Below are 72,089 nucleotides of genomic sequence, written 5' to 3' on the forward strand. Positions count from 1 at the left end.
TAACAGCAGTTTGCAGAATATATAAGTAATAGCAGCCTGGAGCTTAGGGTGCTGCTGGGTGTTGTAGTGTGCTGGTCATGATTGTGGTAAATACAGCAGCAGATAGCAGCACGAGTGACCTTTATGCTAGCGGTGGTTATACAGTGTACTTTTTGTTTGGTATTGCAGCTCTGCATGCTGTGAGTATCCTGGATCCAACCATCCACATGAACACCAGGAAGTAGCCATGCATGGAAACACTGTTCATGTGTAGTAGCGCATGTCAGAGGTCACGCCAGTCTAACTAACTCCGGCAGGTCCTAATGATCAAGTCAGTCTACCTTGTCAGAATACTGGGAGCAGAAAGTGTAGGAGTGCACACTTTTCGATAACTTCCCATGCTCAAAACTGACATCCATCACGACATACTATAATATATGATCATCACACAATTTGTTATCTCTCTTCTGTAATGGGAAACAGTGAGGGTTAGGCAAATAAATGAAACAAGTAAAGTATCAACAATTTAAATAAAATATGTTCCAGTCACATTCCTGCAAGAAAAGACACTGAGGGGTAAATTTACTAAAGTGAGAGTTTTTAGCAACCAATCAGATTCTAGCTATTATCTTCTAGAAGGTGCTAGATTAGTTGTTATGGGCAACATCTCTTATTCTAAAAACTCTCACTTTAGTAAATATACCCCATAGCATGGAAAATCAGAAATTGGTCAACATTTCAACTGCACTTACTAAAGCATTCTCCATCAGATCCCTGATAAAATGGTGTTTAGTAGCAATGTTGATGGCCCTCTCTGAAGAAGACAAATTCAAATGACACTTCGTACCAGGGAGTAAATTTACTAAGAATCGAGTTTGGTCGAGTTTTGTTTTTTTCAAACTCGAATTGCATCACCAAAACTCAGGTGAGTTTTTTTTGTTTTTATTTTTGCAAATTTACTAAGAAGTGAGTTTAGGTGAAAGTGAATTTTTCGATGGTGAAGCAAGCCGAGATTTCTCGGGTGAGATTGTTTCAAACTCGGGTGAGAAATCTCTTTTCTGTTTCACGTCATTTTTTTTGGCGGGGACTGAGCTCTGATTCTTTGCGGCTACGTGTGAATAAGTCCAATTACTCGCCCGAGAACACCGGAAACGTTTTAAACAAACCTTTTATAGTTGTTTTGATTGGTGGAAGTGGTCAAATTTTTTGGAATGTTCAGACAGAATATAAATCCGCACTGTCACGTACGTACCTCATGGGTTTGTGCAGTAGTTAGTGAAGAGAGGGACAGTGAGGAGTTTGGCGGTGAGTTTTTGGGGTATCTATATATGCGATTGTGAGCATATTTTGTCTGGTGCCTATTTGTAGTCTTGTCATTTTCTTGTGGGTGTCTATTTTTTGGTCTCTTGTTGTTTTAATTTGGTCCTGTCAGTGTTCATATCTGTGTGTGTGTGTGTGTTGTGTTGTGTGTGTTGTACATTGGTAGTGGTGGCGGCTTTGTTTTGTATTTGTTTGTCTTTTATTTTTATTTGTAATTTGTTTAATTGTGGAGAGGTGGATGTCTGGGGAGCAGTAGAGACAGGGGGAGATTGAGGGTGTGGAAGTGTCGGGGACCCAGACTCATGTAACTTCTAGTGAGGAGAGTGAGCTTGAGCAACGCCAGAGGGGCAAGACTAAAACAGGCAGAAATGTAAAGTTTACCTTTGATCCGAATGTTGCTCTTTTGACTGAGGTCATGAAGCACCAGCACTTGTTATTTGGCAGACAGGCTGTCCGCACCTCTGCCCGGCGTAAAAGTTCTATTTGGGCAGGTGTTGTCAATGCAGTGAATGCGGTGGGGCCGACTAAGCGTGATGAGAGCCACTGTAAGAAGCGTTTCTCTGACATCAAGCAACATGTTAAAGAGAAGATGGCAGATGAGATGAAGTCTGCCTGTGGTACTAGCGGTGGTGTATTTAGATTATGAGAAACCCCTGAAAGTACTCATACCTTCTAAAGTGGTGCGCAAGAGTTATGTGTGGGACACATATGCCCCTAAGCAGACATGTGAGTTTTTTTTGGGGGGGTTGGTGTATGTTCTGATAGTAACAATGGGTTGTTTTCAGCAAACACTTTCCTGTGTTCTTGTTCAAGCTACTGAAATGGATCATGTGTGTTAATGTATGTACACATTGTTATGGGCAGACTTCTATTTTTTTTTCTATAGAACTTAGAATTTTTTGTGAGTTTGTGTGGTAACCCACAGCAACAAATGTTTAGTTTTGGATTCTCTTGGCAATAGTGCATGATTTGTTTTAGCTGGTTTCACAATGCTTGCTGTGTTGTTTTTAGAATATTTGAAATACAATTGTTTTTTATTTTACAATCAACTTTTATTTATATTCAGTGCTTTGGATATTTTATCTATAGTCTACCAACACAGTTTGTACTGTATTTTATTGGATACAAATAATTTATTTATTTTTTTTTAAATAAGGACTAGTCGATTTTTTAAGTTTGCATACAAGTTATTCTATCTTTATGTAGAGGTGATGTGCATTCCTCAGCAACACACATTAGTAACTATGATCTTTTGTAGTAAATGACAATGTCATTAATTATGCATAAACAGATTATTATTCATGGTTAATTGATCTCAACAACAAATATCAGACATGTGTTTTAAAAAAACTATATATATATCTTTCATATACTAGCAAAGAAACAATAAAAAAGGACACTTCCACAATGGGAGCAGCTGCAGCAGCAGGAGTCAGAGGATGCTGGTAAGTTAAGGGCCACTAGTCTTTTTAAGACACACAGTAAGGTAAATTACATAATGACTCTGTGAATGTTGCTCTGTAGGTCCTTCCAATCTGCCCCCTAAAAAAAGGCTCATAACACCACAGTCATTAGAACAGCCAACAACACCACCAAGATGTCAGGATGTGGTTGTTTTTTTCTTGGTGACCCTCTTCACCTCATCTGGATGGTGAGGTTTTGTTGAACTGAAATTGGATAGATATATGTTGATTAGGTAAATATGCATTTTGCATTCATGCTTTGTGGTGTTAAAAGCTATATAGGCATATTGTTGGGAAAAGGAAATGTGTGTTTGCTCACCTTGTTTTGACTTTGTCCAGTTGCTGTTATGTTCATTTTCCTTTGGTGTAGTCTGAAAGAATTGTTTTTTTCTGGATTTTTTATTGTTTTCTTTTTTTTTTAAGTACCACTATCCTCCTTTTTTAACCTTTTGAGGTATATATGGCCCTTGAAGCAAAAATATTACTGTTAGTTTTCATTTAATGAGTTATTCTCTAAAACTCTATTTTGAAGCATTTAAAAAAAAAATCTCTCTTCTCTTGTTGTATAAATGTAATTTGCATTGGTTTTGAACCCATCTCATTATTGCATAAATGTAAATTTTCCAAACTTAAATAAGTCAGACTAAATGAGAAGATCAAATTACTGTCCAGATTGCCTGTCTGAGGTGGTTATGTTTTACCTGTTGGAATAGTAGTTGGTTTACAATTGACTTGTATGTCCTGCACACTGTACATCATGCTTTGTTTTGTGGTTGATGAAGTACTGGGTGTCATGTTCCAACAGTACAGTTGTTGTTGGATTATTTGCCCTTTTTAGGCAAATAAAAGACTTGATCCTGAAATATAATGTTCCTGAAATAAAAAAGGGGGTTAAGCTGTGCAATATTACAAGTAGAACCCTGGTTTTGTTTTGTTTTTTTTATTTTTGAAAAAATCGAATTAAGTTCCCCATTAATCAAAGGAAAAGAAACTGCAATCCTGGACCATGATAATTTAATTATAGTTGAGAATATAGTCAACAAAGTACTTTTAAATCGGGATCAACATATATGTTTGAATGTTTTGAAATGTTTACAAACAAGAAAATGGTATACATTGTTTAAACATGCAAAAACACAATGCTTACCCAAGTGTCTCTTATAGATTCGTCTGAACAACCTGGCCTTTCCCAAGACACATTTTCAGATGCTGAAGGCCTAGACGAAAATGAAGAACAGAATACATGAACACTTATCCCTCCAACGCCAACTATGCCGACAACAAACACTGTGCCATCCACTCCACCCATTTTACTATCTACTCCACCACCTCCACCTCCCCAGCCAGAATCAACATACATATGTTTGCATTCCAACAGCAACAAATAGATTTGCTACACAGACACATCACTCAAAGTGAAACAATAAATAAAATAGGACACCGACACACAAAGAACCAGATGGCTCATAGAGTAGAGTTAACACGGATGACCCACACTATGGAGGAAATTAGACAAAGCAATGTGCGTTTGGAGGGCTCACACTTACGCCAAAATGATAGTGCATTTAGTAGAAATACAAAACTCTGCTTCTAGAGATTTCTCAGGAATATTACAGAGTATAGGCACACAGATTTTAGGCTGCTTACCAGAAAATACTGCAAGCATCACGTCAAGCAGCTCTTCCCAGGCACCAACCCCAATTGCTACGAATACGAGGTGGCAACCAAACAAGCCAGGGTGGCAGGGGTTGCTCTAAGTGAGGTCTGCAATTAAATAATGGTTTAATGTGAACAAACACATGGTGGCTAAAATTGACATATATTGCCTTTTCACAAATTGACTAAAATGTTAGTAACACCAAAGTGTTCAACATAGAAATGTTGTTTGGGTTGTAAAAGTTACAAACATTGATAAAACTAAGGAACAACTCTAAAAATAAAAAAAGTTTTGAAGTGCATGATTAGTGTATTTTGTCATTTTGGGACATATTCCTTGGATATATATTTTGTAACACCAAAACAAAGAGTATATTGTTAAACTTGTTCAGGCTTAAATCTAAATATAGCATACAAACTAACTATGTTGTAATGTAAGTTACAAATGTGTTTCACAATCGAATGTTATATGTCTGTTGTGGAACAAATACAGAACACATATGTGTATGTTTGCAAAGTTAACATGTATATTTGGTGTGTCTCGAGCCACACGTTGTGGAGAATGTAATGGTACATTTAGTACATGCATTTTTTTTTTCGCGAAGCATTAAAAAAAATGGCATTGTGCATTGTTGACATTTCTATAGTTAACATATGCATTAACAATGTGGTTTGGAATAAGTATACATATCCAAAGTTTGGATACTAAACAACATAAATAAACATTTTGGAAAGAGAACACATGGCTCAATATTGTTTATTTAACACATTTGGATGGGCTTAAGTTTAGCCCAAGTATTATCCATGTAATTTTAAGGATACGTTTAGGGTATAATAAATGCAGCACAAACCCAAAACAAACCAAATAGACAGTACAACAATCATTGTTGGCCTATGTGCAACAAACATACACATATTCAACATAGATTAGGGAACTACAATCCTATTTACAAAAACATACAGCACACCAGCAAATTGGGCAAAACAACTAACCTTGCAAAAATGGTTGAAGTTTTATAGAATAATTGAGTTTGTGTAAGTTTATGTTTAAGAATGCAACATTCAGGCAGTTCAAAGGGCCAACACAATGTAAATGCATCAAAGTGCAGTGAAAGCCTACTTCACAATATACACTTTGTAAACTACACATTCAAAATGGTTTGTAACAAACTAAACATTAAACATGTGAGAAATTACACTTGCCAGTAAAGTGCTCCACAATGAGATTCTGCCTCACCTGTCTTCCAGGTTCTGTGCTCCAGCTGTCGCCTGATGCCTCCAAAATTCCAGCCTGCTGGCTGTCCTCCACATAATCAGTGGTTAAAGGCTGCTGCAAACACATATTATGCAAAAGACAGCAGCAGAGCACAATATCTGACACTTTACTGGACGCATACAAACTCCACCACATTTATCTAGACAACGGAACCTAGACTTTAAAAGACCAAATGTACGTTCTATCACACATCTGGTGGACTTATGTGTATCAGGGCCGGTTCCAGGGGTCGGAGCACCCTGTGCCGGCCCCCTCCAGAGCATCCTATCTTTGTGCGCGGTGATACCACGTGCAACTGGAAATGGTGGTGTGGCCTAATTAGCATAGGACACGCCCCCTATGTGACGTTATTAGGAGGCGTGTCACTAGCTGGGCTTTCTCCAGCCCTCTCCCGTCACTGAATGAATGCCGCGTGCATGAGCGCAGCATCCATTCCGAGTCTCCGGGGTCCGGCACTGCCGCACAACTGCGGAGGTGGGCTTCCCCAACCTCCCAATTTAACCACCCGTGGGCCACTCCACCAATTTACCCCAAGGAGTGAGAAAAGCAACTGCAGGTACGAATTCTTCCACTTCCTACACAGCACTTGATGCTCTCACACACCATACATGCCTACTTTCCCAGGAATCGCTGGAGGCTCCCGATTTTTCGAGTAACCCCCCACACCCCCGGAAGAGTAGGCATGTCTCCCGCATCCCGCCCACGTCCTAGTGAAGTGGGCGGGATGAGAAGATTTTACCTGGAATTTTCGGGTCCGTAGGGAAGGGGTGGGGCTAAAAGGCGCAAATCGAGTAATTTAGTCCCGCCCCCTCCTCAGGGACCCACGAATGGCGGGAGTTTTCTGTAAAGGGGGCAGGGCTTAATGACGTTTATCATCTCCCCCGCCCCCGAAGAGGAGAGCAGCAGGTCCCTTCCTGCTGCTCCCGGAAAGCTGCCCAGGAATGTCGGTAAGTATGTCTCACACCTCACACTTCATGGGCACTCACGTTGGAATTTAGGACCTGTAGTAGATCTCCTCACTTGCAATAATAGCTTGGTTTAGGATCATCAAGTATCTGAGGTACAGTACACAAATAAAAATATATACAGTCAAAATGTCGACATTGACAATATTTGTCTGTATATTTGATGGTCACGACCATCGCGGCCATCAAAATGCACGCTCGTATAGCCTGTGGGTGGTGACCCACAGCTATACGAGCGTCCAGGAGGACGCTCCATTTTCATGGAGGCCGGCCCTCATTCAGAGCGTGCGCTCTGCTCAGAGCGTACGGCTCTGAATGAGGGCCTATGTCAGCATTTTAACTGTCGAAATTTTAACTGTATACATTTTGGTTGTCGACCTTATGGTTTGTCTTTATTTTAACTGTCTATATTTTGACTGTTGACATTTTGAACCTGTCAACATTTATTTTTTTTAATGCTGACCTTATGACCCTGTCGACCTGTTGGTTGTTGACATTTTGACCATGTCAACATTGGTGTCAACATTTTGACTGTCTAAATTTTGACTACATCCCCTAACGAGGCCCTATCCACTTTCCATTGGGACACACTCAATGCAAAATTTGGTCTTTCCTGGGTTGTTTGCTGGGTTATACAGCACAGTAGTTACAGATTATGCTGCTTGTTAGCGGATGTATCCTCAATAAAAAATAGATACCCAACATGCTCCCTGCAACTGTTATAAGTTCTGGGTTATACAATTGTTTATAAGGGTAAAATAAAATAAGAAAGTAAAACAATATCTATTCTGCTACTGAATAGTTCTGTCCTACGCATTGCCTAATTAGTAAATACAGTATAGCCTGGACTAATGTCTGGAAAAATGTAATAACTGTTTTTACCCTGTGATAATATGGTAAAAGAAAATAAATATAATTGTTTTTGCTTTGTGAAACGTAACCTCTAATATTCAGAATGCAGTGTAGTCACGTTTTTCTTCCTTTTACAGTATGACACGTATTGTATAATCTAAGAAAAAACAAATACCTTTTAGTCTAGCCAATAAATGCATGGTCATAAAAACGATATTCCATGATGCAATGCTCTTAGTGATTCCATCTGAAGACAAAACAATTCTCTCTGACTATTACAATCTAGCCATGAACTGTAGCAAAATGCATGTTTTCCATAAAGAACAATCAAACTGAACTAAGGGCCTGATTCAGAGCCGCTCGTAAGCGGCCGCTCGTTCGTTCCGAGCGATGTTTGCCCAACTGCGCATGCGTACGGATCGTAATACGCATGCGCGAACCAGTCAGTGCGGCCGAAAATCGTTTGTTCGCTAAATAGCGAATGCCTGCTATTTTGAGTGACAGGAGGAGGCGTATGTGGGTGGTAACAGGGGAAGGTGCTTGAAAACGGGGAGTGGAGATCAGAACGCAGGCGTGCTTAAAGGTCAAAACGGGCGTTTTATGGGTGTGCATAATTAATACAGCAGCGTCATTGACCACGTCACTGGGTTATTTTATAGCCAGAACTGCTTGCAAAATTGTGGTAGCAAAAACCAACCACAAGAATAGCGAGCAGTTCATACACTGGTCGATGTACTAGATTAATCTAATAAATAGCGGACATGACGTAGGATGCGAGCGGCCAGGGGGCGTTTTTTCAAAATTACGTTCGCTAACGTTGTTTTGTTCGCTCGTTCAGACCTAGAGGCGTGAACAGACCGCAAAGAGCGAACGGTTCATTTGAATAGCCACCCCTATTTTCTGGACGAGCGAGCGCTAATTGAGTCCGGCTCTGAATCAGGCCCTAAGCGCCATATTCAGCAGTGCACGCTAGTGCACTACTGAACGCAGATTCCCGATGTTTGGGAATCTGCGCAGGTGCAGGGCCCATTCTGTGAGTTTGCAGAATGGGTCCTGCTAACTCGCTTGCAGACTGGCAACAGACTGTCAGTGATTGACAGTCTGCTGCCATTTGTGGGCGGGGAGGGGGTGGCGATGCCCTCCGTTTTCCGAAACGGACGTCTATCGCCACCATTGCGGGTGTGGGAAGAAGCCAGAAGGTTGCTATTACCGGAAAAACGCGTAAAGGACGGAGATCCTGATCAGCTCTAACGCTCCAGCTCACCCCGCTTACAGATCCACCTGTGCCTGTATCCCGGCAGTGCTCAAACGGAGACGGAGACCAGTTCACACTGAATGCTCAGTGTTACCTCATTGGAGACAGCAGTCCTGTCACTGCCTGTGTTTGTATCTCAGCATTGTTCAGATAAAGACAACTCCACACTGAAAACCCAGTGTTATCTTACTGGAGAAACTAGCAACCACGTTACTGCCGCATCACTCAGTGCTGTATGAGTGACTGCACCGGACCACACCGGATTGCCTAACGAATTCAAAAGCCTCCTTGCACTCCCGCTGACGAGCGGCTGAGAGCACGTCTCCATTAGACTCCTACCAGTGAGTACACAATCTTTAGCACTTAATTCACAGTTTTTCATATGCCTGAACTTTTGACACTACAAGTGGATTATACCCAATACATTATATTGCACACTGAAGGTTGAAATTGTCAACTGGATATATATGCTGGCAAGCATCTATTGAAGAACAGATAGATAATTATTTTAACCATCCAAACATCCATATATCAGCAATTGATAGAGCTTGATCAGATCTCAGCACTGGATTATATATTTGTATTTATATTTATTTGTTTTATTGTTTGTTATAATGCTAGCTTGTGAATAAATACATTGGTTTTATCATTGTTTGGTTTTCTAAACCAGCGCTCCACATCCATCTATGTCCTATACAGAACTACACATATACAGAGCACACACACAAAAAAAATGAAGCCAGTGATGTACTGTAGTTCCAAAAGCAAGTATCATGGCAGTACTTCTATTTCCACAATACCTGTCCTGTTATCAGCATCTCAGAATGGTAGCAATAGATTAAAATTAGAGTTTGTTCTTTGAATATATATTTATTTAAAATATATAAACAGTTTTTTTACACCCAAATTGTCTGTATATGGTAGTATCCTTTTTATATTTTTTCATTCCAATATGCTCCCTGTATTTCAGATGGCTGCTGTGTGTTCTCCTTGAAGACCGTCATTGAAAAAGTCTCAGTTTGGATGTGTACTAAAAGGGGATGAGAAAGAAGCATCTTCTAGTGTAGTAACGGAAACCATAATCCAAAGGAACTTCTTTTCCCTCTGCTAGGTTAATGTCATGATTGGGCTCTAGGAGAGTTGTTTTTCTGACACGATAGGGAGACAAGGAGCCCAAAGAATACAAACCAACGTGGAGAGATTCAGCTAGGAATCCCATGTAGTGGCATAACTAGGGTATTTGGAGCTCAGGACAAGATGAAAAATGGAGCCCCCTATGTGTGTGTATGTGTTCCAAAAATGACACACCATTGTTTTTTCATCACTCTGGGAGCATTCCTTTCCATTCCATATGCACCTTAATGCCCCCAGTAGTAGTGCCCCTTACCCCCTGTTGTAGTGCCCATTATGCAGTGTCCCTAGTAGAAGTGCCCCTCATGCAATGTCCCCAGTAGTAGTGCCCCTTATGCAATGGCTCCTGTTGTAGTGCAGATTATGCAGTGTCCCCAGTAGTGCAATTTATGTACTGCCCCCAGTAGTACCCCTTATACAGTGCCTGTTATGCATTGCCTCCTGTAGTGCCCAATATATACTGCCCCTTCTACATTGCCTCTTATACAGTGCCCCAGTAGTGGCCAATATACAGTGCCCCTTATACAGTGCCCCCAGTAGTGCCCATTATGCAGTGCCCAATATATTGTGCCCCCAGTAGTGTCCCTTATATATTGCCAACTATGCAGTGCCCAATATACAGTGCCCCCCGTAGTAGTGACTTTTACACATAAAACAGGTAAACACACACAAAGAGACAAAATTATACTTACCTGAATTGCTGCTCCTGCGCCCGCTCAACACTATGAGAGAGACGTCATGACATGTTTCCCTTCACCCAGTGCAGGGGCCAGAAGGCAGAGCTCATGAGTGAGCTCCAGTCTAGCTCTGGCCCTGGGTGCAGCAGCCTGTCTGACTCTCATTGGCTGCTAAAACAAACACACCGCCACTGGGTAGTACGAGTGTACTACCCGGCGCCGGCGGCAATGTGTTTGTTAAGCACTGACCTGGACGCCAGCCGGCAGTGCCCCCTCCATCATACCTAGCCCAAAGCAGGCAAGGTGTGAATCCACACCTTGCAGAGTCCAGAGTTTGCTATTTAAAAAGAGTAACAACTGCAAAGTGCTGAAGATGGGCCAAAGGACTGAAATTGAATCAAATAACTCATCTCTTTCTTCTGCAATGTTTTTTTTGGACTCTGGATTTGCAAAAGAGACAAAGAGACAGTTCCTGGCAGTAGCTCCCCCTTCTATAGACAGATTCCAGATGCCCCCAAAAAGTTTTCTTTTTCCAGAAAGGCATCTTGGGCATAAAGCATCATAGATCATCAGTGAATGCTTCCTCGAAATAAGAGTCTACTGTAAGTCCAGAGGGCCTAATTCAGACCCGCTCGCGCTCCTGAGCGCTCGAAAGCAGGTCGGTGTTGGTCCACTGCGCATGCGCATGATGGACCCGGCTCCTTCGTGCACATGCACGAGACCCGGATAGCGATGGGCAAGCTGTCGCTATGGGTCTCGCTACAAAGGGGGCGTGCTGTCGATGGTGAGTGACAGCACGCCCCCTTTGGTGGGCGTGTTGGGGACGTGGCTGCCCAGACGGAGGCGTTCCCATGGGAACGCCTACCATCTGGGGCCGGCCCCACTGACATCACAAGTGATGTCAGTGGGAGTGCTTTCGGCTCTGATAGAGCCAAAAGCACTCCAAGGCTTGCGGCAAGGAGACCCTACCACAAGGGTCTCGTCGCAAGCCCGATGGTCGCAATGGTCTTGACTAGGGGTGAGCGGGTTCGGATTTCTGAAATCCGAACCCCCCCGAGCCCCCCCGATCCGAGTCTGATCCGAGTCAGGCTCGACTTTTCCCGCCTGACTCGGATCTGAAATCGAGGCAAAACGTCATCATCCCGCCTTCCGAGTCTCGCGGGTTTTGGATCCTATATAAGGTACCCGCGTCGGCGCCATTTTCTCACTCGGCTGTGGACAGTGAAGAGGGAGGGTGGGAGTTAGGGCTGTGTAGTGTAGTGTAGTGTAGTGCTGCTGTTGTCCACTACTTCAAAGTCCATAGGGGCTGGCTGTGTTGTGCTGTGCTGCTGTTGTTAATAGGGGCTGTGTCCACTACTTCAAAGTCCATAGGGGCTGGCTGGACTGTGTTGTGCAGTCAGTTCTCCATAGGGGCTGTGTCCACTCCAAAGTCCTGTGCAGTGTCCCAGTCCTAAAGGAGTGCTGCAGTGTTGTCCAGGGGGTGCTCTGTCCATCAGGGGTGCTACCCCCAAGTGCTAAAAAAATAATATATTTTCTGTGTTTGTGAATTGTGTGCGCAGTAGCCGCACGTGCATCAACAAAGTAGTGCCAAGCGTGTGCCTGTGTCATAAGTAAAGGGCCGGCTGGCTTGACCGTTAAGGGTGCTGTAACCCCCGAAAGTACACTCCAGTCCAAACCAAAAAAAAAATTATTTTCTGTGTTTGTGAATTGTGTGCGCAGTAGCCGCACGTGCATCAACAAAGTAGTGCCAAGCGTGCGCCTGTGTCATAAGTAAAGGGCCGGCTGGCTTGACCGTTAAGGGTGCTGTAACCCCCGAAAGTACACTCCAGTCCAAACAAAAAAAAAAATTATTTTCTGTGTTTGTGAATTGTGTGCGCAGTAGCCGCACGTGCATCAACAAAGTAGTGCCAAGCGTGCGCCTGTGTCATAAGTAAAGGGCCGGCTGGCTTGACCGTTAAGGGTGCTGTAACCCCCGAAAGTACACTCCAGTCCAAACCAAAAAAATATATATTTTCTGTGTTTGTGAATTGTGTGCGCAGTAGCCGCACGTGCATCAACAAAGTAGTGCCAAGCGTGCGCCTGTGTCATAAGTAAAGGGCCGGCTGGCTTGACCGTTAAGGGTGCTGTAACCCCCGAAAGTACACTCCAGTCCAAACCAAAAAAAAAATTATTTTCTGTGTTTGTGAATTGTGTGCGCAGTAGCCGCACGTGCATCAACAAAGTAGTGCCAAGCGTGCGCCTGTGTCATAAGTAAAGGGCCGGCTGGCTTGACCGTTAAGGGTGCTGTAACCCCCGAAAGTACACTCCAGTCCAAACCAAAAAAAAATATATTTTCTGTGTTTGTGAATTGTGTGCGCAGTAGCCGCACGTGCATCAACAAAGTAGTGCCAAGCGTGCGCCTGTGTCATAAGTAAAGGGCCGGCTGGCTTGACCGTTAAGGGTGCTGTAACCCCCGAAAGTACACTCCAGTCCAAACCAAAAAAAAAATTATTTTCTGTGTTTGTGAATTGTGTGCGCAGTAGCCGCACGTGCATCAACAAAGTAGTGCCAAGCGTGCGCCTGTGTCATAAGTAAAGGGCCGGCTGGCTTGACCGTTAAGGGTGCTGTAACCCCCGAAAGTACACTCCAGTCCAAACCAAAAAAAATATTATTTTCTGTGTTTGTGAATTGTGTGCGCAGTAGCCGCACGTGCATCAACAAAGTAGTGCCAAGCGTGCGCCTGTGTCATAAGTAAAGGGCCGGCTGGCTTGACCGTTAAGGGTGCAGTAACCCCCGAAAGTACACTCCAGTCCAAACCAAAAAAAAAATTTTTTTCTGTGTTTGTGAATTGTGTGCGCAGTAGCCGCACGTGCATCAACAAAGTAGTGCCAAGCGTGCGCCTGTGTCATAAGTAAAGGGCCGGCTGGCTTGACCGTTAAAGGGTGCTGTAACCCCCAAAGTACACTCCAGTCCAAACCAAAAAAAAAATTATTTGCTGTGTTTGTGAATTGTGTGCGCAGTAGCCGCAGGTGCATCAACAAAGTAGTGCCAAGCGTGCGCCTGTGTCATAAGTAAAGGGCCGGCTGGCTTGACCATTAAGGGTGCTGTAACCCCCGAAAGTACACTCCAGTCCAAACCAAAAAAAAAATTATTTTCTGTGTTTGTGAATTGTGTGCGCAGTAGCCGCACGTGCATCAACAAAGTAGTGCCAAGCGTGCGCCTGTGTCATAAGTAAAGGGCCGGCTGGCTTGACCGTTAAAGGGTGCTGTAACCCCCAAAGTACACTCCAGTCCAAACCAAAAAAAAAATTATTTTCTGTGTTTGTGAATTGTGTGCGCAGTAGCCGCACGTGCATCAACAAAGTAGTGCCAAGCGTGCGCCTGTGTCATAAGTAAAGGGCCGGCTGGCTTGACCTTTAAGGGTGCTGTAACCCCCGAAAGTACACTCCAGTCCAAACCAAAAAAAAATTATTTTCTGTGTTTGTGAATTGTGTGCGCAGTAGCTGCACGTGCATCAACAAAGTAGTGCCAAGCGTGCGCCTGTGTCATAAGTAAAGGGCCGGCTGGCTTGACCGTTAAGGGTGCTGTAACCCCCGAAAGTACACTCCAGTCCAAACCAAAAAAAAATAATTCTCTGTGTTTGTGAATTGTGTGCGCAGTAGCCGCACGTGCATCAACAAAGTAGTGCCAAGCGTGCGCCTGTGTCATAAGTAAAGGGCCGGCTGGCTTGACCGTTAAGGGTGCTGTAACCCCCGAAAGTACACTCCAGTCCAAACCAAAAAAAAAATTATTTTCTGTGTTTGTGAATTGTGTGCGCAGTAGCCGCACGTGCATCAACAAAGTAGTGCCAAGCGTGCGCCTGTGTCATAAGTAAAGGGCCGGCTGGCTTGACCGTTAAGGGTGCTGTAACCCCCGAAAGTACACTCCAGTCCAAACCAAAAAAAAAATTATTTTCTGTGTTTGTGAATTGTGTGCGCAGTAGCCGCACGTGCATCAACAATGTAGTGCCAAGAGTGCGCCTGTGTCATAAGTAAAGGGCCGGCTGGCTTGACCGTTAAAGGGTGCTGTAACCCCCAAAGTACACTCCAGTGCAAACCAAAAAAAAAATTATTTTCTGTGTTTAGCCGCACGTATATATCAAATCGATATAACATAAATGGAGGACCAAACTTTCTCCGATAAAAATAAAATAGGGAAAGATCAAGAACCACTTCCTCCTAGTGCTGAAGCTGCTGCCACTAGTCATGACATAGACGATAACATGCCATCAACGTCGTCTGCCAAGGCCGATGCCCAATGTCATAGTAGAGGGCACATACAATCCCAAATGGCAAAGTTCAGGAAAATGACCTTGAAAAAGACATTTAAATCAGCTGAAGAGAAACGTAAACTTGCCAATATGCCATTTATGACACGGAGTGGCAAGGAACGGCTAAGGTCGATCCCTAGTATGTTCATGACTAGTGGTTCAGCTTCACATGACGATGGAAGCCCTCCTCCCACTAAAAAAATCAAAAGAGTTAAGCTGGCAAAAGCACAGCGAAGAACTGTGCTTTCTAAGAAGATATCACAAATCCCCAAGGAGAGTCCAAGTGTGGTGGTGGTTGCGATGCCTGACCTTCCCAGCACTGGACGGGAAGAGGTGGCTCTTTCCACCATTTGCACGCCCCCTGCAAGTGCTGAAAGGAGCACCCACAGTCCACTTGCTGATATGCAAATTGAAGATGTCACTGTTGAAGTACAACAGGATGAGGATACTGGTGTAGCTGGCGCTGAGGAGGAAGTTGGCGAGGAGGATTCTGATGGTGATGTGGTTTGTTTAAATCAGGCTCCGGGGGAGACAGTTGTTGTCCGTGGGATGAAAAAGCCCATCACGGTCATGCCTGGGCAGAAGACCAAACATTCCACCTCTTTGGTCTGGCAATATTTCTATCCAAATCCGGACAACAACTGTCTTGCCATATGTACCATATGTAAAGGTGAAATAAGTAGGGGTAGGGACGTCAACCACCAAGGAACATCCTCCCTTATACGGCACCTGCAGCGCGTTCATAAAAAGTTACTGTCAAGTTCAGAAACTTTGGCTAAGACCGTAAGCAGTCCAGGGACACCTAAATCCCGTTGTCCTGTTGTATCCAAGCGCCTGCAAACCACACCGTCAACTCCCTCCTCGTCAATTTCCTCCTTAGTCAGGATTGGAAGTAGTCCTGCAGGCCATGTCACTGGCATGACTGACTCTCCTATCCGGGATTCCTCTGGAGGATCCTGCATTGCTACGCCTACTGCTGCCGCTGCTGCTGCTGTTGCTGCTGCTGGGAGTCGTTCATCATCCCAGAGAGGAAGTAGGAATACCACTACTTTTACTAAACAATTGACCCTCCAACAGTCCTTAGCGAGGAGGATGAAGTACGACAGCAGTCATCCTGAAGCAAAACGTATAACTGAGGCCTTGACTGCTATGTTGGTGTTAGACGTGCGTCCGGTATCCGCCATTAGTGCAGTGGGATTTAGACAATTGATGGAGGTAGTGTGTCCCCGGTTCCAAATCCCGTCTAGATTCCACTTCACTAGGCAGGCGATACCGAGACTGTACAGAAACGTCAGAAAAAGTGTCCTCAGTGTCCTGAAAAATGCCATTGTACACAATGTCCACTTAACCACGGACATGTGGATAAGTGGAACAGGGCAGACTAAGGACTATATGACTGTGACAGCCCACTGGGTAGATGTATCACCTTACGCAGCAACGGCAGCAGCGTCACCAGTAGCAGCATCTCAGAAACGCCAGCTCGTTACAAGGCAGGCTACGCTGTGTATCACCGGTTTCAGTAAGAGCCACACCGCCGACAACCTCTTAGAGAAACTGAGGGAAATCATCGCCCAGTGGCTTACCCCACTTAGACTCTCCTGGGGATTTGTGATATCTGACAACGCCACCAATATTGTGCGGGCATTACATCTGGGCAAATTCCAGCACGTCCCATGTTTTGCTCACACAATAAACTTGGTGGTGCAGAATTTTCTGAAAAGCGACAGGGGCGTGCAGGAGATGCTTTGGGTGGCCCGAAAAATTTCTGGCCACTTTCGCCATTCAGCGACTGCGTGCCGAAGACTGGAGCGCCAGCAAACACTCTTGAACCTGCCCCGCCATCACCTGAAGCAAGAGGTTGTGACGCGGTGGAACTCAACCCTCTATATGCTTCAGAGGATGGAGGAGCAGCAAAAGGCCATACAAGCCTATACATCCACCTATGACATAGGCAAAGGAGGGGGTATGCACCTGACTCAAGCGCAGTGGAGAATGATTTCCGTGTTGTGCAAGGTTCTCCAGCCCTTCGAACTTGCCACACGTGAAGTCAGTTCAGACACTGCCAGCTTGAGTCAGGTCATTCCCCTCATCAGGCTTTTGCAGAAGCAGCTGGAGAAAGTGAAGGAGGAGCTAAGACGGAGCGATTCCGCTCGGCATGTGGGACTTGTGGATGAAGCCCTTCATTCGCTTTGCCAGGATTCCAGGGTGGTCAATCTGTTGAAATCAGACCACTACATTTTGGCCACCGTGCTTGATCCTAGGTTTAAAGCCTATGTGGTGTCTCTCTTTCCGGCCGTCACAAGCCTGCAGAGGTGCAAAGACCTGCTGGTGAACACACTGTCAGCTGAAGCGGAACGTGACACGTCAACGGCTCCTTCTTCATTTTCTCCCGCAACTGGGGCTGCCAGGAAAAAACTTAGGTATCCTAAGCAACCCGCTGGCGGTGATGCAGGGCAGGCAGGACCAAGTTTGGACATCTGGTCCGGACTGAAGGACCTGGCAACAATTTCTGACATGTCTACTGTCACTGCATATGATACTGTCACCATTGACAGAATGGTGGAGGATTACATCGGTGACAGCATCCAAGTAGGCATGTCAGACAGTCCATACCTGTACTGGCAGGAAAAAGAGGCAATTTGGAGGCCCCTGTACAAGCTGGCTCTATTTTACCTGAGTTGCCCCCCCTCCAGTGTGTACTCCGAAAGAGTGTTTAGTGCAGCCGGGAACCTTGTCAGCGAAAGGCGTAGGAGGTTGCTTCCACAGAATGTGGAGAAGATGATGTTCATCAAAATGAATTATCAGCTCTTCCAGGGAGACCAGCCTCCAGAAGGTACAGAGGGACCTGTGGTGGTGGATTCAAGTGGGGACGAGTTAATACTTTGTGAGGATGAGGATGTACACACTGAAGAGGGTGAGGAATCGGTGGATGAGGAGGATGAGGATGACATCTTGCCTCCGTAGAGCCAGTTTGTGCAGGGACACATTAATTGCCAGCTTGTTTTGTGGGGGCCCAAACGAACCAATCATTTCAGCCACAGTTGTGTGGCAGACCCTGGCGCTGAAATGATTGATTTGTTAAAGTGTGCATGTCCTGTTTATACAACATAAGGGTGGGTGGGAGGGCCCAAGGACAATTCCATCTTGCACTTCTTTTTTTTCTTTGCATTATGTACAGTTTGGGGCCTAGTTTTTCTAACTGCCATCCTGTCTGCCACTGCAGTGTCACTCCTAGATGGGTCACGTGTTTGTGCCGCCCACTCGTGTCGCTTAGCATAGTCATCCAGCTACCTCGGTGCAACCTTTTGGACATGAAAACACTATTGTGAGGTGTTCAGAATAGACTGGAAATGAGTGGAAATTAAGGTTATTGAGGTTAATAATAGCATAGGAGCAGAGAAACCAACAAATTCTGTGATTTTAGCTGTTTTTATGCTTTTTTTAAAAAAAATACAGATCCAAAACACAAAACCCAGAACCCAAAACACGGAAGGGTGGTTTTGGCAAAACCAATCCAGATCCAAAACACGAAGAAAGATCCAGATCCAAAACCAAAACACAAAACACGAAAAGTGGCCGGTGCACACCCCTAGTCTTGACCATCGCGACCATCATCCTGGCCGCTCACTATAGCTGTGGGTGGTCGCCCACATCTATATGAGTGGCCAGGAGGCCGCTCTAAAATTCAGAAGGATGGCCCTGGTTCATAGCGAGCGCTCTGTCAGAGCGTCCGGCTCTGAATCAGCGCCAGAGTTCATATAAAATTTACTTTTTTGGTTTTTGGATTCTATATATGTCCCTCCCACAGTGATTTGGCTGCCATTTCACACTGACTACAGTCTATGTTAACATATCTAGTGGCTGCTTTTCTGTGTCCATTCTATCCACCTCCAGTGACTGCTGCTCTGCTGTGTCGACTCCAGTCCCTGTGTCCAGTGGCTGCTGTGCTGCGTCCATCCTCTTCACCTCCAGTGACTGCTGCTGTGCTGTGTCCACTCCAGCCTCCTTAGTGTTAAGCCGAGCTAGATTTACAGTACAGGCAGATAGCAAATCATTGTTTATTATTTTTTTGCAGCGCAGGAATTATTATAGTATCACTAGTCTATCTGTAACACAGTGGTGGTGCACTGTAACTCTGCCAGCCATATCCCACTGCGATATACAGTAAGTAGAGTGAATACGCAGTTGTCATTTGCAGAAAATAAAATGAATACGTTTAACAAAAAAAAATGTTTATACAACCTGTGTGCACTGTGCCCCAGTGCATTTGGTCACCTACACCTACATATAAAATCACTGTGTCTCTCCATACAGTGTGAGCTGAGCTGTGAATTAAAGTTGAAAAAAAATGTTTCTTCTATTGTTTATACTACACGTTTGTTCCTGTACATATAAGCTCTGTGACTGCACGCAGTGTCAGTTAAGCTGCACATTTTAAAAAGTAGAAAAAAATTATTTCTTCTATTGTTGTTTCACTTGTTTTTACTATGTCTGTGTGCTGTACCCCAGTGAGTTTCACTTGTTTGTACTATGGCTATGCTCTGTCCACAGTGCGTTGTTGTTCGCATATGTGTATATGTATATATGTATATATATATATATATATATATAAACTAACAATACCGGTGGCACTCAGGGATTTGAAAGAAGATATATATTGATAGATGGCACTCCATGGGATTTTTCCAAACAAAGAGACATAGGCAAAGCTGCAGTAGTCAACGTTTCAGAGGGGATACCTCTTTTATCAAGACATCACACATATATGAAAAAGCAACATACAAAAGTACTTACTCACTGCAGTGCAGCCCTCCTCCCCTTGCTCCCCGACGGACGCCGATATCACCATCAAAGGCAGACAGATGCCGACGTCTCAGCAGCCTCCAGGGGGCGTGGCCATGCAAAGTGACCCATTACCATAGTTACAGAAAAAAAGCCGGCTGTATGAAGGAATAGGAAGATAATAAATATAACCATCTGTTAACATTTATATAGCCAGATACAGAAGACAAAAGAGCATTAATCACAGCTACAATCGGACATTAAAATTTACAACAAAGCAAGAAAAACGTCAGGCTATTCTCTATAAGTAATACTAAATAAAACCTAAGATACTGTGATGTAACGTCCCTATAATCTATAGATATGAAGTAATTTTTCTTAAAAACAATGCTATGCATGAATTGAATACTGAACAAAATATCTGAAAAAAAATTAACCAGTACAATACTGTATCTAGGATTATATACGTATATCTTATATAAGCAAGACATAACCAGACAAAGAAGTAACAGAAGGGAGGGAACAAACTGAAAACCTTATAGTATAGTTACCCGCATGAATAACCTGAATATTGTGTTAAAGGAAGCAAGTAAGGGATAACAATTCATTGAAACCAAATGGGTGCACCCTATTCAAAGTGTGAATCAAACTGGCCTCTTTCTGTAATAAGACCTTATCCCTATCTCCCCCCTCTAATATTGGGGGGGGGGACCCAATCTATCATTTTATATCTTAGAGTAGCAAGACCATGTTTATGGTCTCTAAAATGTCTAGCAACTGGCTATTCTGACGGCTTGATTCAGAGCCGGACGCTATTTGCGGACGCTCGTTCAGAAAAAGGGGCTGTTGTCGCCTCTATGTCTGAACGAGCGAACAAAACATGCGCTCACTATTTTGGAAAAAACGCCCCCTGGCCGCTCGCATCATACGTCATCTCCGCTATTTATTTGATTAATCGAGTACATCGTAAGGCGTATGAACTGCTCACAGTGCTTGTGGTAGCATTTTCCTACCGCAATCATGCGAGCAGTTCAAGCTAAAAGACAACCAAGTGACGTGGTCGATGACGCTGCTTTGTTAATTATGCACACCCTTAAAACGCACGTTTTGACCATTTGGCACGCCTATGTTCGGATCTCCACTCCCTGTTTTCAAGCACCTTCCCCTGTTACCACCCACTAACACCTCAATCTGTCACTCAAATTAGCAGGCATTCGCTAATTTGCGAGCACATGATTTTCGACCGCACTGACTGGTTTGCGCATGCGTACTAAAACCCATACGCATGCACAGATGTGTGAACATCGCTCGGAGCGAACGAGCGGCTGCTTACAAGCGGCTCTGAATCAGGCCCTGACTCCTTACCCACAAGGCCCACCCTGATACTAGACCTATGTAAGGCCATGCATTCCTTAAGCTGTTGCAAGGTTTTTCCTATATAGACCAGCCCGCATGGGCATCTTATAAAGTATACCGCGAACCTGCTAGGACAAGTTAGAGCAAATCTGATACGTAATTTTCTTCCTCCCTCAAACGTATCCCCAGTTTCCAGGAAACTGCAGAACGTGCACCCAGTACATTTATAGTTACCCAGTTTCCTTGTAAGGAAATTGTCAGGTCTTTGGGCCCTGACGGCGGAAGAGTCATTATGAACAACAAAATCCTTGATGTTTTTCCCATGTCTGAAAGACAGCATCTTTCAGAAAAATAATCTTTTTTTTTTGTTTTGCTTCTTTGTGTCTGTTAATTAATCTCTATCTAGTCTATTTATATTACATAGTGGGTCAGCATGAAAGGCTGATGTTGCACAATCTGTTGGGTCTGACTTATCATTCTGGCATGGGATGGATTTCTCTCTGTATGAAGGGGCTGATTCAGACATAGACACTGTATCTTTGTGAAATTATGCTAAAGCTGCAAGAGGCATCTTAAAGAGACACCAACTGGAGGCCTCCCTGATATGCTGCTGCATCCAAGGAGGCAGCACCAGAACAACTGTGTGACCATTGGACATCTGAGTAACCCTCATGTTACTCAGGATGTCCAGAAAAATTGCCCTTTGGCATGCCCAGACAACAGGGCCGGCACCCCCCATTCTTCCTGTTGCTGCCCCCAAATGCCAGCAGCATGTCAATCATGATGCAGCTTTGGGGGCACAGTGAACAATCTTGCAGAAGGAGACCTGCACATGCACAGATCTCTAATCCTGCCTACTTTGCTGTTGGCTCCACCTACAGTTGATTTGGTTCCGCCCATGTGAGGCCACTTTCAGAGAGTTTTCCAGGGCCACTTTTAGTCCCCAATCCGCCCCTGAGCAAGTCTATTATATTGGGGATTTGAAGTTCGATTTGGACATGGGCATGCAAAATCAATCACAAAATCACTGTTCAAATTGAACCAAATCTAAGTTGATTTAAAAAAGGCTTCCAAAATTGAATTTTAATAAATGTGTGATTTTGACAGGGATTTCTACATTAAACTACTGTAGATTCGATTGCAGATAAGCTAAATTGAACATACAGATGTGTCCTCTTGCATCCTTGCTTCTTGTGCTGCAAACATGCACACACAACGCGCCATGAAATTTGCCATGGCTGTGCACGCCACAGTACACCATGCCATGCAAGGCATTTGCATCATGCAATCCTATGGGTCGCGGGTGCGAACACAGCAAGTGTACCCATTCACGGGTGCGTGACTCGCACCATATGTTGTGTGATTTTCCACACAAGCGGCAAAGATGCAAGTGGAAATATCTGTAAAATGTAATGAAAAATTGAACTTAGGGGTATATTTATCAAAGTGTGTCCACAAGTGCTATGTGTAAGCCTGACCTTTCTGAACTTATAGAGAAGCCTCCTTCCTCCATTTCTGCACCTTTTGCCAATGTGGGGATGAACAGCACAAGTCAAGAAGTTGCTGAGCTAGCCATTGAGAATTCTATGGCAGAAGTGCAACAGGATGAGGGGGATATTTGTGTTGCTGACGCAGCCGCTAATGAGGATGTTGATGATGAGAGTGTTCTTTGTGTAAGTGAGGCACCAGTGGAAGCAGTTCTTGTCCATGATAAGAAGAAGGCCATTGACATAAGATTGAAAAAATCCACCTGTTATGTGTGCATTTATTTTACCCAAATCCGGACAACAATTGACTTTCCATCTGTATCATTTGTAAAGCCACAGTAAGCAGTTGTAAGGACATAAACCATCTAGGAACCTCCTCCCTGTTAAATTATTTGCAGCGCATGCATGAAAAGTTTTTTTCAAAATCGGAAACTTATGCTAAAAAGTAACAACAAAGCAGTCCAGCGTCAGCTTGCTCCTTTCTCTCTGTTAGATCCAAGCACCTGCAATCTCCACCATAAACACCTAAACATAAAAAATAAACAATCATGATTGGAACTAGTTTTGTATCTAATTTGTTAAGCATAACTGAGCTCCAGAACCATTACCAAGATAATTACCACCATGTAGATTTATCAGCTGTAGTGTCATTAAGACCTTGTGGAATAATTGTTTTTAAATAAAATATCCAGTATGCTTCAGGTCTACATAAGGTGTTATATCTGTCTCCACCCCTTTTAGTGGGTTTTATATGGTTTATTGCTTTCACTGAGATGTTACTTATACTGTAGTTTCTCCTTGACAATTTAATACATGTCTATATAGGTTATGTATTTTGTCCTGTTTCTTCGATTCTCCTTAAATCTAACATATAGATGTCTAGTGGTGTGGCCTACGTACTGAATGCTGCATCCACATTCTACCGCATATATAACAAATGATGCCCTGCAATTAAGAAATTCCTTTATTACAAAACATTCATCTGATACATATGAACTGAAGTTAGTTATTCTCTTCTCAGTATGTTAACACATTGTACAATGATTATTCCTACATCTAAAAAACCCTGGTGGTTTTGGGGGGAGCCAGTTAGGGCAATTTTCTTGCTTAGAATCTGAACTTTTAAAATGACTTGGAACTAATTTTAATGATAGATTTTATCTCCTAAAGATCACTAATCTTTCAGCAGTGAGGGCTGATGTGAGCATCTAGCTTGAGCAGTGGAATATTTCTCTTGATAATCTTTTTATATCATAGGCATGAGAGTTACCTGTAGTAACAAATGCCAATGTTCTATCTTTGGGCCTGATTCAGAGCCGCACATAAGCGGCCGCTCGTTCGCTCCGAGCGATGTTCGCACATCTGCGCATGCGTACAGGTTGTAATGCGCATGCGCCAACCAGTCAGTGCGGTCGGAAATCGTGTGCTCGCAAAATAGCGAATGCCTGCTAATTTGAGTGACAGGATGAGGCTTTGTGGGTGGTAACATGGGAAGGTGCTTGAAAACGAGGAGTGGAGATCTGAATGCAGGCGGCCAAACGGTCAAAACGTGCGTTTTAAGGGTGTGCATAATTAACAAAGCAGCGTCATCGACCACGTCACTTGGTTGTCTTTTAGCCTGAACTGCTCGCATGATTGCGGTAGGAAAATGCTACCACAAGAATAGCTAGCAGTTCATACGCCTTTCGATGTACTCAATTAATCTAATAAATAGAGGAGATGACGTATGATGCGAGCGGCCAAGGGGCGTCTTTACAAAATAATGAGCACATGTTTTGTTCGCTCGTTCAGACATAGAGGCGTCAACAGACCGCAAAGAGCGAGCACTTAATTTAAACATCCGGCCCCTTTTTCAGAATGACCATCCGCAAATAGCGTCCGGCTCTGAATCAGGCCCTTTGTCTTCTCTTCTTTTTTTGTTATTCTCTGTAAGGCTGTTTCTTTCTAGCACAGCTACTTCTCAATATGCTTTATCAAGAATAAATTCTGGGTAGCTCTGTTACAAAAAATATGTATATAGGGTTGCCACCTGCCTTTCATAGTCCTCTGGTAGAGAACAGTTCCTTTTGACTCTAAGGAACTGTCCCTTGGGGATATTATCTTTCCATACTTTAAGATGGTTACTTCTACAGTTGAAGTTCCTATTTTTATCCACCTTTTTGATATATGTCTAGGTGATGATATTACCTTCAGCCCTATTGACAGCACTATATCCAAATAATTTATTAAAACTGAATTAATAGTGTAAGTAAAACAGAAGTGATTGAAGTGAATACTTATCCCCATCCCAAATAAAAAAAAGTAATCTATGTACCTGCCAAAGAGAACCAGGCCTGCCCCAAGCTCATGACCCCATACACGTAGATCCTCAAATCTCCCCATATATCAGTTTACAAAAATTGGGGTGAACCTGCTCCCCATGGCTGTACTAAGAGTCTGCAAATAAAACCATAATTCAAAAGTGAAATAATTGTGTATTAAAATAAAATCAATCAATGACAAAACAAAGTCCTGTAATGCTGCGGACATATTCTGATCTTTCTTTAGATAGCATTCTACTGCACTCAATCCTCCTTCATGTGGTATGTTAGAATATAAAGATGCCACATCACATGTGGCAAACATATAACTTGTTTTCCATTTAATTCCCTTAATGAGGCTTAAAAAATTAGACATATCTTTTTTATATGACCACAGCATTTTTAGCCTTGTAAAAATTTATCAACAAAATATGACTGTTTATTTGTTAACAAACCAAGACCTCAAATTATAGGTCTACCCAGTGGGGATTTAAGTGATTTATGAATTTTAGATAAATACTAAAGGTGGGAACCAAAGGGTGTTCAGTGAATAAAAACTTACAGGTGTACTTGTCTATAGCACCCTTATCAAGGGCTACCTTGAGTAATAACCTCAATTTATTTTGAAAAGGTACGGTGGGATTACTAGACAATACACTATAATGCATATTGTTGTGTAATTGTCTGTATGCCTCCTGAATATAATCAGTACTGTTAAGTATGATGATCCCACTGCCCTTATCGGCTGGTTTAATCATGATTTCTGGATTGGATTTTAGTTTCTTCAGAGCTCCATGTTCATCTCTAGAGAGATTGTCCCTGATGTGGTCATTTTCCACTTTCTCACAAAGTACTCTAAAGTCCTCTAATACCTATACTGCAAGGGATAAAAATCTGAATACTGTTTATATATTTTTTATAATGTTATTATGTTCAGCATTTGCATAAAACACCTGTACATAATCAAGATTTTCATCTAAAGCCTTAGATTCTGATCCCAGAGATTCAAGAATTTCAAATAACTTATCATCATTTCTATCTAATATAATCGGGGAGCTTTCAAGATTCTGTTTATTTATTTATTTTTATCAGGAAGAATCTCTACTCACTTCGGGGTTGTAATCTATTCCTATGTTATCATCATTATCACTTAGGAGCTGTAATCTATTCCTATGTTTAAACCTTTCAGATTGGTCATCCTATTGTTTCCAAGTATTCCCTCTCTGAGGGTAGTGAATATCACTATTCCTTTTATAGTTATTGTTTCTAGGTTGTTATGATCTATATTTTGTTCTTTATTCCTCTGATGAACTTTTTCTATATGTGACTTATCTGACTTGTCTCTCCTCAGTCTATTGAAAGTCCTATTTTGTCCACGGGCATAGTTCGCTTGGTCATGACTATGTTTATCTTCTTTCAATCAGTGCTCGAAGTGTGCCAGTATACAATGGTATGATATACTGGCACTTCCTCCGAGCACTGATCCCTGTTGTGCCACCCGCCACCCTCCGAAGATGTTTGTTCTTGCAATAGATTGCAAGAACAAACTGGTTGCCATAGAAATACAGTGCACATCGCTGCTGTCATTTCTAATCTGGGGCTGTCCGCGAGCTAATTGGACCTCGTGGACCCGGCAACCAATCAGAAGCGGGCGCTCCTGATTGGCTACGGGTCTGTGAGCGCCAATTAGCTTGCAGACAGCCCCGGATTAGAAATGATGGTGGCACTGTGCACTGTACTGTGCACTAGCGCATGGAGAGAGGGGGGGGTTCTAAGTACCCAGAAACCCCCACCCTGACCAACCAATTTTTTTTTCTTCACAGATGGAGACAGCCTTGTCTCCATCTCTGCACCATCCATGATCGGCGGCGCTGCCCGGCCAGGCCCTGGCCAGTTTAGATGTCAGCGCTTCCACGTCAGGTGGCTTTCATACCACCTGATGAGGAAGCGCTGACAGCTGAATCAGCAGTGGGCGGGCAGTGCGCCATGCTCACAGCCCTAGACAGAGGGAGGCACTGCCGGAGCCGGGCTCCTCCTTCCGGCTCATGGACGGCGGTGGGCACAGGAGCGGGGATTCAGGTAAGTGTTTTGTTTTTTTGTGTGTTTGTTTGTGTATATGTAAGGGGCACTGCTGGGGGGAGGCACTACTGGAGGGCACTACATTGGGGGCACTGCAAGGGGGGACCACTACTGGGGGCACTGTCACTGCTGGGGGGAGGCACTACTGGGGGCACTGTCACTGCTGGGGGGAGGCACTACTGGGGGCACTGGCACTGCTGGGGGAGGCACTACTGGGGGCACTGGCACTGCTGGGGGGGCACTAAATAAGGGGCACTGCATACAGGGACTACTACTGGGGGCACAATATAAGTGGCACTGTATATTGGGGACCACTACTTGGGGCTCTGGCACTGCTGGGAGGGCACTACTGGGGCACTATGTAAGGGGCACTGCATAGGGGGGCACTACTACTAGGGGCACTATATAAAGGGTGCTACTGGGGGCAATGCATATGGGGCACCACTACTGGGGGCACTGGCACTGCTGGGGGGGCACTGCATAGGGCAGACCACCACTTAGGGCACTGCATAGGGGAGACTACTTCTGGGGGCACTATATAAGTGGCACTACATAGGGAGGACTACTACTGGGAGCAGTATATAAGGGGCACTGCATAGCGGGACCACCACTTAGGACACTGCATAGGAGGGTCTACTACTAGGGGCATTATATAGGAGGCGCTACATAGGGAGGACTACTACTGGGGGCAGTATATAAGGCTCACTGCATAGGGGGGGACTACTCCTGGGGGCACTATATAAGGGGCACTACATAGGTAGGACTACTACTGGGGGCCTCTGTCATGCGCACCTACTTGCATATATATGTGTGTGTGTGTGTAGACATATATAATGGAAACCCCTCCCTGAGAATCCTGCGTTTGCCCCTGTTGTGCGCAACCAGTTTGATCTCGTTTGGCAGCAGTAATGTGCTGCACACATCTCTCCTCATTCCGGAGCTGGTCATCAATAAGCAGCAGTGCCCCGGTGACTGCACCTTCATGCGGCCTGATACTGCGCTGATACTGGCAAGTGCAAATCAGTGCTCTGTGGCAAGTTCTGATCTAAGGGTCTGATTCAGAGTTGAGAATAGAGTGAGTTATCTCTCTCAACTGTGAACCTGAACAAATCATATTGCAATGCAAGGGGTGTAAATAAATAAAAAAATTTACATGTGGGGTACATACTGGCTGCTTTTGCATGTAGCCCACAAATACTGCACAGCTTTATTATTACTCTACAATTTAGATGTCAGTTTGGAAACACTCCTCTCATATCTAAATCTCTCTGCACATTTTAAATCTGCCTCACCTGCAGTGCAGCATGGTTTCACCAAGATGATCAGCTGAGAGAGATATCTCACTCTATTCCCAAGTCTGAATCAGGCCCTAAGTACTTACCAGTGATGTTTGTAGAATCCTGTGACATCCGCTCACTGCTTCCCTTTTTATATAATAAATATATTAACAATGTACACATTTGTTCATTTCTGTGCCTATGCCCTAACGTACAGTATACCTAATATAATATTGTGGCAAGGCAAGATGTGTAAGAGGCACTACTACTGCATGACATAATATATTATAAGGGGCATTTCAGTGTGGTACACTACATTGATGAAAAGGGGCGTGCCTTAAGATCACACCCCTATTGGGTGGCCACGTCCCCTTTTCCTTCATGCAAGCACCTTCGGCACGTACATAGGTACAATCCAAAATTTTCCATACCCCCATTTCAAAATTCCCACTTCGACCACTGCTTTCAATTGAATGAAGGATTGTTCATATTCTTCCACCTTTTTGTTTACCTTGTGGCCCCGTTCAGAGAAACCGTTATCCTCTGAAAATGTTTTGAGGAGATCTGTGGTTTTCTCTTTAATTCTGGACATCATGGACCTTATTTTCTCTGTATCTTATCAGTGACAGCATAAGATTTTTAGAGCAGTTGTATAAAATAATTTTTGCAATGTCACTTGGTCACACCAATGCCTTGTTTCAGCAATACATAGGTTCTTCAAGTTCTTAAATAATCTGTGCATATCTAGATTATCATTGTCCCTTCCCAATTCTGTAGCGGGACACTGTTCCTTTTAAGTTATGCACTTCTTCCTTCTAACCTTTCCGCAACACACTTTAGTGACGACATGATCTGCTGGTACAGCTGCCTGATATCAGTATAAACAAAAAAGGACCAAACACAAAACACAAGTGCTAACCTACTGGGCAATCTATTAGTAACTGACAGCAGCCACCATACAAGATGTAGAGAACAGGACACCCCGAAAAAACACAATAATACTAAAAAGATGAGGTGCTAGTCAGTTACACTATTTCTTTAAAACACCAAAAAAAATCATACCATATACAATAAACATAATATAAAAAAAGAAAAATACTTACATTTAATATAAATATATTTGTTTAAAAATGCACCTTACTCTCTCAATAGAGCAATACGTGTCTGGGAGGACCTGAGTGGGAACTGGATCAGGTGGAGGGCAAATATGTACAGACTCCAGTTTGTTCGGAGGGTTCATACTGTCATGGTTGTATTTTGGAAATGCAGCCATCAAATATGGAGGAGACTTGCTTGACAAAATAACAGGTTTAGTTACCAATTATACAGAGTACTGAGGTGCATTAATGAAATGGTTGTGATAACAGACTTGCAGACCATAGCTGACTTCCAACCCTGTACTGCTCTGTCCTACCTGTTCTTGCAGTGTTGACTATATGGTAGTACTGTTGGTGTCTTAAACTCAATTGCTGGTTCCTTGAATGTTGAAAGAGATATTATGTGCCTGCTGGAAAACTGAAGACTGTGAACAATCCAGGCCTTCCTCATAAACAGGGCTTGATTAAGAGCCACATGGACCTGGGGCTGAAAATAATCATTAGCCATTTGCAGGCAGTGGATAAACTGGCCAGTGCTGTCTAAGTGTGGCCAGTGCCATGTGGGCAAGTACACTACCTACATGATCAGCCCAATGTGTTCTTAAATACCTAAAAGTAAAAAAAAGTGCAACATTTGTGTGAAAAATAGAAATCCAATTTTAATATTAATGATTTATAGGCAACCATGTAGCCAGCTGGGCACCTGATCATCATCATTATCATGCTATCATGATGATGACCATATTTTTATCTGGAGGTCTGGGGCTTTAGCATTTTTGCCTACTTTCCTGAAACATCTGGAAGACTTCCAAATATACTCACAGATGCAGGGTAGGGATGTGCAGGATCGGGGATGGTGGCGAGAAGGTGCCTCATATGCAGTGCCCCCAGTAGCACCCTTTATATAGTGCCCCTAGTAGTAGTCCCCCCTATGCAGTGCCCCTTACATAGTGCCCCAGTAGTGCCCTCCCAGCAGTGCCAGAGCCCCAAGTAGTAGTCCCCAATATACAGTGCCACTTATATTGTGCCCCCAGTAGTAGTCCCTGTATGCAGCACACCTTATATAGTGCCCCCCCAGCAGTGCCAGTGCCCCAGTAGTGCCTCTCCCAGCAGTGCCAGTGCCCCCAGTAGTGCCTCCCCCCAGCAGTGACAGTACCCCCAGTAGTGCCTCCCCCCAGCAGTGACAGTGCCCCCAGTAGTGGTACCCCCTTACAGTGCTCCCAATGTAGTGCCCTCCAGTAGTGCCTCCCCCCAGCAGTGCCCCTTACATATACACAAACAAACAAACAAACAAAAAATAAAAACACTTACCTGAATCCCCGCTCCAGTGCCCACCGCCGTCCATGAGCCGGAAGGTGGAGCCCGGCTCCGGCAGTGCCTCCCTCTGTCTAGGGCTGTGAGCATGGCACACTGCCTGCCCACTGCTGATTCAGCTGTCAGCGTTTCCTCATCAGGTGGTATGAAAGCCACCTGACGTGGAAGAGCTGACATCTAAACTGGCCAGGGCCTGGACGGGGAGCGCCGCCGATCATGGATGGTGTAGAGATGGAGACAAGGCTGTCTCCATCTCTGAAGAAAAAAAAATTGGTTGGTCAGGGTGAGGGTTTCTGGGTACTTAGAACTCCCCCCCTCTCTCCATGCGGTAGTGCACAGTACAGCGCACAGCGCTACCATCATTTCTAATCTGGGGCTGTCTGCAAGCTAATTGGTGCTCACAGACCCGTAGCCAATCAGGAGCGGCCGCTTCTGATTGGCTGCCGGGTCCACGAGGTGCAATTAGCTCGCAAACAGCCCCAGATTAGAAATGACAGCAGCAATGTGCGCTGTATTTCTATGGCAACCAGTTTGTTCTTGCAATCTATTGCAAGAACAAACATCTTCGGCGGGCGGCGGGTGGCACAACAGGGATCAGTGCTCGGAGGAAGTGCCGGTATATCATACCGTTGTATACCGGCACACTTCGAGCACTGATTGAAAGAAGATAAACATAGTCATGACCAAGCGAACTATGCCCGTGGACAAAATAGGACTTTCAATAGACTGAGGAGAGACAAGTCAGGGTCACTATATAGAAAAAGGTCCATAGATACAGTATGTGAAGCATGATATGTTAACTAAAAGATACGCCAGTAAAATTACACTTTGACTTACCACACTGTCTCTCTGTCACTGATGATGCAGGCTGCAGTTCTTGTTTGCCGTCTCTTTCAAGGTCTTCTTGATGTAAGAAACATGTAGAACGAAAGAACACCTTGTATGAGGCACACCTCAGATAATAGAAAAAGAAGGTAGAAAAATATATAAATTAAAAACAAACTTTTATTCAATCATGAAAAAATAAACAATAAACCAAATGGCACTTATCAGCCACCAGTCGTCAGCCCCTCATCACCGTCCTCAAATTCAGCCTCTCATCACCATCCTTAGCCCAGAAGCCCCCCATCACCTTTCTCAATCCCCAGACACCATCCTCAGTCCCCAGCCCCCTTCATCTTCCTCTGCCCCTTCACCTTCCTCTGCCCATAGCCCCCTTTATCATCCTATGCCCCCTTCAACTTCCTCTGCATCCAGCCCATCACCTTCCTCTGCGTCCATCCTCCTTCACCAGGCACCATTGCCGTCCTCTGACTCCGGGCAGTCACCTTCCACCCCCATCACCTTCCTCTGCATCCAGCCTGTCACCTTCTGCCTTAGCCCGTCACCGTCCTCTGCATCAGCCTCCTTCACCAGGCACCATCACCACCCTCTGCATCCAGCCTGTCACCTTCCTCTGCGTCAGCCTCCTTCACCAGGCACCATCACCGTCCTCCACGTCATCACCTTCCGCCCCATCACCTTCCTCTGCCCCTTCTTCCAACAGCAGTCTCATGTGATGGCAGGTCGGGATCCATCCACATCCGCCAGGGCAGGAAAGACATGCGGCAATGTGACAAATGACATCATTAGCAGTCAACTGTAGTGTAAAGGTCATTGCCCAGCCTGATTTGCAGCTGAGCCACCTGTAAGAGCCCAGTGCTGCCCGGGCCAGGCTAAAGGAGCTGGGGCTGGGTGGCAGTGGCTATGGGGCCCCACTGGACCTTGGGGCTTGGTACAGGTGTCCGCTTAGTCCCTCTGTCCCCGGGCCTGGTGATCAGCCTGTGCCTGATAGGACACAAACTGCATGTATGCATAAAATATATGGTTATAATAGAAAATAAATAAAACACCAGCAAAGTAAGACCAGAAGCAATCCTAGTTTTGCCCTAACCCTGTAATGAGCTACTTCTAGGATATATAACCCATGCAAAATGTCATTCACATTGCACAAAACTAATGTGTATCCTCCAGATTTGTTCCACAGATCTGCCAGCTAGTCCTGCTAAGAGACCAGTGATAAGGCTCCTACGTACTGTACTGAGCAGTTTCCTCTGGTTAAAAATCCACAATCTCTACTGAAATGCATAACCTTCAGAGAGAGGACCCTAGAGAACCAGAAAGCATTCCTAAGTGAAAATGACATCTGCTACAAGTGCTGCTCTTCAACATCCCACTTTGTCAAGGACTGTAAGGTTAGTGCTAACTGCAAAGACTGTAACAGCCTAGATCACAAAACAGCTCTACACCCTGGACCTCCCCCATGGACTTTACTACACAGTAATGGTGGCACTGAGCATGATGTGGAGCACAGTGCAGAGGAAAGGAACACAACTGCAGTCACACCAGAGGTCACTTAATGTTTAGTCAGAGAATACCCAAAGGGCCAGTCAGACAAAGTTTCCAAACTTTTTGCAATATTAGATGATCAAAGTAACAAGTCTCTAGCCAGATGAACCTTTTTTGGGATTTTTAGTGTCAAAGGCTTCAGCATTCCTTACTTTTTAAAGACTTGTGCAAACAGTTTTGAGACAAAAGGGAGAAGAGCTATGTCATGGCTGGTTTTACAGAGTTACCTGTCTCAGGTGGTGAAGGATCAACAGCATGTGAGTGTAGCAGGAACCAAGGAGGCTGTAAATAACTCTTTCTCATGTAGGTTTGGGTAGCAGTGGAAACTGCCTTTGGCAATAAGTAGCAGCAATGGATAGATTAGATACAACTGGGAAGAACCGGACTGCAGGACTAGACTGGGACCGGCAGAAGTAACTTACAGAACCGGACTAGGACCACCCAGAATAACTTTCAGAACCAGACTGGGACTGTCAGGAGTAACTTGCAGAACTGGACTGGGACTGGCAGGAGTAACTTGCAGAACCAGACTGGGACCAGCAGGAGTAACTTTCAGAACCAGACTGGGACCGCAGAAGCCTAGTACAGTTTAGTACACACACTGTGAGACTGCAACAGAGTAACCTGTCACACCACAGGAAGTAACTATTACTCAGGCACTGACTTCCTGCACCCATCCCCCTTTTAGCTCCCCTGCTGATGCAGGATTAGTGGAGTGCTGGTCTGGGACTGCGACTGGCCGAGCTAGGCCAGCTGACACATTCCAACATGGCGGCTCCCATGGGGAAGATGGCGGGGTTGCCATGGACAGGAATACAGCCAGGAATCCAACCTTGGGGCCTTTGGCTGCATACAAGATATCCCTGAGCGGCCCTGCAACCACCCCCAGCCCTCCCCTCCACGGATGGGTAAGAATGCAGATTGTCGTCAGCACCAGAGCTGCACTCTGACAAGCTACTAGCTATCAAGTCGAGTCCATAGACAGAAATACAGGTCTTCCCTTACCAACTATAACTGAATGCAACCGGATCCCAGATAATAGGTCACTACACCAGACGCATCCATTCATCATGCACATTCCAAATATACAGTATAGCATATCTTACTGTATACCATAACTGGACTTCAAGCCTAGATAATTATACTGATAGAGAGTGACATGTTATGAGTCCACAAAGTCAGAAGTCTGATAAATGGTCCACAAAAAGCACAACAGCATGTGAACTGCATGTTTACCTATACTTTAGAAAATGGACACTCTTCTCTTTCTAAACATGACACAATCACTTTCTCATAATGGAACTGCCACATTGTTCTTGTCATAGGCTCTTCTAGTGACAACCACATCTCAGACAACTACCAAGATCATCTGGTCTGCACAGTCTTCCAAAGAACAAAAAAGGATGATCAGATGACAAGATCCATAGAGGACAAACTGTTCTTGGAAATAATGGAGAACAGACCGCTGGTTTGCATCTCTACCCTTTAGAAACTACAGACAACGCATACAGTACCTAACAATAGAAAACAAATAATTGCTTCTTTCACAGAAAATCAGAGATGAGAGATCACTTCTTCTCTTTTATGGGCAAAATATTTGAGAACATTATGTTGAGATGGCTCCCATCCTCAAAGATACAGAAGAATGCATGTACCTGCCAATGTTTGGAGTATACCACCAATGCAACCAGATCAGAAGAAGAGTCAGGTTTTATTCCAGTGCCAAGTTCAAAGGTATCTCCTTAAATGATGTTTTCCTGACTGGACCAGACCTTAACAACAAATTTCTGAGAGTATTCATCCACTTCCGAAAGCTCTATATTGCCTTCACTGCTGACATTCCACCATTGCTTCCTCATGAGAGAAAAAGTCAGGAGTTTTATTAGTTTCCCTTGGTTTAGAGACAATAACCCTTCTAAACATATTGCTGAGTACTGCATGAGGGTACACATTTTTGGTAACAACCCTTCTCCTGCAGTTGCCATCCACAGACTCAGATGTTCATCTCAGGTGGGTGAACAAGAGTATGGTTTAAATGTTAGATAACTCATAGAAAAATATTTCTACATACCGTAGATGACTGTTTAAAATATTTGCCAACAGTTAAGACTGCAATCAGCCTCCTCAAGAGAGCAGAGGAAATGTTTGCCTGTTCAAATCTCAGGCTACACAAACTGTGATGGAAGCTTTTCCTTCCCAATATCATACTAGTGACTTAAGGGATTTGGTTTTAGGAACTGATTCTTCACCTGCTGAATGGAGCCTTGGGTTGTTATAGGACTTAAAATCGTACTCCTTTACCTTCCAAGTGAACAGTGTACAGAGGCCTTTCACTCAAAGAGGTGTCTTGTCTACTATAAACAGCTGGTATTACCCCTTAGGATTTACAGTACCCTTCACTGTCCAAGGTAAAGCCTGTGAGTCACCCAACTAGGATCTCTCCCTGCCTACACAGAAAAGGAATTTGTGGGAAGAGTGGAAGAACTCTGCATATATGTTTTAAATAACTTTTATACTACACACCCATATACTCCTGTACATTTTACAGAGATACAAAGCTAAAGACTGTGTGTATTCTCTGATGCTTTAGTCAAAGCAATACTGTAGCTGCTGTTGTATATTTTAAAATTGTACACATTGCCTTTTAATGTCATGTCGGATTTGTTATGGGCAAAGCAAAGTTAGCACCACATCCAGAGCACACCATTCCCAGACTGGAACTATGTTCTGCAATACTAGCTATCCAATTACCTGAATTTATTTAATCTGAGTTGCCTATTGAACTTGCATATACAGAATTCTACACAGACAGTAAAGTAGTGTTAGACTACATTTCCAATGAAATCACACAATTCCATGTTTATGTCAACAATCGGGTGTTATGAATCACGAGTACTACCAATCTAAAACAGTGGCACTATGTATCTACTGTTCACAATCCTGCAGACCATGCTACAAGAGCTGTCAGCCAGTCTCCTTAAAGACACTTCATGGCTCACAGGACTGGAATTCTTGTATAAACAGAATAGAACATTTCAGAAAATGACACATTAGAGCTAATAGATGCAGACACAGATGTCAAAATCCACCCATAGGTGTCTATATTTATACTAAAATCACAGCCATTGTCAATTCCAGACCCTTGACTGTAGTTTCTAATGATCCAGAAGATCAACTTCTGTTTACTCCTGTCACTATTCCAGAACCAGAAATGAAGATGCTTCTTCTGGAGAGTTCAACACCAAAGACTTCAAATGTCATTGGAGATAAGTACAAAGCCTTATGAAGACCTTATAGGACAGGTGGAAAAGACAGTATATCTCAACTTAAACTAAAGATTAAGTGGCAAGTTGCCAAACTTAACTAAAAACCCCTTGTGATTGCTCTCATGAGAAATTGGCAGTCACAGCGCAATAAGTGACCGCCAAGTCTTGTCACCAATACATTTCCAAATAAAGATGGGAAAGGTCCGTAAGGTCAAGGATGAGATCTGAAAGCAGGGAGAGACTAAGTTGTTTCTTAGACCAGTATCTGAACTTATCCTGTTTTTACCTTCTTAGAATTTAAATTTAAATTCTAGTGTCAGTTGATAACAGATGAGGAGTGTCATACCTTCAGCATTGTTTGTTTCATATGCATTTAATTCTGTGTAAGCTCCATCTGGTGGCCAGCCTAGTAGAAGCTTAACTGAACTCTCAGGCATTGTTAGTTTCCCAGTGCTCCCTGGGTAGAAGATAGGAGGTCTCCATCTTAGATTTCCTCATGGTTATGCAAACAGATGCTATATATATATCAATAAAGGATGAGACAAGCCAAAGCTTAAATCAACATGCGAAGATGTGTGATTGTGTGGGTAAGCTAGTATAAATATGAATATAAGGTATACATAAATATATCAAGCTGACACACAAATGAGGTAAATTAACTCCTTTATTCGAGTCACAGTTCTCTCGGGAGTGAATTGGTGAATAAGTCCTGCAGTGTAAACGGTAAAATCAGATGAAGCCAAATAAACTGAAATAAACTGGGGGGCTTGGTCACATCATTCCCTTAAGAAGGCCTGATGTCCGTGACGCATTCGGAGTACCTATCCTCCCTACATCGCCCATCCATACACCACCAAGCCTCCTCACCATCGGGTGAGTTAGAGCGCACAGGTAGTGACCGGGACTTCTGCCACTATGGCCCGCGGTATCTCGCGATACCACATTACCGGAAGTGATTGTGGGGACCAACCCGGAGAACACATGCTAGCTGTTCTTTGGAATAGGGTCCGGATCTACTATCACACAAGAAGAAAGAAGACAGAAGAAAGAAGATCAAAGTAAGTGAGGCCTCACCAGGACTTTTGACTTTTGTATTTTACCATTAGACTTCCACGCATTGTCACTATTGGGGGGTAAGGGATGCCTACCCCAGGCTATTTTTCTCCATCCCCCCTCCTCATCCCGTACTTATTCCTATCCACACCTACCTACAACCCCCCCCATTTCCACCCAGTTTATTTCAGTTTATTTGGCTCCATCTGATTTTACTGTTTACACTGCAGTACTTATTCACCAATTCACTCCCGAGAGCACTGTGACTTGAATAAAGGAGTTCATTTACCTAATTTATGTGTCAGCTTGATATCTGTATTTATACTTTATATTCATATTTATATTAGCTTACCCACACAATAACACACAGGCACAGTCTTCACATGTTGATTTAAGCTTTGGCTTGTCTCATCCTTTATTGATCTATATTATTGAGAAGGTAAGGGGTTTCATTCTATAAGACTTGCTGCCCCTTTCTCTCTCTAGCACATCTAGTATCCCACTGTGAGCGCTTGGCACTCCCTCTCTTATCTAGGTGCTATATATAGACCCTTCTACACAGCAATGATGTCAAAGACTCTGACCTAAATCTACCATCATTAGATTAGCTGTTGTTCAGTATGTTATATGTTTTTCAGTTTGCATTATATCTGTTCATATTGTAATCACATGTCATTATGCTTTATTACAGTTTTACCATATTCTCTTATTACTACAATAAACACTATTCTCCAGATCTTCACATCTACAGCCATGGTTAAAAGTTTTGAGACTTACACAAGTATTGGTTTTCACAACGTTTGCTGCTTCAGTGTTTTTAGACCTTTTTGTCAGATGTTACTATGGTATACTGAAGTAAAATGACGAACATTTCATAAGTGTCAAAGGCTTTTATTGACAATTACATTAAGTTTATGCAAAGAGTCAATATTTGCAGTGTTGACCCTTCTTTTTCAAGGCCTCTGCAAATTGCCCTGGCATGCTGTCAATCAACTTCTGGCCCACATACTGACTGATGGCCGCCCATTCTTGCCTAATCAATGCTTGGAGTTTGTCAGAATTTGTGGGTTTTTGCATGTCCACCTACCTCTTGAGTATTGACCACAAGTTCTCAATGGAATTAAGGTCTGGGGAGTCTCCTGGCCATGGACCCCGAGCCACTTAGTTATCACTTTTGCCTTATGGCAATGTGCTCCATCATGCTGGAAAAGGCATTGTTCATCACCAAACTGTTCTTGGATGGTTGGGAGAAGTTGCTCTTGGAGGATGTTTTGGTACCATTCTTTATTCTTAGGCAAAATTGTGAGTGAGCCCACTCCCTTGGCTGAGAGGAAACCACACACATGAATGTATTCAGGATGCTAAACTGTTGGCAAGACACAGGACTGATGGTAGCACTCACCTTTCCTTCTCTGGACAAGCATTCTTCCAGATGCCCCAAACAATCCCTGTACGTTTTTCAGAATATCAGTCTGTCCCTGATGTTTTTCCTGGAGAGAAGTGGCTTCTTTGCTGCCCTTCTTGACACCAGGCCATCCTCCAAAAGTCTTCACCTCACTGTGCCTGAAGATGCACTCACACCTGCCTGCTGCCATTTCTGAGCAAGTTCTGCACTAGTGTTGCCTTGATCCCACAGCTCAATCAACTTTAGGAGACAGTCCTGGTGCTTGCTGGACATTCTTGGGCACCCTGAAGCCTTCTTCACAACTATTGAACCTCTCTCCTTGAAGTTCTTGATGATCTGATAAATGGTTGATTTAGGTGCAATTTTACTAGCAGCAATATCCTTGCTTCTGAAGCCCTTTTTGTGCAAAGCAATGATGACAGCACATAATTCCTTGCATTTAACCATGGTTAACAGAGGAAGAACAATGATTTCAAGCTCCAGCCTCCTTTTAAAGCTTCCAGTCTGTTATTCTAACAGTCAGCATGACAGAGTGATCTCCAGCCTTGTCCTTGTCAAAACTCTCACCTGTGTTCATGAGAGAATCACTAACATGATGTCAGCTGGTCCTTTGTGGCAGGGTTGAAATGCAATGAAAATGTTGTTTTTGGGATTATGTTCATTGTCATGGCAAAGAGGGACTTTGCAGTTAATTGCAATTCATCTGATCACTCTTCATGACATTCTGGAGTATATGCAAGTTGCCATAATAAAAACTGAAGCAGGAGACTTTATGAAAACCAATACTTGTGTCATTCTCAAAACTTTTGGCCATGGCTATAGATTGGATTATTGAAAAGAAGCAGTGGTTATGCTGTCTGTCTAGTTATGTATAGATCAGAGTGAAGTATGTAGTGAGGACAGAATAATAAGAATTCTTCAGAAGCATCACTAGCGGTACAGTTAACTTGTGGCAGTGTACTCTTTTGCAGAATAGTTTTTGTTAATTTATAATGTTATGTCATGTTATCAAGTTTACCTGTTATTGACACAGTAAAGTTTATCCCACAATCGTCCCTGTGTGTTGATACTTGAACAAAGAAGTATAATTTGCAACCAGTCATGGGAAAAAGAAAAGTAGTTAACATACACATGTGTCCTCTTACACCTTTAGTTTTTGCTTCATTTGGCACGAGATGCTTAGCTTGGCTAAGACTCTCCACCATGAGTAGCGATTATATGTTCCCAATTTTCTTTTGCTGCAAAAGAATTTGTATAAAGTAACAGATTTAAAGTAGCTAATTTTAAGAAAAATCACAAGGCGTGACTAAGTCACAGAGTCCATGGCATGGTAAATTTGGCCATATGGCTAGATTTGAGTATGTGGATATAAGTAATTGACTAAAAGTAATTGTCAATTAAATTTTTTTTGAGGGCTAAATTGTAACAATAACAATTATATAAACGTTTTAATAACAAAAATTATGACAAAATCTGTGTTCAGTTTTAAATAAGCAAATAAAAATAATACTAAATTAAAAATCATTCTCAAAATGAACACTGATACTACATACACTAATTTCTATTTTTGAAGTAGGGTTATTTAACTTTTATAGTATGTGTTCTAGATATTTGCAGAAAAAAAATATGACGTGTGAAGGAAATATGATTGTGTATTGCACTTGTTCTAATTTAAGGCATTAATTTGTATATGATATATGGGAGGAGTACTACGGTAAGTCAGTATGTAACATATCCTCACTTGGCCTACTGAACCTCCATTACCAAACACATAGTTAAAGGTGTGCTGACTTCAAGTTCTCATGGAAATTTTAGAGAAAAGTTCTTGAGTAGAATCCATTACAGTATCATTAAACTGTTTGCAAAAATTATGACTAAAGCATTGACTAAAATTAGACTAAACTGAAAACTGTGGTCCACTGACTAAATCTTGACTAAAACAAAGCAAAAAAGACACCAAAATGTGACTTTAAACCAACTACAATTTTAAATAAGTGACTATCACTAAAACTAAATTTAAATTCCTTGTCAAAATTAACACTGGGTTTAAATACTGCAATCCAGATATGAGCTATAGGAGATTATTTTTAAGGAAATACAAAAATGAATAACCAAGAATTAGATACAATAAAGACAGATCAGCATGAGCAACCATTAATTTATTAGTAGAAAGATCACATAAGATATGAGACCACCACAAAGGACTTGTGTAGTGAATTACAATAGCTGCATTAAATATCCAGTTTAAACAGTAATATATTTGTACTGATGATATTATACCAAATTACATTTTTTAAAGAAAAGACATGCAAAAGAATATACATGGAATGCTAAAGACAGCACAACTCTGGTCTATACAGTAGGTGTGAACATAATGTGTGATGGCATGCTAACCATGCTGCTGTGAATTGTACCTGTGACATATATTGCACTCTATAAACAAAGCCTGAAGAGGAGTTAACACTAGACTTTCAGGTAAACACCATCATATAAAGGAACTCATATATGACAATATAGAGAGTGACACTGGAATGATCCATAAAGCTGAAGATACAGTATATAGCAACACAGTAAGGAAACAAGAGCATGATTCAAATGCAAAATGCAGGGGCAGCTAAAGAAAGATTGTTCCACATCAAAAGCAGAGCAACATAGAAAATTCCAAAAGTATTCAAGCAGCAAGTTAAACTTCAACTACTGTATATGATGCATGTACAAATCAGTGGAATGAATCTTTTAATGCAACAGAAGGTCAACTTTCTCTTAGTCGGTACATTGTTTCTGATTGCACAAAAATGTGCACACGCATCGCGCCATGTGATTAACCGTGGCTGCATATGCTACACTATGCTATGGTGCACACTGCGGTTGCACCATGCAATCCTATGGGGTCATGGATGCGAATGTAATGCACGTAACCATTTGTGGGCAAGCGACTCACACCATACGTGGCACAAGTTTCTGTGCAAGCCGCAAAGATGTATCTGGGCATATCTGTAGATTTGAGACAAATGTCAAATAATGTGGGACAGACACTTCTTAACAGAACTGGACCTGCAGCACAAAGAAAAAAACTTTTTTATACATGGAAGTGTTATCACAACTGAAGAAATTAGACATGTACTATTCAAGTGGTCTAATAAAAACAGGAATATCCTGGTAGTAGATGTATTGTTCCTAGTTTGGAAGGCAGACTCTTATCTGTACGGTGCATGGTGGCTAAAGGACTCACAGTCAAATTCCAAGATGACAAATATCCTGAATTGTAAAAAAGTTGAAAACCAGAGGCACAATGGGTAAACTCCTGTATCAACCCAACACTGCAAAGGAACAAGTACGATTTGGAACACACAGACAGGATAATTACATTATGTGTGGCACAGACACCTGGAGCACAGATACCCAGATAGTATACAGTACATGATTTGCAAAAATCAAACCTGACAGAGGGTCTCATACTATACGTTTGCCCAGCAACTTTGAGGTGTGATTGTTGCATTAAATATAAACAAGAGCAATAACTCCTAAGTAAGGGCAGAGACTCTAGCCAACCTGATGCAGTGCTGTGTGTGTTTCTGTGAAATTTCCAACAACAGAAGGTAGCAGATACATAGTGACTTTAACAAACAAATATTTAAAATATATAGGGGGAGATGCACTAAGCCATGGAGAGTGATAAAGTGGAGAGGGATAAAGTACCAACCAATCAGCTCCTTACTGCCATTTTCAAACACAGCCAATAAAATGACAGTTAGGAGCTGATTGGGTGGTACTTATATCTCTCCACTTTATAAATTTCCAAGATTTAGTACATCTCCCCCAGAGACAATTATCTAAGACTCAGCTATTGGGAAAGGATTTTGGAGCATAGCAACAAGTTAAAAGCAAAGTATACTTGAGATTCTAGTCCCTCTAAACATTTTGTGTTTATCACTGTCCCATGTTACATATTCAATTCCCCCTCACTGTATCCTAGTCAGGGGTGGCTTAAAGGGTGGTCTGGAGTGTTGTAGCCTTGATGAGCACAGCCCACATGGTTGTTGCTAGGTCCCCTTTTGCATAAAGGCATTTCTTGACTTCAGGTGCAGGCTAGAGCCAGAGGGTGGGGACACAGGCAGCAGAAGGTGCGGAATGTGGCAAGAGCATATTAATTAATTAATGAGCATACAGTATTTAGTCTTTCAGTACAATTCTCCTTTAAGGTTTATTTTAGATGTTTATATCTAAGAGGCTACAAATCAAATAGTTCCTGGCTTATACCTACTACACAAAAAGCAGTATAGTATATTATTATTATTATTATTATTATTATTATTATTATTAATAGTAATAGTAGTAGTAGTAGTAGTAGCAGTAGTAGAAGTGGCATTTTGATATACATTCCTGACCCTATTATATCTTTTGTACATTTCTAAGACTCTTATTTATGATAGTGTATGGATTTATGTATTGCAAAATGTTTACAGCAGCACTCTAAAGTTCATGTTCAGGGTGTATCCATATACATTTTACAACAGTCTTGACTTCATGTTTAGGACAATAGCTCTTGAGCCTCACCCATGGACTCACCAAAAGTGCCTGTCAAATAAGTATTGTCTGAGGAATCCTCTGACTCCAAAAACCCCATTTGCATTTCCAATTCACCTGACAACTAATTTTTATAAAGTTTTGTTTCTCTATTGATAGCCCACATTCCGTTCACGTACAAACATATGGCATACAAAAAAGTTAACTTTTGGGTTTTCTAAACGTATATATCCAGTTGTGCTGCTGGAGACAGCATTGTGAAGCAGTTTACAGTTTTGATGCAAATACCTCCAGGGACAGTTTTTCTTCCATTGCTTTTTAGGCAAGCCAATGATCTGGCTGAGCATAAGTAACACCCATAGTTGAATTCAACCAAGGCTGTTTTGGCATTGCTGTTTTAATATATGGTTTTTAAATGATTAATAGGGTTTTAATTAGTCACATTTGATGGTGTGTGTTTGATTTTATTTATAAGCAGCTGTTGGGTGGAAGCTCACCTATTTTCTTCTGGAGATTTCCCTGGATAGAAAAGTGTGCCTTGTGCATTTGCATTTTATTGTCATTGCTTTTTGCTCACTTTCCTTTATTCTTTGGATTCTCCTTATCCATTGCTTTGTTTTTCATGCCCTTTTTTTACTTTTTACCTCTTGTTTTTTTATACTTTTTAATCTTTTTTATTTTCTTACTTTTTTTGTCACTCCCATCTATTGTTTTTTTATAGATTTCACAGCTTCAAAGTAATCCCCTGCTGTCACTGCTTATTTTAGAGACCTACTGGCACTCAGCAGTATGGTTCCCAGCAGACTAGCTAGGGGGAGGCATACCTGCAGACCAGGCTGTGGCTGATTATGACCACACTTGCTTGTACCAGTACCCTGAATCGAGGACTCAGGTGATGTGAGAGCCTACTAAGTGTCCTAGCCACAGTGGACACTTATTGTAGCAGGTACTGCTAATGAGGCTTTTGCCTCATCTAAGATGGGGGTGGTTGGACTAGCTATAGTGACTACTGTGTCAACCACTGCCAGTGTACAGACACTATTCCTCCCACCTGGGAAGTAAAACAGTTTTGATGCTCTGGCAAGGTGGTGCACTTCCCCATGGCTGCCCCTTCTAATATGATGATGCCAGGGTCTAGAGTCACAGACAATGAGACTTCCAACACTGCCCACTGGCCTGATGACATTCATTGCCATGATAATGAAAGAGAACCTGCTCCAAACACTGTTGCCAGGGAATGACCATTAAACTCAATGGGGCAGGATCATTTGGGTCTCTGTGTGATTGACGAGCAAGCCAATTTAGCTTGCCCTCAGTCTGTCCCTGATGTTTTTCCTGGAGAGAAGTGGCTTCTTTGCTGCCCTTCTTGACACCAGGCCATCCTCCAAAAGTCTTTGCCTCACTGTGCGTGAAGATGCACTCACAATATATTACCAACACACTTCTCTAAACAGCAAATCACATGTTTCAGGCCAATAGAAATTGATAATCATAAAAAGAAGAAATTGGTAATAAATACATATGTTAACAAACTTCTTTAACCAGCAAATCACCGGCCAATATAAATTGATAATTATAGAAAGTAGAAATAAATAATTAATTAATATGTTAATAACAAAATTCTCCAAGCAGCACAGGCCCCAGGTCAGTACAGGCGAATTGAGGTGAAAACCTATTTAGTGGAATGTAAAATGTAGAAATTGTTATTACTACTAAAAAGAATAATAAATTGTAAACATAAAAAAACATTAAGCCAAGTTTTCAAATGTGAGCTTTCAATTGCAAACTGAGCTATGGGCACCAGAAGCTACACAAGCATTGCATGATATATTAGTGGGTGCTGATGTGTCTATCACAGCTCAGGCTGTAATCAATATTACATACTGTACTCTGTATCTGTCTGTGGATAAACTGCAGGAAACTAGGCATATATACATTTGGATGAGAAGCTAGTGATGGATGGATTTGCAAGATACAGATTATCAATTGTGTCAAGTGGCTGTCCAGAACGAGATGTATGCATGGGCCTTTAATTTTTTGTGCACTGAATTGCCTTTTTTAGAAATGACATATCTAGACTCAGAGCAAGAAGGTGATGCATGCAAGTTAACAGTAGATGCCTGACTATGTTTGGCCCTGACTTTCACAATATTCATTCTAGTGGATGCAGGAGCAGTAGCAGGACCACAACTCACAAAGAAAAGCCATGTTCTAAGCCTTTCCTTTCTACTGCATGTGGTGTATGGCATGTTGGCAATTTTATATTTTTCTGCAGCATCTTTTCCCTTTTCCCACATTAAATGAACATGCAAAGAGATAAGAAAATGAGAGACTGTTACATTTACCATGCAGTTTTTTTAAACACTAGAATTTTTTTTATACCTTTTATTATTTTGGGGTACAGCTGAAGGTGCTGCAACACCAATTAAGTACTGTATAGTCAAATATGCTGCCTTCTAAAAACACATAGTCTTCCCTTTAAACTTGAGAATTGTTTTTAAACCACAAACATTTTTTTTCAACCTTTAATATTTTGGGCCACAACACCCAAAAAGTACAATAATATACTCTGCCTATCAAAAACACAGTGTTTTCTTTAAATGTATAAATTGAATTAAACAATTGAGAATTTTTATTTAACCACAAAAAAAATATTTTCTCAACTTTTTTTATTTTGGAGTACAGTTGACACTGACATAACACTCAGTCAATACAGTAATATTCATTTCCTCTTAAAAACACAGTCTTCCCTTTATATACAGTATTTAAATTTAAATAAAACACTTGCGAATTTGTTAATACCACAATAAACTTTTATTTTTTAATCTTTATTTATTTTGGGTGCAGCGGATGTGGCAGAAATACCCAGTAAGTACAGTAATATATGCTGCATCTCAAAACACATAGTCTTCCCTTTATATATCTAAATTGATTTAAAACACTTAAAAAGTTTTTTGTAAACCACAAAAAATACTTTTTTTTCCACTTTTATTTTTTTGGAGTGCAGCTAATGGGGCCACAACACCCAGTAATACACACTATACCATTTAAATATCTAAATTGAATTAAAAGACTTGCTATTTATTTTACACCACAAAATTGTTTGGGGTGCAGTTCAGTCAAATGCAGCTAAGCTTGCAAACAAGTGCTGTCTCTGCCCCTAATGTACAACATTTACTGCAGTGTAGATGATCGAGATACCCTTGTGAAAAACAATTGTAAGTGCAGCTCACTTCAACAAACAGGAACAGTTTGTATTGCTCATTGCTTGCTAGTGTCTGACCCTTAAAGGCATACATATTAATAATGCCTTATCTTAATATATACTGCAATGTAGGTGATAGAGATACCTTTGTGAAAAACAATTGTAAGTGCAGATTCACTTTTTCCATCTACTCCAACTCCCTAAAACTCTTATATTCAATCCAAAACATGCAAAATCCAACATATCCAGGAAAATTACGGTTTAACTAGTTTTGAGAACCAAATTTGGAAGGACCCGAACCAGAACTCAGGTCCACTGAGAAACCCCAAATTCAGTCCTGTTGGATTCTCTCGAATCTGAATCGCTGCATTTCCTTACTGGATTCCTTGCTGGATTTCCATTCTGAGTTTGCAGGATATATGGATCTGCCCTTATCCCTAGTGCATCCTTATTTGTTGGTGAGGTCTGACACAGCAAGGCTTGGTTGTTCCATACAGATGGTTCACCTTTAACCAAGTACCAATTTAATCATGTTTGGAAGAGGGCACTTGAATTTATGTTGCTCCTTCCTGATGACTTTGGCACTCACTCATTCTAATTTGGTGAAACCACTTCCACTGATGTCGCAGGTTTTTCCAATTTTCAGATTCAGGCTTGGGTCATAGGAAGTCGGTGGCATTTCAGTGTTACTATATATCTGGCCAAGCAAAGTGATTTCTCAGCAAAAATAGGTATTAGATTACTTGTTGTGTTTTACAGGGACACCAAGTATTTGTTTTATAACACTAAAATATATTTATAAAACATCCTGTAGATTTCTTGTTTTAAATCTGGTCTGGTAACCATGCATTGTCTTGCTAACAAGTTTGTTGTGTTGTACTCTTTTGTCACTGATTTTTATTTGGGTGAAGACTGTTTTTTTTCTTTATTATAATTTTTTATCTACATAATTTAATTCCTCACAGGAGAATTCATATTAACCCATCATGATTATCAGGCATTTCTTTGTTTTTTGAGTTTCAAAATAGGAGATTGCTTTTAATATGTTTTGGTTTTCATTAGCCATGGATGTTAGTTGGTTGATTATTGTGGAATGTTGTGGGAAGATTTGATAAGTCTGTTGTTGGAGGCTGTGAAGGGTTTTAGTCTTCCACATTGTGTTATTATACATTTGTTTGGCAATGATTTGGTGCAATGCATCTCCTTAGTTCTGCTCTGTGGCATTATGCATGATTTGGACTTGCTGCAGTGGTCTTGTCCACTTTGTAAATTTGGATGATGTGCCATCATACCATGTCACCAGAGCCAAGCCATGAAGCTGGGTGCCATCATGGATGAGGCATGGAGGAAGGTCAACTTTATGGTTACAAGGTGGTTTTGTGATCAAACACCAGTTTATTAGGTTTTGGTCTGATGGTGTGCATTTGACAGCCGAAGGATTGTTTTTATTTCCTGAGGATTTATTTAGAAGCATTAGAGAGTTTGTTTAAGTTTAAGTCTTAGGTGAGTGCATGGTGGCGATGCTTCGGTTATTTTTAGTTACCTTGCTGTGGTGGTAGAACAGCTAGATGTTTTTGAATTGTTAAGGAATTTTTTGTGTGTGCACTCTCCTCTTATTATTTGATGGCCAAACAAATGTCCCTCCAAGCCCGTCGGGTGTGTCGCTGATTTATGGAGAGATGAACTTGATTTGGTTGAGTGTCTTGTCCTGTTTTTTGCAATCTGTTCTGGGAGCCTGCTTCAGAGTTTTACAGTACATCACAGCCACTGCATCTTTGTATGCAGTTGCTGTGTTCAAATATACTGTATAAGCTGCAGAAAGAGTCTCAAGTAAAAAGATGCCCACTGCCGGCTTCTATGATTCTGTATTGAGATAGCAAAATGGCTACTGACAGCTGTTTCTATTCATGGTTCTTATGTGTGTATCAGACATGAAGGTTATCAGACATGAAGTGGTATAGGAATGTGGAAAGCAGACAAGCCATCAATCTTTTAGGTGGTGTCTACTGCGATGTACGCCTGCGTTAAGTTTTAGAAAGTGCTTATCAGTAGTTAACCAATAAAGTAGTTTGAAGCAGGTTTCTGCCCATATTAGTAGAGTTAGATGGGTATGACAAGTAGGATGCTATATAACAGACAGATGCACACGTTTCGCTGCTGCTTTGAGGATGCAGGTGTGGCTACTGCGCATATATTTCACACACAAACAGAAAAAAAGAAGATTATTTTATTTTGGTTAGAGCGCACTTTGGGGGTTACACCACACTTTAGCAGACAGACACACACTTGTCGCTGCTGCTTTGAGGATGCAAATACGGCTATAGCCCACACAATTCACAAAGACAGAAAAAAAATAAGAATTTTTTATTTTTTGTGGAGCGCACTTTGAGGGTTACACCACCCTTTAACAGACAGACGCACGCTTGTTGCTGCTGCATTGAGGATGCAGGTGCGGCTACTGTGCATACATTTCACACACAAACACAGAAAAAAAGATTATTTTATTTTGGTTGGAGCGCACTTTGGGGGTTACACAACCCTTTAAAAGACAGACGCATGCTTGTTGCTGCTGCTTTGAGGATGCAGGTGTGGCTATAACCCACACAATTCACAAAGACAGAAAAAATATATATATTTTTTTTGTGGAGCGCACTTTGAGGGTTACACCACCCTTTAGCAGACAGACGCACGCTTGTCGCTGCTGCTTTGAGGATGCAAGTGCGGCTATAGCGCACACAATTCACAAAGACAGAAAAAAAAAGAAGAATTTTTTATTTTTTGTGGAGCGCACTTTGAGGGTTACACACCCTTTAACAGACAGAGGCACGCTTGTTGCTGCTGCTTTGAGGATGCAGGTGCGGCTACTGTGCATACATTTCACACACAAACACAGAAAAAAAAAAGATTATTTTATTTTGGTTAGAGCGCACTTTGGGGATTACACCACCCTTTAAAAGACAGACACACGCTTGTCGCTCCTGCTTTGAGGATGCAGGTGTGGCTATAGCCCACACATTTCACAAAGACAGAAAAAAAAATAAGAATTTTTTATTTTTTTTGGAGCGCACTTTGAGGGTTACACCACCCTTTAACAGACAGATGCACGCTTGTCACTGCTGCTTTGAGGATGCAGATGCAGCTATTGCGCATACATTTCACACACAAACACAGAAAATAAAAGATTATTTTATTTTTTGTGGAGTGCACTTTTAGGGTTACACTACCCTTTAACAGACAGACGCATTCTTGTCGCTGCTGCTTTGAGGATGCAAGTGCAGGTATAGCCCTCACAATTCACAAAGACAGAAAAAAAAGAAGAATTTTTTATTTTTTGTGAAGTGCACTTTAAGGCTTACACCACCGTTTAACAGACAGACACACACTTGTTGCTGCTGCTTTGAGGATGCAAGTGGGGCTATAGCCCACACAATTCACAAAGACAGAAAAAAAAATAAGAATTTTTTTATGTGTGGAGCGCACTTTGAGGGTTACACCACCCTTTAACAGACAGATGCATGCTTGTCGCTGCTGCTTTGAGGATGCAGGTGCGGCTAGTGCGCATACATTTCACACACAAACACAGGCAAAAAAAAGATTATTTTATTTTTTGTGGAGCGCACTTTGAGGGTTTCACTACCCTTTAACAGACAGATGCACTCTTGTCGCTGCTGCTTTGAGGATGCAAGTGCGGCTACAGCCCACACAATTCACAAAGACAGAAAAAAAAGAAGAATTTTTTTTTTTTTGTGGAGTGAACTTTGAGGGTTACACCACCCTTTAACAGACAGACGCACGCTTGTCACTGCTGCTTTGAGGATGCAAGTGCGGCTATAGCCCACACAATTCACAAAAACAGAAAAAAAGAAGAGTTTATTATTTTTTGTGGAGTTCACTTTGAGGGTTACACCACCCTTTAACAGACAGAGGCACGCTTGTTGCTGCTGCTTTGGGAAGCAGGTGCGGCTACCGCGCATACATTTCACACACAAAAACAGAAAAAAAGATTATTTTATTTTGGTTGGAGCACACTTTGGGGGTTACACAACCCTTTAAAAGACAGACGTACGCTTGTCGCTGCTGCTTTGAGGATGCAGGTGCGGCTATAGCACACACAATTCACAAAGACAGAAAAAATAAATAATTTATTTTTTGTGGAGCACACTTTGAGGGTTACACCATCCTTTAACAGACAGATGCATGCTTGTTGCTACTGCTTTGAGGAAGCGGGTGCAGCTACTGTGCATACATTTCACACACAAACAGAAAAAAAGATTATTTTATTTTGGTTGGAGCTCACTTTGGGGATTACACCACACTTTAAAAGACAGACGCACGCTTGTCGATCCTGCTTTGAGGATGCAGGTTCGGCTATAGCCCACACATTTCACAAAGACTGAAAAAAAAATAAGAATTTTTTATTTTTTGTGGAGCGCACTTTGAGGGTTACACCACCCTTTAACAGACAGACGCATGCTTGTCGCTGCTGCTTTGAGGATGCAGGTGCGGCTAGTGCGCATACATTTCACACACAAACACAGCCAAAAAAAAGATTATTTTATTTTGGATGGAGCGCACTTTGAGGGTTACACTACCCTTTAACAGACAGACGCATGCTTGTCGCTGCTGCTTTGAGGATGCAAGTGCAGCTATAGCCCACACAATTCACAAAGACAGAAAAAAAAGATTTTTTTATTTCTTGTGGAGTGCACTTTGAGGGTTACACCACCCTTTAACAGACAGACGCACACTATCACTGCTGCTTTGAGGATGCAAGTGTAGCTATAGCCCACACAATTCACAAAAACAGAAAAAAAAGAAGAGTTTTTTATTTTTTGTGGAGTGCACTTTGAGGGTTACACCACCCTTTAACAGACAGAGGCACGCTTGTCGCTGCTGCTTTGAGGATGCAGGTGCGGCTACCGTGCATACATTTCACACACAAAAATAGAAAAAAAGAATATTTTATTTTGGTTGAAGCACACTTTGGGGGTTACACAACCCTTTAAAAGACAGACGTACGCTTGTCGCTGCTGCTTTGAGGATGGAGGTGCGGCTATAGCCCACACAATTCACAAAGACAGAAAAAATAAATAATTTATTTTTTGTGGAGCGCACTTTGAGGGTTACACCACCCTTTAACAGACAGATGCATGCTTGTCGCTACTGCTTTGAGGATGCGGGTGCGGCTACTGTGCATACATTTCACACACAAACACCGAAAAAAATATTATTTTATTTTGGTTGGAGCGCACTTTGGGTGTTACACAAATCTTTAAAAGACAGACGCACGCTTGTCGCTGCTACTTTGAGGATGCAAGTGTGGCTATAGCCCACACAATTCATATAGACAGAAAAAAAAGAAGAATTGTTTATTTTTTGTGAAGCGCACTTTGAGGGTTACACAACCCTTTAACAGACAGAGGCATGCTTGTCGCTGCTGCTTTGAGGATGCAAGTGCGGCTGTAGTCCACACAATTCACAAAGACAGAAAAAAAGAAGATTATTTTTTTTTTTTGGAGCGCACTTTGGGGATTACACCACCCTTTAACAGACAGACGCACGCTTGTCGATGCTGCTTTGAGGATGCAGGTGCGGCTATAGCCCACACATTTCACAAAGACAGAAAAAAAAAGAATTTTATATTTTTTGTGGAGTGCACTTTGGGGGTTACACCACCGTTTAACAGACAGACGCATGCTTGTCGCTGCTGTTTTGAGGATGCAGGTGCGGCTATAGCCCACACAATTCACAAAGACAGGAAAAAAAGAATTTTTTATTTTTTTTGGAGTGCGCTTTGAGGGTTACAGAACCCTTTAACAGACAAGCCAACCAGCCCTATACTTATGAAACAGGCGCACGCTTGGCACTGCTCCTTTGTTGATGCATGTGCAGCCACAATGCACACTATTCACAAACACAGAAAATAATTCCTCCATCATTCTGTCAGTGGGGACAGTATCATATGCAGTGACAGCAGACATGTCAGAAATAGTTGGCACGTCCTTCAGTCCGGACCAGATGTCCAAACCGGTCCTTGACTTATGACACAGGCGCACGCTTAGCGCTGCTGCTGTGTTGATGCACGTGCGGCTACTACGCCTACATTTCGTACACAAACAGAGAAAAAAAAGAATTGTTTATTTTTTCTGGAGTGCACTTTCGGGGTTACACCACCCTTTAACAGACTTATGGGATTCAGGTGCAAGCTTGGCGCTGCTACTTTGTTGATGCACGTGCAGCCACAGTGCGCGCAATTCACAAACACAGAAAATATTTTTTAATTTTGTTTGGAGTGCACTTTGGGGGTTACAGCACCCTTTAACAGTCAAGCCAGCCGGCCCTTCACTTATGACACAGGCTCACACTTGGCACTACTTTGTTGATGCACGTGCGGCTACTGCGCACACAATTCACAAACCCAAAAAAATATATTTTTTAATTTTTTTTGGAGTGCACTTTGGGGGTTACAGCACACTTTAATGGACAAGCCAGCCGGCCCTTTACTTATGGGACACAGGCGCACGCTTGGCGCTGCTCCTTTGTTGATGCACGTGCAGCCACAGTGCACACAATTCACAAACACAGAAAATATTTTTTTATTTTGTTTGGAGTGCACTTTGGGGGTTACAGCACCCTTTAACGGTCAAGCCAGCCAGCCCTTTACTTATGACACAGGGCACACGCTTGGCGCTACTTTGTTAGTGCACGTGCGGCTACTGCGCACACAGTTCACAAACACCGAAAAAAATATATATTATTTGGAGTGCACTTTCGGGGTTACAGCACCCTTTAACTGACAAGCCAGCCGGCCCTTTACTTATGACACAGGCACATCCTTGGCGCTACTTTATTGATGCACGTGCGGCTACTGCGCACACAATTCACAAACACAGAAAATAAAAATATTTTTTTGCACTTGGGGGGAGCACCCCTGATGGACAGAGCACCCCCTGGACAACACTACAGCACCCCTTTAGGAGTGGGACACTGCACAGGACTTTGGAGTGGACACAGCCCCTATGGACAACTGACTGCACAACACAGCCCAGCCAGCCCCTATGGACTTTGGAGGAGGTGACACAGCCCCTATGGACAACAACAGCACAGCTTAACACAGCCAGCCCCTATGGACTTTGGAGGAGTGGACACAGCCCTTATGGACAACAGCAGCACAGCACAACACAGCCAGCCCCTATGGACTTTGGAGGAGTGGACACAGCCCCTATGGACAACAGCAGCACAGCACAACACAGCCAGCCCCTATGGACTTTGGAGGAGTGGACACAGCCCCTATGGACAACAGCAGCACAGCACAACACTACACTGAACTACATTACACTACATACACAGCCCAGCCAGCCCTAACTCCCACCCTCCCTCTTCACTGTCCACAGCCGAGTGAAAAAATGGCGCCGACATGGGTACCTTATATAGAATCCAAAACCCGCGAGACCCGGAAGGTGGGATGATGACATTTTGCCTCGATTTCAGATCCGAGTCAGGTGGGAAAGTCGAGCCTGACTCGGATCGGCCTCGGATCGGGGGGTCTCGGGGGGGTTCGGATTTCAGAAATCCGAACCCACTCACCCCTAGAATATATATAATGGATATAGCACCTTTACAACCAGGTTTGTAAGTACAGAGGCGCTCAAAAGGAGCCAAGTACCCTGAAGGAACGTGACTTACTGGGGGAATTGATAAAACTAATTATCTGTAAATATGCAAAATGGTATTTCGGTTGCAGGCCAAATTTTTTGCACAGTTCCTCAAAAGTGCAAGGGAAAAAATCCCCAACAACATGTAAGACTCTAGTGAAACTCAATGTTACCCAAGGGCACGAGTAAGGACCCACACAACCCAAAGGGTACTGAGGGTGTCAAGGGGGATAGGTATGAGGCTAAAGTCTAAATGTTTATTCACTCTGTCCCAAATACACAAAGTGGCCTTAACTACATAAACATATATCTCTTTGTTTATCTCAAAATATCTCCCAGCTTAACCTCTCCTATGAGCACAAGATCTGTGTCTTACATCCACACTCATTACCTCTCCCATTCATGGGTATTGGACTTTTCCAAACCTTCAAGCATTCCCTGAACACTCATATCTTCAGGCAAAATTAGCAAATTCCAGTACCATCCACATAATTTCCATAAGTTAACCTACCCAATTACAACCCATTTATACAGTTCACACATCTTTACATATTTTTTTTTTCTTCACCTTCACATCATGCCAACCACAGGCCAACATTCCTATGTAACTGGATCACAAAGCCCACCAAGAACCTTTGCAGTCTGGCTGAGCCAATATGCAATATGTAGCACTTATCCTTGGGTAGCAATGCCTATTTCTGTATAGATTATAACCTTGCGAGTAGGGACCTTTTACTTCTTTCTCTGTCTGTTATTACCCAGTCTAGTTTTATTACTATTTTGATCCCAGTTGTAAAGCGCAATGGCATAGGCTGGTGCAGTATAAGTATATATAGAATAATTGTTTCACTTTAATTATATTTGTACATATTGTCTAGGTTTATATGTGTATACTTGAAAATATACTTGTAAAATATATTTAACATTTGCAGCTCTAACTTGGTTAAAACTAATTTTGAAAAGGAAAAATTTATTTACAGTGAATCATTTTAATTTTTACATTTTATTAGCTAAATTTACATAAACTGTCTATTCTCCTCTGTAAATATTAATTTAATTCTAATCTATCAAGAATTAAATTTTAACACTAAAACACTGTACAACCAACATCAAATAATGTCTTTATATTTTATAGTTTAATTCAAATCCCTTATGACATATATTATATAGATCATACCAAACAACTTGCTTTTTGCATATTTCAAATCAATCACAGATAAGTTTATATAATACTAGCATTTGCCCACAGCTTCGCTCTTGTGGATGTCTGTTATTGCTCAGCGGAACTAATTTTCGTAGCGGAATCTAATATTGTGATGTATATTTTATATTGTAGACTTTGATCACATAATGTTTTTGTAAACAATAAGAATCCAGAGTTTCCTATTTTTTTATGTAAACCACAAAATCCAATTCAAGGTTCAATTAATCTCACAGTCCAGTCTAAGTTCACTTTAGTCAAACAAATCTTAACTTGTAGATTTTAAATCCGTTGCTACTTAACCTACAGTAACATTGATTGGTTACAAGTAACATGAGCAGTTATCTATGATATGTAGTATTTGTCTTGGTGCGCCATTTACTGGACTGACATGTATACGGCTACTTTATAAATCAAGATAAGCTGCCTGATTAGTGATTAATATATAGTTGGATTTCCCTAATATATATATATATATATATTTATGTGTATGTATTTCTATATGCATACATACAGTATATAACTGTTTACATTCAGGGTGTGCAATATATGTATATATTGTATATATAAATGTATATACATATAGTAATTTTTGACTTGAGGAGCCTGTGCAAATTCCGATAAAAAATGTTTTTGTCTCCATAGTTCATAAATAGTCCTTAAATTTATCTTTGTCCCAAAAAATTATATTTATATACATCTAGTCATTGAGGAGCCTCCACACTGCATGTGCCAAGTGTCAAGCATCTGCTTATTCCTTTATTGCTCCTCTCCCTGATGTCACCTTTCTAGGTGACTAAGCTATACATGATTGAAAGTGCAATCCAAATTTATCCTGTAGTTTTTTTTGCATGATGACAGAATGAACAAAGAGACAGACAAACAAAAATTCTGAAAACAATTTTTTTGTCACCATAGTTCATACACAGTCCCAAGGAGTACATTTCTCTAGCAAAAATTCTATGTACAGACACAACCATTACAAATTTATTATAAGCATAGATTATGACTTTGGTGCAAATGTTGCAAAAGGATATATATATTCAGGGGTGGATTGGGGACTAAAAGTGGCCTTGGCAAAATTTCTCAAAGTGGCCTTACATGGGTGGTACCAAATCAACTGTAGATGGAGCCAACACCAAAGTAGGCAGAATTACTACATACCTGGAGACATTGGTTCACTGCTGCCCTGTTATGATGCTGCAGTTGGTGAATTATCTTGTTAGTGATGGGACCCTATGTGCAGTTCCTTGGCAGCTTTGTACATTCAGTCAGAGCCGAGGTGTGGTTTAGAGTGAGATCAGCTGGAAGATGGTCCTTCCAGTCCATGCAGAGTGCATTTGTCAGGGTCCAGGACAGGAGGAGACTGTCAGATACCTCCAGAGGCCACAGGGGCAGGGACAGGATAAATACCTGGTGCCTTATGTGTAAGAGTAATACATTGTTACTTACTCTACCAAAGGGTCATTTACTTGGCAGAGCAGGACCAAGGAGATGTGGCTAGCCTAGATCTACCCTGGCATAACCCCAGAGGGTCCATCGTGCCCCAGTTTGACACTGGATGCCTCGAAAGGGGACTGGTGCAGAAGGTGCCACAGTAATGGTTGCTGCCAGTGAGTTGCAGAGGTTCAAGCCTGTCCTATGGGATGAGAATTAACATTCCAAAAGCCGTATCTGTCACCAAACTCCTCATATACACACAAAAGACTACTCTCCAGCCCAGCCAGCACCAGGTTCAGTGGGAGCTGTTCAGAAGGTACTAATGCTGAAAGGACAGTAATGTAACCATGAGTACTGACAGTGTCAGGCATGTCTAACACCATTTTGACTAAAGAAGGGGCAAATAATATCTAAAAGCTGCCTATCCCTAACCACAGCCTAATCCTAACCCTACCTTATCCACAGCTGAATCCTAACCTCACCCTAACTGCAGCCTAACCTACAGTAACTACAGCCTAACCCTAACCACAGCCTAATCCTAACCCTATTCTAACTGCAGGTTAACCCTAACTGCAGCCTAATCCTAAACTCACCCTAACTGTAGCCTAACCTAACTGTAGGCTAACTGCAGCCTAATTTTAACTCTACCCTAACTGCAGTCTAATAATAATCACAGCATAAACCTAACATTACCCTAACTGCAGCCTATCACTAACCTAACTACAGCCTAACCGCAGCCTAACCCTAACTCAACCCTAACCACAGCCTAATCCTAACTCCACCATAACTACACCTATCCCTAATCCAACTACAGCCTAATCTTAACCTCACCCTAACTGCAGCCTAACCCTAACCAAATCCAAATCTTAACCTCACCCTAACTGCAGCCTAACCGCAGTCTAATCCTAACTCTACCCTATATGGCAGTCAGAAACTAGCTGCAGCCTAATCCTAATATTACCCTAACTGCAGCCTAACCCTAACCTCAGCCTAATCCTTACCCTAAATTTATGTATCAACATTATGGCTGTCGACACACACCACGATGACATGACATGGGGGAGGGAGTTTGAAGCTGTGAGAGGAGAGAGCAGGAGCAGGGAACCTGTGTGGTAGAGGGAGGAGGGCACGGGAGGGGGAGGGAGTTTGGAGCTGTGAGGGGAGAGAGAGGTGCTGTGTGTCGGTGCTGCACAGTTCTTTCAGGGTAGGGTGTCGAGAACTGACCTGGTGATGATTGGAGCAGCTGTCTTGTGAGATGACAGCCTATGCTCCGGGGTTTCAGAAGCACAGGGCTCCTCCACACCAGGAGGCATGTGACAATGGCCAGACCGCCCCTATATATGTTAAAAGGATCATGCGCTTATATTAAGTCTGAATCGAATAAACATAATTCTCCCATAGGGATTTCTTGAGAGGGGGACATGGAGTTTGAGGGAGCTCAAAAGTTATTGTATGTACTGAGCTGAAATTAGGCATGGATGTGTAGAACTGATCCCCGGTGCCAAATTTCAAGGAAAAAAGTAAAAAACAAGTACAGTAATTGGGAGTAATCCAAGTTTAAACTTTCAGTTTTTTTTCTTCCACATCTTGTTTGGCCAAAATTGTCACTTATAACTCAAGGTAGAGGATGATTTAAGACTTGGGGTTTGTTTTGTTAGGTTCCAGTGTATGGCCTTTTGGGGTTAGGGTATTTGAGAAAGTTACAGTTTTTTAATAATAAGCTAAATTAGGCTCCATTTTCAGTATAGGGATTTTCAATTAATTGCACATGTCAAGTAGCATCCTGCAGGGGTTGTACTCAGAGTGGATAAATCTGAGTGCCCGCATCCAGTTTTTATTCTGTAAACTGGAAGGGAATTACATATCTGTTGCCATACAGTAGGTCTGGGGGGTGTTTTGTGGTTGGTTGGGGCACATTGTCACTGTAATTTGACTGGCACCATCCTCATTAATGAGTATATTCATCCAATTTGAGCAGTTCCAGGGCCGACTGTTACAGCATGAGCTGTGATGTCACTAGTGTATTCATTGGAAGAAAGACAGTGGGAAATTTGAAAGTGCATGGCCGGATGTCTGCTTCTTATACCAAAGCTGTGCACCCCTGCCCTGATCACCTTCCCACCCCTGCAAGTGCCCCTGTCCGCTGCCCCCCATAGGTGCTCCAATCCACTGCCCCTGTCGATCCCTGAAGACATTCATCCCCTGGAGCCAGCCACCCACAGTACTTCCAAACCCTGTAATTAAATGTCATAGCAGAGTAATGTGACATATTTGACAAGTTCATTATTATCTTTCCAGTATAAGAATTTAAAATAAGATGCACAAGTGCAGCAGTATTCTTACTTTATTCACATCTCTTTCATTTTAATATATTTTCACCATTCATTAACATGTGTGGATAGGATATTCATTTTGTAAATAAAATAATATTAAAGGTTATAGTTTAAGACATTCAAAAAAAACCATTGTATACCGATAGAGTATTTATGTAATAATTCCAGGAGTGCACCAATAATTCTCATTATTTTCCTTTTTTGCATGTAACAATAGTTTAATGAGTTTGGTGGCACCATACCTTACGATGGAAACTAAATGGTGCACATTGTATTATTGAATATATATGCCATAAACAATGTCTCCAAAACATAGTAGATAAAGGGAACAAGGAGTTTTCTGTACTAATATTTATCATACATTACTTTTTTGTGCAATACACCTCTACTTTACTCTACTTTTTGGTCTGTCTGTTCCAAGTTGGCGCAAAAACTACTGAACCCATTTCCATGATTTGTAGTGGAAATGCCTAGAAATAACCTGCGCATTTTTCATCTCGACCCATCAAGTTAAAGCTGAGCAATAACAAAAACAATATTTATTGACATCATCAGCAAGAGATAAGTATGACACCATGCACGCAGCATGTGAGGGGTGGGGCGAAAGGTGCTTTGGGTCCGTGTTCACTTGAATAGGTTGATCGGAGCACTGATTGACAGGCACAGGCATTTTCAGGGTGGTGAGGGGCCTGCATTTGTGGGAGCTGAATGTGGGCATTGAATGAGATGGAAGAGGAGAGTGAGAAGGATTTTGAAACCCAGCGGAGTAATTGTGGGTACTGAGTGGGATGGGTGTGCCACATAACTGTGCAGACCGTCAGTTGCATAGACTGCATGTGTGTATTACATTGAGCACACAAATCTGTGAATTAGCAGCTCCACCATTGTGTGAGTGACAGCAATCTCACTCCATGAGAGTGCTGAATCTGCAGTTATCCACAGGGTATGAAGGCATACCATGCCTGTATTGCCCAAGGAACATGTCCATTAAGGAATTAGCCTTAATGATCAGAATTGCATTGCTTTTTGGAGTTTGAGTTGAAGAGTTACAACAGGTTTCTGAAATTTCCGATCATGTGTAAGAAGCCTTAATAGGACATGTGAAACTAAGAGTTTTTTGTCTATGGAATATATATATATATACAGTATTTTGCAGTCTCTTTTATTACTTTTTGTTACAATTTTAAAGAGGTGCAGAGGATTATGTGTGCTATACAAATACAAAATAAAAATAATAATAATAATAATAATAATAACATCACCATCATTAAAGAGGTAAAAAACAACAAAATATGTTTTATCTGATTAGTCTTTCTAATGAAGCTGATAAGCAGACCTTCTGGTGTTAAGTGCTGTGGTTATACTTCTCAGACAGAAAAAGTGGTAGGTGAGAATATCACTTCAGAATTCAGGAAGGCACATTTTTCACGTAATTGAATTATTAAATTGATGTGAGAGAGACAGACACTGTAAAGAGAAAAAAATGATGCAAATCAATGTGTTAACAATCTTGTGAGAGACGTCTCCCGGCAGTTCTCAGAACAAAGCCATACTTTTGGATCTTGGAGTGTCCCCACAGGATGTTCTGGGTTCACAATAGCTACAATGTGGGAAGAGGATGTCTGATGTAAACAGGAAAATCTGTAGAAGTTCAGAGAATTCTACAGAGGTGAAGAAAGACAATACGGTAAAGTAATTACTAAGTGAGCCACTGGTTTATTGTTCAAGTTTACCATATGGTTTAATAAGGCATAGGGCAAAACACCATTTCAGAAGAACAAAAAAGTGCAACCAAACACATGCATACAGACTCTGCAACAAAGCATATAATATGGTTATTTTGATTAAATAAACACATGCCTAAATAATGTACCTCTTCCCACACTTACTGCTCCTAACCTACAACTACAGTATTCTGCATCATTTTGTAAATGTATTGATTTTTTTCCAAATACCCAGAACAATCAACTACAGTATTAAATGTCAAATTAAAAGCCAATGAAAAATGTATTGGTTAATAAAAAAATTAACTTATCACTGCTTTGTGCATCAGTATTTCAGTTTGTTGGAAAATACATTAGTCATCATTAGTGTCATTATTAATTGTACTAATTTTTACAATGATAAATGCTGAATTAGGGTCATTGCTGGTAATTTGGTAACATATCAGACATGAAATGGTTATTTTAATCTATGCCGCTAAAACTAAAACCAGAATTTCTAAGATAAATATGACTGGATTTAAAATTTGTTATGTGATTGGATTTTGTTTTTTATTTTGATTAACATTTGATAATTGAATTTACCACACTTTTGTTGTCGAAATACCTGATATTAAAATTAATATATAGGGCCAAATGTAATAGGGTGAGAGTTTAGAAAATGTGAGAGTTTAGCAGTAAAACTCTCACACTAATACGTGGATTGAGTTATAGTTTCAAAACAGGAAACACCTGATGAGAGTTTAAATCTTAAGATTTTTTTGAGTCTGAAAAACATGCGAGTTTGCATGCTCTGTGACTTTATTACATTGGCTGCGTTTAAAAATGTGACAGTTTTGTCTCACATTTTCTAAACTCTCACCCTATTACATATGGCCCATAGAGTTGATATTGAATTGAACCATTCAAACATGATACAACAATCTTGTGTTGCACCACATGGTACAAAAATTGCAAAATTATGCATCCTCCATATTCCATATTGAGTTTTCATGCAAAAACATTGATCTTGCATGATGAGGACTCAAATTTGCAACCCGCAATTGAACTACAGTAAAACTCTGTGACATCACCAAAAGCTATTACCAATGTCTACAATACACGGATACCTGAAAATCCAGGCCCAATGTTTAATGGCTGTTTGAATAACCTCTCATACAAAAACGTACCGCATAGTCCAAAGAATGGAAGTCTACAGTGTGCATGTGTCTGCATCTGCAACATGTTGAAAATACAGTGTTTTTCATCAGTTCCAACCACGGTGATCAGTGTCGGACTGAGGCATGAAGGGCCCACCTGGGAAGGCAACGGTTTGGCCCAAGCTTAGAGGATGTGGCCATCCACCATAGATGGTGTGGCCAGCCAAAACAGATTGACTTGACCAAGCATTAGGGGGGACATGCAAAGAACAGGAGCCCTAAGAGGGTACAGGGTGTATCAGCACCACCCACTTTGATTGGCAGGAAGGCTAATCTTAATGTAGTTTCCATAGAAACAAATCAAACACCCAAGTTCACCCATCACCCTGCTACACCCCGAGAGGAGGGAGTGGTGCCCTTTGCAGTGTGGCCCACTGGGGATTTCCCCTTAACCCTGTGGGCCAGAATGACCCTGTCAGTGATTGAGAAACATCTTAATCTAACTAGTACTTTGTTTTTTAAAAAGTGACTTCATTCAAAAATGTTGGCGATTAAGTCATGTTTAGGTCAAATTATAAAAGAATAGTATTACTGTCACACAGAGCTGGACATTAGTTATTGTCAAATATACTTTTTACATACAGCTTTGAATATACTTGATCATGCTTAGTGCTTAATACATAAATACCAAATGATTTAGGGACACATGCACTTACTGTATTAAAAGGTTTAATATAACACTTGGGGGGGTAGTCAATTAATTTATCGGTGATTACATTTTCGCCTGTTTCAATTATCCCCATATTCAATTTCATAGATTTTTTGCCGGTGCAAAAAGTCTTTGTTAAAAAACGGGGATAAGTTTTCACCATGTAATACATGGTGAAAAAGTGCAGAATTGGGGTTTAGGGGTGTAGAATAAAAAAAATAGCCTGCAGCCATTTTAATGTCCCCTAAAAGTAATCTGTGTAAAAAAAATTAAAAAAAATCCTCAGGAAACCCAAAAAAATTTACTTTAATTTGGGGCCGAAAAAAATAAATATGGGAACAAAGTTTTAAACTAGCAAAATTGATTCAGGGGGGGTTCCCATGTATGCACAGGTGTTTTCTAGAATGCGGGTAGTAGCAGCAGTTGCATTTTTGAAGAATTTTCAAAAATCACTTTAGGGACTTAAAAATATGCTTGCACCCATGTTCATGTACCCCAAATTTGATGGGACTAGCTTCCCCCCCACAAAAAAAAGCTAAGTGCTATTCTTCACCACTTTAGCAAAGCCACATTTATGCACCTGCCGCGGCTATTTAAAAACCCTGACTACCTTCAGCAGGCAAAATCGGGGGTACCAATAGTGATCCCCATGTCAGACAATCTTTAGGGGGGGGCCAGGATGATTTCATGAAAATTCCCAGTTTTCACCGGATCCTAATTGAGTACTGGGATAAAGCGGGCACACGCTGATACTTTATCCCAGAAAAAATGGCAATGATGGCGAAAAGTCTGACCTTGGACTTTTCACCGCAAATTGAATATGGCCCTGCATAACGGTGGGTTTTGTTCTGATCTAAATGAATAGTACACACATGTGACCATTTGAGTGAGTACAAATTAACACACTTTATTTACAAGTAACAAGCAAACAATTAACATACAAAGTATACAGTATACTCAACTTTGTCTATGTTTTCAGATGACACCAGTAGTTCATCATCTTCAACATAAGATGTACTTCATTTTCATCTGGGTAGCCCTCATTTCAATAACGCCCAGGTAGTTCAATTTACGGCTCCGTACTGCAGTCTCAGGTCCATGCACGAGCCAAGAGCCTTTGACTAGGTCTAGATTTATATACCCTAGTGTATGGGTGTTGGTGTTCCGGATATTAAGCCCATATTAGTTAGATACTAGGTATCAAGCACTGATTGGTACAGCATAGCATTGGCCAAACTTATGTCTTGCACATGCTCTGTAAGCACTAACATATACTCAGACAAAGACATACAGTAATGACGTGTCAAAATGTCTGGAGATAAACTCTTCCAAAACCTCTTCGTGTAAGAAATCTCCCATAATGCTTAGCATCTCTACACATCTTACAATGGTATGTGGCTAACTGTCTGCTGATAACACATATAAGGCATGAATGGCTCATTACACATCTCTGATAGTAATGACAGCTACAAGCTAGGCCCCTCAAGTTATGGCTTGTTTGACCTCAAGGTGATTTGACCATTCTATGCAAAGACTGTAAATGTATGAATACAAACTCTTTGCAAACCTCAATGGGGTCTAGCACAGGGTATATGTGTGTGTTACAACTTATACATCTTTATAACTGATCCAGACACACAGCCATAGCATATGTTTATGTTAGGATCTGCGGTGCTACTGAGACACTGAATTTTTTCTTGTCTGTTTGTGTGCTGATCTCATGTGTTTATAATTACTGCCTGTCTGTGTGCAGTATCAGCTGCACACTAATTGATTGTCCTGTCTGTGCACAGCCCAGGAGTACACTAGTCTGTCATTAGGGAGGCTTGTTAGGCTTGCTCTGATTGGGCCCTGTATCTGTTAAATTTCAGCGAGCCTTTCACTCAATGCTGGTGATAGCATTCACTTGTTGCCGGTTGTGGTCCATCTCCTAAGTATTCCAGTCGAGCTCCAGTAAACCTGTATGCCTTAGCTTCCTGCCGTCTGTGTCATCTAGGCAGCACAGTCTGCATACCAGCTACCAGCTAATTGTGTCACCCAGGCGACATGGTCTGCATACCAGCTTCTTGCTGTTTGTGTCATCTAGGTGGCATGGATCACACTCCTGGGTCCAGAGTGCATCATCTCATGTGCTGCTGCTTGTGTCAACCTGGTGGCACAGGCCACACTTTTGCATCCCGAGTATGCAGTTTTGTGCACTGCCACCAGTGTCATCCCGGCGGCACTAGGTGCACCTCAGCGTCCAGGATACACAATCTTGTGTACCACTGCTAGTGTCATCCCAGCAGCATTTAGTGCATCTCAGTGTCATCTTGCCGAGCATACCAGCCCTCAAGGCTGCTACACAGCTCAAAGGCTACAACTCAGCTGAAAGGCTGCTATTTGGCTAAAAATCCGCCTCTCGCTAAGCATACCAGCCAACAAGGTTGCTACACAGCACAAAGGCTACTATTTGGCTCAAAAGCCACCTCTCGCCAAGCATACCAGCCCTCAAGGCTGCTACACAGCCCAAAGGCTGATACTCGGCTCAAAAGCCACATCTCGCCAAGCATACCAGTCCACAAGGCTGCTACTAAGCTCATAAGCTGCATCTTGCCAAGCATACCAGCCCTCAAGGCTGCTACATGGCCCAAAGGCTGCTATTTGGTCCACAGGCTATACCTCGCCAAGTATTCCAGTTCTAAAGACTGTTGCGGGATTTTCTGCCCAGACGTTACTGGTAGTTCGCCACAATTATCTACCTGATTACCCTCTGGGTCACAACATTATTACCAGCCAAAAATATATAATCAAGGTTTAATCCCATGCAAATTCTGGCAGCCCAAATTCAGGTGCTAACTGGCCCATTCTACAATCTTTGAGCCTAAACTGAACATGCGTGACTGATTTTCCAGGAGTTGCAAGGTCTTTATAAACTTCAGACACAGTTGTAAACTTTACTTTAGGCTCTGGTCTCTGTCCTCTGGTTCTGAGGCCCAGCGAGTTGAGATTGTGATTTCGCTTCTGCAAGGAAACCTACAGACTTGGGCAAATGGTCTTCCCTCCAACTCAGCCACTCTTCAGACCGTGGACTCCTTTTTCTCGGCTCTGGGCTTATTACATGATGACCCAGACAAGGCAGCCATGGCAGAGGCTAGCCTTCAGTCTCTAAAGCAGAACAGGGCAGAGGAGGATTGTTGTATGGAGTTCCGGAAGTGGGACGTTGATTCGGGTTGGAATGATCCTGCTCTGCAGAGTCAGTTCCGATAGGGACTGTTGGATCAGATCAAGGACATTCTGGTCCAACATCTTTCCGCAGACTCACTGGATGACCTCATGAGTCTGACTATCCATATTGACCGATGTCTCCGTGAACACAGGTTGGAAAAGAATCTGCCATCTCAAACTCCCTGTGCCCCTCTTTGGGTCCCTTCTATGGAACAGGAGGAACCTATGCAACTGGGGGATTTCTGTCTTCCTGAAGAAGAGAAACGGAGGAGGCGAACACTGGGACTGTGCATGTATTGCGGAGGTAAAAGGACATTTGGCATTGGCCCAACTTTGTCCTGTCAAATCGGGAAAAGGCAAGGTCTAGATGTGGAGAGTTGCATCTAGGCCTTGCATCCATCTCTCCAAGAAATTCTGTCCTTACTCAAGTCTTAATATGGCCAGGGCTCAGTCTCTGCCTTTATTGATAGTTGGGCCACAGAGAATTTTATGGATCAAGCATTCTTTGAGACATTGGATTTTTCTCCTGAACCTTTGGATAGCCCAGTTGGTCTGGATGGTAGGAATTGCTCCTCAGTTCCCATTTACTTCTGGACACCACCTATACAGTTGATTGTTGGTGCTCTTCATCAAGAAAACCTTAATTTCTTCTTCTCCAGCGTCCATTGGCTCCCATTGTACTGGGTTTGCAGTGGCTCTTAGCTCAGGCCTGGGGAACCCTTTTACCGGGTTTTGGTGGCTTTACCCCCGGCTAGAAAGAGTCCAGTGCTGGTTATGGCAAATACAGGGGACCACTATACATTTTGTTCCCTGTATTTCCAAAACCAGGACTGGCTCACTTAGCCCTGTGCTGACTGTGCTAAATACGGCGGACCCCTATGTCTTTTGTCCCCTTTATTTTCACAACCAGGACTGGCTATAAAAAGTCCAGGCTGGTTGTGCTTTAAGGGGGGGACCATTTTTTTTTCATTTAACACTATACAAGAATTTTACACACAGATGCATGCATGGATCTCACTGATCTGTGCATGCATCTGTGTCAGTCAGACCTGCTCATGCTAAAATTGAAAGCATGAAACAGTTCTATTCATTTGGGGATTTGAAGATCGATTTGGTGTACAATTTAAAATAAATATTAGTAAATAAAGGTTTTGTGTGTTGGTCTATGTAAAAGGTCCGATGTTTTTCCGATGTTCGATTTTGAGTGAGATTTGAGTGAAATTCGGTTTTAGGTTCGATTTGACATTCGATTTTGCCTTTTGTAAATCTCCAAATGCAAAATCAAATGTAAATCGAATGTCAAATCAATCACTCAAAAATCTAAATCGAACATTAGTAAATATACCCTCAGTCAGATCATGTTATTGGAAAGGTAAACTTTTAAGACTAGATGGGGCTCAGCAAACAGGATAATATCAGACACCACATAATCTGCCTTTAGCAGTGTATCTGTGCATTACAGTATGTTGCTTCAACTAAGGAATTTCTAAAATCACTGGACTTTCCTGGGAAATTATCAAATGAAATGCAATTTCAAATGAGAAAAAAAAAATAGAACAAAACATAAGTAGTCATCCTTTGCAAAATGTGATGAATAGAACTTATATTTACACCCACTTTACAAAGTAAAAATTGTCTTCAATAGCTAAGACAACTACTGTAACTTAAAACTAGAAATTTTCATTCCTATTTACAGTGGTGTCGAGATCTGTTAAGAAGCATCATCATGTGTGCATGGTGTGTGGGAATGTCACACTGAATACCTGGGCCTTCTATATAAACTCTATTTACCATGGTTACACCTCCCCTCCCTGCAACACAGTGTCCCTGTTTATTAATATGCATCTCTGAGACTCTGGGCCTGATTCAGACCCGGTCGCAAGCGCTGAGCGCTCGCAACCGGGTCGATGATGGCCCACAGAGCATGCAAACGATGGAGCCGGCTCCGTCGTGCACATGCGTGAGACCCGGCTAGCGACGGACAATCCATCACTCAAGGTCTCGCACCAAAGGGGGCGAGCTGTCGATGTTGAGTGACAGCTCGCCCCTTTTGGTGGGCGGGCCGGGGGGAGTGGCTGCCCAAACGTAGACATTCCCATGAGATGTTCCCAGAGAGATTCTGGCTCTGTTAGAGCCGAAATTTCTCTGGGGCTTGCGGCCACGAGATCTTACCAACAAGGGTCTCATTGCAAGCACGATGGTCGCGATGGTCTTGACCATCGCGACCATCAACCTGGTTGCTCGCTATAGCTGTGGGTGGTCACCCACAGCTATGCGAGTGGCCAGGAGGCCGCACAAGAAAAAAAAAAAAACGCCCTGATTCAGAGCGAGCGCTCTTTCAGAGCGTCCGGCTCTGAATCAGGGCCTCTGCCAACTAAGGCCCTCATTCAGAGCCACTCGCTAGCGGCAGTACGCTCGTTCCGAGCGATGTTCGCACATCTGCGCATGCGTACGGTTTTTAGTACGCATGCGCGAACCAGTCAGTGCGGCCGAAAATCGATGGTACGCAATATAGCGAGGGCCTGCTATTTTGAGTGACAGAATGAGGCGTATGTGGGTGGTAACAGGGGAAGGTGCTTGAAAACGGGGAGTGGAGATCCGAACGCAGGCGTGCTTAAAGGTCAAAACGGGAGTTTTAAGGGAGTGCATATTTAATACAGCAGCGTCATTGACCACGTCACTTGGTTTTTTTTAACTCAGAACTGCTCGCAAAATAGCGGTTGAAAACACCAACCACAAGAATAGCGAGCAGTTCATACGCTGTACGATGTACTCGATTAATCTAATAAATAGCAGACATGACGTATGGTGCGTGCGGCCAGGGGGCGTTTTTATCAAAAAAACGAGCGTATGTTTTGCTCGCTCGTTCAGACTTAGAGGTGGGAACAGACTGCAATTTGCGAACGGATCATTTGAATAGCCACCCCTTGTTTTTGAACGAACGACCACAAATAGCGAACGGCTCTGAATCAGGCCCTAAGGCCCTCATTCAGAGCCACTCGCAAGCGGGCGCACGTACGTTAGGCGTACGTACAAAATTATTTAAATTCAGTGGCTCGCTCGTATTTTCGTTCGCATCTAAAATTCCTCCCTAAACTCAGGCGACCCCTCCTCTAACTAACGAGCGTGCGAAATAGCGAGCGTACATCCCCGAAATGGCTTGAAGGGAACGCACGCACAAGTGAAACCGGAAGTGGCCTTGTCAGATGTCGATTACCTGCTCCTTTATTCTGCCTACCTCCCTCAATCGTATCATGCCAATCAATGTATCAATTAGCTTAATTTTTTTTTTTTTTTCAACACAATGCAAGAAACTTTACTCTTGTCCGTGTTTGTGTTTACCCGCAGAATACGTACGGATGGAACATTCGCTTTTATTGTTCAAAAAACATGTGAACCACAATTAAACAATTGTTCTATTGCTGTGGATCCCCGCATATTTTCCGGGGTTCATTTCTTTATTTAAATTTGCAAACGCATGTCACTGCATCAAGCCTATCATAACTCTCCAGAGATTTCTGGCCCTGTTGAACACATGACTCATACACTAACCAATAAAATTGCTCCTGTTAATTTCCAAAATACATTAGCCAATCAGAAATTTTTGCCACACTTTATCAAAAATGTTTTGTATGAAAAACTCCATTGCCATCATGAGAGCCTCCGCATTCACCAGGCGCGAGCTGCTGGTGCTTACGGAGGTGATGGATAGGCGGATCACCAGCCAGCCTCCACCCATCACCAACCGGCAGAAGCGCTCCGCGTATGCGGAGGCACGGTCCCGCCTGCGGTCGTTGGGTTCACGCCGCAACATCGGGCAGCTGGAGCGCAGGTGGTCAGACCTGCAACGGCGAACGCCCCGCTTGCTGGCATGCTTTCGCATGCAGATCCTTGAAAGTAAGTGTTATGTATTGTGGTTTTCATGTTTGTGTTTGTGGGGCAAACTGCGTGTGCATGTTTTCCTGTCTGTCCTATTAATTATTTGTCCTCATATCTGCGTGTGCATGTTTTCCTGTCTGTCCTATTAATTATTTGTCCTCATATCTGCGTGTGCATGTTTTCCTGTCTGTCCTATTAATTATTTGTCCTCATATCAGCGTGTGCTTGTTTTCCCTCTATTTCTGTTTTTTTCATTCTACTCCTTTTTGCATGTTTTTTGTTGGTGTTTTTTTTTTTTTATTTGGGCCCCGGATTTGCCCAGAAACTAACCTCAATTTGTTTGACATATTTTAGGAGGACAGCCAAGACTACGCCATCACCGTCCGGCCAGACGGCGTTCCCGGCCACTATCCCCAACCCCCAGCCAACACTCCACCCCAAATATTTCCCCTATACCCCACTCCTCCCCAGCCTTCCCAGACCCTCTCCCGGAACTGTCGGGCCTCCTTCCCCTCCGTCCCACTTCCCCCTCTCCTCCACCCACCCCTCTTCCAATTACCCCCTCCCCGGAGTCCATCATTACCCCTCCCCGTTCTTTGGGGAATGAAGGCTCCTCCGAGGAGGAACATGGAGGGACTTCCGGAGCTCCCGTTTTGGCTCCCGGTATGTTTTTCTTTCTCATTTTTTTTAACCACAAACTGTTTGTATGTAATCATGTGTCGTGCCTTTATTCGTGCTTGTTTGGTTTACTTTTGGTGATTTAGCAGTTTGCCTTTACCTCTTCCTGCTGATTTCAACATACACATATCACACCTGTGTGAATTTGTACATAGGCCTTGTATTTTTGGCAGCACCCCCTTTTTGTTTTGGTTTTTATTTTTTCGGTTTAGGAGTGATTTCGTTGTGTTTTTGTTTTTTTAATGTGGATTCCCTATTGTTTTATTAATCCACACACTTTTCTCACCCACAGAGGAACAGAGGCGTCGACAAGAGGTGGACGATTGTGTTGGCCAGATGCGCCAACATGTCATTGGCATTCTTGTGGCCCTTGACCGGCTGTCTGGCATCCTTCGCCAGTAGTTTTTTTTGTTTATTTTTGTTTTGTAAATAAATTTTGTAGTTCTAATATACGTTCTGGCTCATTCTTTTTTTCAAAAACAAAAATAGTTTTCCCTGACATAAGTAGACTGTTCCTGCAAGGATTTCCCTTTTTTAAAAGTTAGATTGTATTTTGTATTTGTATGTTAAACAGCCACAAGAAACACATAACAGTAACAATGTCATTTCCCTTTTTGGGTGTAGTGTCAATTAGATATTTCGCCATTTTACAGGTTCCTAGTTGGTGTGCAAGCTGCTTAGGCCAATCTTCAAAATCCAAAGGTTTGGACAGGCTTCCTTTTGGTGTGGGTTGGGAACCTGCAAACATATTTCAGTTTACATCAACTGGTGTCAGTACTGGATTACCCCTTAGTCAAATGTAAGGTGTGTTAACCTGGTTACACTTGCTGTTAACGTCCAAAAAAAGGAAGACCATTTCACTCTCCAAACATTTATTCACAACATAAATGAGAAATCAAAGTGGTCAGTCCCCAAAAAAAAAAACAGTGATAATCTCAAATACAACACATACAAATAAAATATTTAATTAAAAAAAACAATCAAGAACTGGTTGACGAAGGACCATGCCAACATGATTCCACAAACATGGCGTTGCGATATGGGTTCCAGAATATATGGACAAAATCACCAGATCCAGGTTTGGTAAGGGTAGCAGGAAGTAGTGAGCGTTGGAGTGGCAAAGATTATGTGAACAAACAGAAGATGGTGAAAAAAAAATAAATAAATTAGATGTTCGCAAACAAACACAAACACATTAGGTATAAACACTGTAGTTTGGGTCAAACTTACCTAAAAAATCTGGCCACCACATCATCGCGTATGGCCCCCCCACATACTGACCTCCGACCAACCTCGGGGGGGCCATCCTCAGGTAAGGCATCCTCTGGCTGCATTGGGACACCACTCCTTATGGCGATGTTGTGAAATATCCCACACAGGACCACAATTTTCGACACCATATCCGGCAAATACATGAGCTCGCCACCAGAGCGGTGGAGGCATCTGAATCAGCCTTTTAAAAGGCCGATACAGCACTCCACCACTTGCCTGGTGGCTGTAAGTGCGGAATTATACTCACTTTGTGGGCCTGGTGTGGGAGCCAAATAAGGAGTGAGCAGCCAGGACATGCAAGGGTATCCACTGTCTCCTGTGAAAAATAAGAGACAACATCAGGAACACTGTGTATCAAGCTTAACATTGTTATGTACTAAAGGTCTCCACTTACCCAGAAGCCACGCATCACCAGCTTGTAGGTTGGTTAATTTCTGCCATATCCCTGATTGCCGGAT

Source organism: Taudactylus pleione, unplaced genomic scaffold (genome assembly GCF_031769625.1).
Source record: "Taudactylus pleione unplaced genomic scaffold, aTauple2 ptg000259l, whole genome shotgun sequence".
Taxonomy (NCBI): Eukaryota; Metazoa; Chordata; class Amphibia; order Anura; family Myobatrachidae; genus Taudactylus; species Taudactylus pleione.